The sequence below is a fragment of the Amblyomma mixtum genome, chromosome 6 (assembly GCF_055824585.1).
Source record: "Amblyomma mixtum isolate Tamu chromosome 6, ASM5582458v1, whole genome shotgun sequence".
In the NCBI taxonomy this organism is placed as follows: Eukaryota; Metazoa; Arthropoda; class Arachnida; order Ixodida; family Ixodidae; genus Amblyomma; species Amblyomma mixtum.
This window is the reverse complement of record NC_143017.1, coordinates 115,084,225-115,145,172: the sequence shown is the minus strand read 5'-3', so window position 1 is coordinate 115,145,172 and position 60,948 is coordinate 115,084,225. Positions and strand designations below refer to the sequence as shown.

At 47.6% G+C, this 60,948-nt stretch overlaps 2 protein-coding genes across 4 annotated transcripts in view; both read left to right on the top strand.

Annotated features, from left to right (window-relative positions):
- The first annotated feature begins 5,289 nt into the window (after positions 1-5,289).
- On the top strand, positions 5,290-31,938 carry LOC149340127 (acetylcholinesterase-1-like). 3 transcript variants are annotated; one of them, XM_089548875.1, is made up of 3 exons: positions 5,290-7,009; positions 26,729-26,878; positions 30,132-31,938. In XM_089548875.1, exons 1-3 carry the CDS (start codon positions 5,457-5,459, stop codon positions 30,316-30,318), a joined length of 1,890 nt encoding a protein of 629 aa, XP_089405001.1. In that variant the 5' UTR covers positions 5,290-5,456; the 3' UTR covers positions 30,319-31,938. The 3 variants fall into 3 exon arrangements, with proteins under 3 accessions (XP_089405001.1, XP_089404999.1, XP_089405000.1); XM_089548873.1 differs by lacking the exon at positions 5,290-7,009 and adding an exon at positions 15,187-17,007; XM_089548874.1 differs by lacking the exon at positions 5,290-7,009 and adding an exon at positions 22,488-24,704.
- A 27,420-nt stretch (positions 31,939-59,358) lies between these two features.
- Positions 59,359-60,948, top strand: part of LOC149340126 (acetylcholinesterase-1-like) — a 7,473-nt gene continuing 5,883 nt past the window's right edge. The window contains exon 1 of the mRNA XM_089548876.1: positions 59,359-60,948. This exon is cut by the window's right edge and continues 150 nt beyond it. Coding sequence (XP_089405002.1) covers positions 59,384-60,948 — 1,565 coding nt within the window. The 5' untranslated portion in view covers positions 59,359-59,383.

Below are 60,948 nucleotides of genomic sequence, written 5' to 3'. Positions count from 1 at the left end.
GCCTTTTATATAAAGCATACACGTAAAACTTCTGGCTTACACTGCAAGAGGTCCCCATCATGCCGACTTACGGGGCCACTCCGGCCACCCGCGCACGTATGCATACACTGTGACAACGGAGGAACCGGGCCTGCGGGCCTGCGGCACACAATTGCCAGAAGCAACGATGGGCCATGATGTTAGGCGAAGAGGGGAGGGTGGTGTGCGTCCGTGACCCGGCAAGTCACGGCTGACGGAATCATGAGCTTATTGTGACCAGCGGCCGAGGTGCGAAGCCTCAGGAGTCCCATTAGTGCAATAGCTTACTGCGCGTACTTCCGGCGCTTGGAGATGGGACTGGAGCGTTAACGGCATCTCTTGTGGCTCGACAGTTGTCGGCCGCCGGTTGGCGAGACCTTCGCCGCCTGCTTTAATGAGCATGAGAGGATAAACGGTCCAAAGCATATGTAAATAGCAGTGGACACGCGAGAAGAGTACCACGAGGGCCAGTCTTTAGGACACGCAAACAAGCACTCGGTTGGCGATGCTGAAGGAAGTGAATGAGGAGGCGCGAAAGCGTTTACAGAGCGGTGCGAAATGCGGCCATTTTGCTTGAGTTTTTCACTTCGCTTTTGTATACGGATCGAGCAATTTGCACAGCAAAAACACCCGAAGCTTCCTTGGTGTGCCGAAACTGTTGTTTCTATTTCTTTCTTTTCTTTTTCTACCGGAGCCGGCCATTGTTCAACACCGCGCTCGTCATGTTCCTTGCTTCTTCGGTAATTGGTGTTTGTACGAACTCTTATGATGCTGCACCCGCAGCAGCCGTTCTGCTGCGGATGGCAGTAGGACTTTCTTAAAACGGAAGGACTTGCATCGTTTTACGCACATGTAGCTCCTGACGGCATACCCGCTCCAAGGGGAGAGAATGGAGTTACATCGGGCGCAGCTCACATTCTAAAACTGGAAATTCAGGGCGTTAGAGCGTTCCGCAGCATATCATAATCTACTGTCACCCACTGCCATGATGCGATATTTCGCGGGGATTTCGTGCACATTGACTTAGTTTAGCATTGCTGCCTTGCGATGGCGTTCAGTTCCTTACCACATGCCAAAGATGACTATACATGAAAAAACGACTAGTCATAATTTTCAATAATTCGGATGGGGTGTTCTGTACAAGACAGCAAGCAGATTGATTTAAGCATTAACCGGTTATCCTTGCCATCATTATGGCTCAGTATACTCTCTGGATGAGGCATGTACCGAGGGTGCCGAATTTGTGTGAGAAAGAATTATTTTATTGCCTCTCATGACTAGTGTCTCTGCCAGCACATTTTTTTTAACGTGCCGTAATACGCATTTTAAGACCTCTGATGATTCAAGCACCACGCCTGATATAACCGCCTAAGACAACATGTCAGAACAGATTAAGGAAACAGTATTGCCACCAATGGGAGCCCAACGTAGCATAATTGAGCTTGCAACCTTCGAAGGATCAGCGGTCTCCGATTGCGCAAGCTCATGTCAACAAGCGCGGCAACATGATCTACAGCACATGCTTCAAGGAAACACTCGGCGACCAATCATCGACCATGTTCGCCTGACAGGCAGTCCATACAGCGGCAAGGAATTGCCTGCGTGGCCTCGGCGGCAAGCTTATTTAATTGCGCCTCCAACGCATAAAACACAAGGGAATCTTGTTTGTTCCTGCCTGCACTTCTTATCAGGCAGGCAGGCAAGCTGGCCCAGCTAGGCTCGCGAGCATCATCTACTTGAGGAAGTGATAAAGCCACTCCGCCCGCTCAGCCTTGGCTTCGCGCCCAGGTGATCACCTAGCGGGCCAATAACGCTCTCTGCGACCACTGATGCTGAGAATGCTTGTTCCCTCTGGGGCCACGTGCTGTATGGCCCACATAATGATCCCAGTTGCCGGTCATGAGCGCAAATGGGCGCACACTTGCTCCCTTATTACAAATCTACTCCACCTAGGGGGATTCCCCTAAACATTTGACCAACTCGCCTTTAATATGATGTTTGGGCTGCCACCCGGGAGGAGTCATTAAGTTGAAGTGCCAGGTTGTTATTCTCGACCGATCATCATGGAAGAGATCGCAGAGTCGTGGTCTCGCGACAAATTGAATTTAATCTATGTAATCAAATCCTGCGCTCGTATTCTGGCGATGATCAAAGGCGCAATAAGATTCGCCATTCGAGATATTTATAAGCGTTCTCAGTCAACAGAAGTTGTCACTTCAGATTCATTAAGGCCCAGCAAGCCCCTCTTCTGTGCGTTAATTTGCTCACTCTTATACAGTATTGTTTACTCACGGATTGATTTCGCAATACGCACACCAAATTTCAGTCAATAACGCTGCTGTTCCGGAACCCTGTATTCGTGCTATTACCGGTGACTGAAGAGAAATTGCCCTCAATTACTACTGGCCAAAGAACAACCATTTATCGCTGTTTACCTCAGGCAAGCTTGGACACAGTTTGGATTCGCAAGGATGTTCTTAAGCAGGTGCGTTGCGGAATTAGTCGCATTACTTGTACAGAGAGAAAGGGAGTGAAAGAAAGAGTGGTAGAGAGAACTCAGGGCAAGGAGGTTACCCTAGAAGGAAAAGGCAAAATAAAAAATAAAGAAAGTGAATTAGAAAACCAATGAGCAAGGCCATCGAGGTATAAGAGGTTGCTATTGAGATGATAACCGAGGAGTTTGTCTATAACGAACTGATATCAAGGCAAAAAGCTCTGCGAATCTCGGCCGAAGGAGAATTGCTGGGCAGTCATGATTGCCGACGACAAATAGGCCAGTTATGATGAACCAGCACGAAGGCGCTAACCAATCACTAATTGCGCTTCCGGCGGAGGGGTGCACCGCATAGGGCTCTGAAAACAGCGCGTAAGCGCGTGGTCCCATGTTCTGTGGGAACAGAAATGCCTCGCTCCGTAAGGGCGATTTTAGTGCGACCCACCATGCCGTTTCTATCGGCGACTCCACGAAAACCATAACCCAGATGGGAAATGCGTGGATGCGCTCAGAACGGTTAGCACGTTTTAGACCTCCACTTCCTCAGTACTCGGTATTTTTCCAAACCTTGGCCCATTTGCAATGCCATCGTGCCTGTCAACCACGCAGACAATTTTCGAGCCACACTTTCCTCCACTCGATAGGCATGCCTAAGAATCAGTCAGACGTATCAAATAGCCCAACGTGAAGACAGTGCTTTTCTTTACTGCGTTTTTTTTCCCATGTTGCAAAGGAAAATAAAAAAGCGCAAAGGATCCTCGTCTCTTCCGATGCCTTACAGACAGGCGCTACACAAGAGTTGACTTGTATACACGAGGAAAGGTCGTGTCGTCTAGCCTCATTCCCTCTCTCGATGGTGGCGGGTCGGCTAATGAGGAAAGGAGGGGTTGAGGGTGAGGAGGTCCAATGCGGGTGTCCTCAACGCCCGCCAATCGAGCGCTTAATTGTTGCGAGCGGACAGTCTCGCCGAGAGGCAGGGGCCGTATGCAGGAGTTCCGAATGAGAAGCCGGGGGCTCAAGGCAGAGCCCGTAATCGGTGCCTGGGTCCTTGAAGCCGCACGAATGGCAGCTACAAAAGCAAACCACACAGGAGACGTGGCGAGGGCAGCAGAGGGGAGGGAAGAGTGGTGCAGGGCTGGTGTAGCTGAGAATGGTCTTCGGCAGCGAGAATTACGTGCCACGCGCACGCACAAGCACAAGGCCTCTTGTCGTGCTCTTTTTTTTTTTTTAATTTCCCTTCGCTCTATCGATCGCTTCGGTTCTTTTTCGCACGCAGCGTCTGACTGCTGATCGGGAGCGCCAGTTTGACCTTCCGAGCTTTGCATTAAGTGGCTCCGGCCACCGGCGAAATGCCGTCGAAGGTTGCGTCCGCGGCAGCTTTCGCCTTGTCGCTTTTTTCTTTGATACTTTGCTTGAAAGAAGCAAACAAACATGAAATGGAAACTTGGGACCTTTGGTGCAGGCGTCTTTTTTTGTCGGCGGTTGGGGAGCAGGCTGCCGAAGAAATCCTGTGAGTGAAAACCGGGCGCTCCGATAAATTTAAACCTAATGTATCTTTCGCTGGTTCATTTGCTCTGGGATTAGTCAAGGCGATCTTGGTGACCCATCGGCTCTGTTGTGAGGTCAAGAAGAAAGGAAGCTGAGTTACTTTAAATTTTTTGCCGACAGCTCAATCGCTCACGCCACAAGTAACTCCTTAAGCGGTTTCCGGTCCTTCAAATATAAGTTCACAGTGGCTGCGCCATGATTCCGAAGCCAGGTTTCATAAATGGACACTTACAATGCTCAGGTATAGATCATCCAGTCCTAAACATACAAACCATGCGTGTCTTCTTTAGAATTAACCGCACGAGTGGACGGCTTTCTTCTCTACCAGTTTTCGAGTGCCGCTATTCGAGAAGTCTCAGTTTACTTGCTTATTCCCCACCAAATTTAAAATTTGGTGTTTCTGTGGTTAGGTAACTCAACATTTCTCAGCATATTGATCACACTTTGTTTACTTTACAAAGTTTTCAGCAGCATTCGCATAATTATTTCATACCTATGTTTTTGTTACTTCTCAAGGGAAGTTTTTAAAAAGAAGTTTGTTTTCTAATGTTGCAAGACACTTTTTTGCCTGTTGGCATCTGTGTTGCGCGCATAGATCGCTGTCAATTGTCGACTTGTCGTATCGTGCTGCTTTGTGCTTTATTCTGACATTCTGCCCGTATTTAGGGACGTCGCTGTTCTAGGTAAAAGTGAAGATCTGTGTAAGCAAAGCGGCAGCATGTCAAAACAGCTGTAAGGTATATTTAAACGAACGAACGAATGAACGAATGATCGATGAAGTGAAGAATGAGCGAAATAATATCTGATGAACGTTCATGACATGGGGGATTGATGTTTTGTTCTTTCTGATAAGCGCGATCTATTACAAGTGACGGCGACCGAAACTGACCTACCTTGTAACACCAAGCTGCTTCTTGTTCGAGGTGAGCTAAACACGGAGAAATATAGAAGAAAAAAAAAGCAGGAGAAAAAAAGGAAAATAAAAATAAAGCAAAGTAGGAAGACAGAGGGAGAAGAAAAAGGCACTTTGGCGGCCATGGAGAACACGGTGTCTGAAATGAGAAACAGACGTTCAACGCTATGAAGCACTGGCGAAGGTTGATGCCTAACTACATATTTAACAGCGCTGGTGGAGCCGTGATGTAAGTATGCTTCGCAGAAGAAACTATACAGAAAAGCCTATGCAAAAAATAAAGAGGGGGAGGGGGGTTAGCGGGTTGCGGGCGGTGACAACGCGAGGGCGAACACACCCGGTGAGAGCAAGCGGTGGGAACCTTGGAACCCTCTCCGCCATGGAGCCGTGGTAGTTTCTCCCCTCCCCTCGCTTTCTGCATTCGGTTCGGGCCAAAGGAATCTCAGGAGGATCCTGTGTGCGTGTTGGGAGCGCGGATTAAGAATGGCGACGATCGTGGCAACTTGCCTGATAAGCAGCACTCTGCTAACCCTGGCCTGGGCCTATGACCCGGCTCCGCTCGTTTACACTCGTCTCGGTGCGGTCACCGGAATCCGTCTCAAGGAGAGGGGCAGGATCATCGACACCTACCTCGGCATCCCGTTCGCGCAGCCACCGGTCGGCGCCATGCGCTTCAAGAAGCCCCGCCCGGCGACGCCCTGGTATGACGTCCTCAACGCCACCGAGTTCAACCCGGGGTGCGTTCAGACAGACCTTCCTCTCACGAGAGGAGCGGCGTTCAACATGTCCGAAACCGTTGAGGACTGCCTCTACCTCAACCTGTGGACGCCGGAGAGGACGTGCCTGACCAAGTCCAAGAGCCCCTGCAAGAAGCTTCTGCCCGTCCTGGTCTACATTTACGGTGGGTTCTTTGGCTGGGGCACGTCTTCGGCGTTCATCTTCGATGGCATTTTCCTCGCTGCCCGCGCCAATGTCGTGGTTGTGACGCTCAACTACCGCGTCAACATCCTTGGCTTCATGAACGCGTCCATACCGGATGCCCCGGGAAATATGGGGCTGTACGATCAAGTGGAAGCGCTGAGGTGGGTGAAGGGCAACATCGAGTTCTTTGGCGGCGACCCCGATGCGGTAACGTTAGCTGGCCAGAGCGCCGGGGCCATATCCATCGGCTACCACATGATGTCTTCTCTGAGCAAGGGCCTATTCCACCGCGCAATGATGCTCAGTGGATCGCCCTCGTCGCTTGCATACGTGGAGAGCATCGACCAGGACGCCAACTTCAGACGGATCAGCAATTATTTTGGCTGCACCGACTACTCCCGTCCGTGGCAAATCCAGAAGGAGGACATGGTGGAGTGCCTGCGCCGCCTAGACGCTCACGAACTCGTGGACGGAGCCATGGCGTCCTTAGCTTACCGATACATCACGGTATTGCCCAGTTTCGGTGATGATTTCCTTCCGAGCAGCCCTATTGAAAACGATCGCATTAAGCTCAACGTGAAGGAAGTATTCTTGGGAAGCACGCGCGATGAAGGGGCGCTTTTCCTGGAAGTGTTCGCTGCCCAGTATGGTTTCGACGTCGGTGACGTCGACGGCCTGACGGCGCTTGTGCTGTCGATCAAGGCACTGTTCAACATCAAACTCACCGAGAGCCGGGCTTTGGCCAACGCTTATATCGAGGAAGACGACGTGGAGAACCCATTGGCAGCGCTGAAAGGAATCAAGAACAGCCTTAGCGATGGCGGATTCGAATGTCCCGCGGACGAGTTCTCTGAGCTCGCAGAGAAAAACAACGTCACGGTCTATCGCTTCCTGTTCGACCACCGACCTTCGTGGAGTCCCTGGCATCGAGCAGTTGGCGCTACGCATAACGACGACATTGTTTTCTTCCTTGGCACCCTCCACTCGGACTTGAAAGCTGTGAACCGGACGATGAGCAAGGACCTGCTGGCGGTGTACCGAAGGCCACCGACGCCGGAAGAATACCGTTTCTCAGATGAACTCGTTCAGGTTGTCGGCGAATTCTGCAGAAATGGGTGAGTGGCAGCCCTTATACCGGAAGCAGTACTCCTCGTGTTATACTTTCTTTTTTATGAATGACATAAAACGCTTGGCACTTCGCCTGCAGTGGCGGTGTATAGAGGGCATTCTGCTTTAATTTTAACCCCAGTGATAATCAGTGCAGTGGAGGTATTTCTATAACAATAGTGGTTTTCTCTGTTCCAAAGCGGAACATGAAACATGACACATGCTGCTGTTAGCCTATGCGGTGTCACGATATTTAATTAGCTCCACTGAAGGCGCACTGTATCACAGGCATGGATATGGGGGTAGTCGTCATTGAGGATAAAAAAGTGCTCACGCTATAGGCGAGTGCCACGTGAATACTGCTGAGGCACGGCCCATGGTCGCTTAGGCAGCCCCAAGCGCGGCAGCTCCATACTAACTGAAAAAGGAAAAAAAAAATGAATCGTAGCTGGGGTAATCATGCCCAGCTTTCTTGGCCAAATATTTTGGGTAGTTGTATATAGTAAGGTACTGTTATGGAAATATTTGAGGTAGTGGTCTATTCTTGACATGCGTTGCAAAATCCTTCTTTGAAAGTTTTTAATCGCGTGCATCGAAAAGAACATATTTGACGGTCGTAAAAAACGTTAATAGAAAAATGAAAAATGCAAGCCTGCGACGGGACGTCCGCGTATATGTTGGTACTTATAGAGAAATCTTACAATATATTAAAAAATTGCGTTCATAAACTATTTCCTGTTGAAAAATGTGTGTGTCCAGAATTGCCGGGTGTGCAGCTATTCACAAACAACCTACACATGACTTAGGCGCGCACATAGAGGTTATTTTCACGTACGATAGTAAAATAAATCGAGTGACGTAATTTTATCCTCTGAGAGCTTTCAAATGCCTCGTTGTCGTTCATTTTCTTCTGATTTTCATATTTCCCATGAGAGAGCTGTCCATAGAACGTTCCCGTCCTTCTTAAATTTTGTGCAGTTTCGGTTCCGCAAGGCTTTCCCAACTTGCTTCTTGAGCCGCAAGGCCGTGGCTGCCGTCAGCATTTCTGGCACCCCATTCAGTACCAGTCGTTGGGTTTTGAACGCACTGTTTTATCTCGCACGCTTTCCGATGGCTGCCAGAAAGCGCGACGCTGACTATTCGCACCTTATTGACGTCACCCGAGGCGCTCTAAGGCGAGAACCTAGTGCCGCTCGTGAGACTTTGCTATACAAGCCCAGCAGGACGGCCGTTTAAGTAGAAAACCGTTACAGAGAATTTCTGCAACCAGGAATTAATATTAAGATGCTTCTTGTTTAAAGTGAATTTAGCACGTCTGCGCGGACGTGCTACAGTCCGTGTATTCTTGCTGGACCAGTCTGTCGCCTCTTTAGAGCGCGTGTTGACGATATATATATTTTGTTTTATATTGTTTCTGTCAACCTGCGGCGGCCTCCACTCACCCACACTTGCAGTTCTGCGTCCGAAGCTCGTAATTATTGCCCACATAGAGCACGCTCTCGCCCTAAGGCCCTCACATCGGCTCAATGTAGCCTTTGTTACATCCGTCTAACCGCGGTGTACCACTTAATTGATTCTAACCATATAATTAAACCGCTGCAGACGCACGACTGGAGGCAATGAGCAAAACCGCAAAACACAGCACACTGCCGCTGCGATATGCATCTTTTGTTAATGAAAGAAGACGTATCGAATCGCACGTGCTACCAAGCCTGCCAGCCCAGCTGAAGCAAGGGCACAGATACAGATCAGACTTTCGCTTCCAAACAAACAAGCAAAGCCCATAGCGCGGCTGCCAGTTACGTCAGAGCTTACGGCACTTTCTCCGCAAGCCGTTACTTATAAGCACGTCTGGATCGATGTTCACACCAGATAAGGCGAGCTCCGCTGGGTAAATGAACGGGCCGCCTGAATGGCCGCCTGTGAATGCATGATATCGACTGGGCGCGATTAGGATCTCGAGCCGAAAGCTTTTCACTGACGAGAACGCGACCGCGGAGGCTGAGGTGAGATCGGCGGCTCGCCCTCGGCGGCGATCACCTTGCCCGATACGATCGGCCTTATACTTGAACGTGGATTCGTGTAGACTGTCTGTGGGCACGCTGAGATGTTAGAGATTAATCAGTAATGCACGGTAATGTCAAGGAAAAAGCGGGGTGAAAGCACTTGAGAGTCAGTGTTGACTTTCGCTTAAGATCGTATTGGCGCCAAGATATCGGGGCCAAGACACTGAAGCGTAGATCATGCTGGAGAAGACTGTGAAGCGCCTGATTATATTTGCGTAGTTTTGCACTGCGGCGCATGAATACCTTTGCGTTGAAGTTTTAACCAATCTCGTTGTCTGGTTCCAGCGTAGTTAGCACCTGACGTATTCGCGACTAGTCTCAAATGTTCTACTAGATGCTTGGCACAATAGGGACCCCTGAAAGATGAGCGGACGTGGAATCTTTCAATTTTCTTTTCCATACAAGACCGACGCAATGCAAATAGATGACTTATGTTTTCATTTTTAATTTTGTCTTTAGCTTTTAGGCAGTTAACTATTAAGAGGAACGAGGAATAACTTTGTTAGCGTTCATAAGCTTTTTTTCAACGCCTGCATGCAAAGTAGTCCTAAACAGATATAGGCTAGAAGCACGGTATGGCCTTCACGGTCCGCGCCCAATGCGCACGTACAGGCAGCCAAGGAAGCTGCTGACTGCGAAAGCAGAAATATTGCGACGCGCTTCTTTCCGTGGAGGGCTCAAGGCAGCGTGCATATGCAGCGACAGCTGGCTCCGAGATGAGTGCACCTTTTGGGGCTCGAGAAGCATATACTTAATGCGGAAAACTTATGCCACTAGGATTCTCAGAAATATCCTCCAGAGCTCTGACAAATGCTTCTTGTATGTGTACGTTCTGTTCTCGCTCCCTGGCTGATTTAAACGCCTGACAAGATGCGTCGCTGAGCCCAGACAAGATGCGTCGCTGAGCCCAGAATGTCTGATTTGTGACGGTTTCTCCCCATCACAATTCATTTTCTCCCTCACCTCTGCTGGAAGTGTTTAAGGAAGCAGAATGATTCACACTTACCCCGTGCCCTTTCACAACGCCCGTTACCTATGTCATCTCCCGTAGCCGACACGTTAACTGCCGTCCCCAATGTGCTTACGACACAATGAATACCTGGCGCAGCTAGAAGAATGAAACAGAGTATTTTCGTAAAAGAAGTCTGGTGCTTTGTCGAAGAGGTTCGTTGCGCACAAGAAGCTTGACAACGAATGAATAAAGAGTCGCGAACTCATTGGCTCTAAGAAATAACCACGTTAGGCCGGGTCGAACGACAGGATAACGTTCAAATGTACAAAGTATTCTTCAATACAGCGATAAATTGTCAACAAACATTATTCGCCGACAACAAAAATATATGCCCATTTGGTGCTGCTTCCGAGATCGCGGGTTAGCTCCCATACGCGGCGGCCGTATTTCGATACAAGCGAAACAAATAAACGCCTGTGCGCTGTGCGATGTCAGCACGTGTTAGAGAACAACAGGTGGCCTAAATTATTCCGGAGCCCTCCACTGCTTCGTGCATCATGCCCCATATGTCGGTTCGGGACATTAAACTCCCAAATGGAGATTTTTATATGTCCATTTGGGAACACTCAGAAATCAGGTATCAGTGAGCGCTCGAAGAATGAAGGTACGATGCGCCTCTAGAATATAGACAATTTTTGTTTAGCCTCATCTGCATCAATTTTACTTGCATTAGGTGACTAGTACGCCTGCTTCAAGTAATTGTCGCCGGCGATGGCACTTTCGCGTGCTCCGCGTGACATATCGTTAATGCGTCGACAGCGAACGGTTGGTCGCGTGAGCAGTTATCAAGTGCTTTACGGCGCTTTCGACTTGGCTTTCTAGACGATTTGCGGTTCCCAGTGCCGCAGAAACGTAAACGTCCGCATCGGCACGACCAAATCCGCACAAAGTTGCCCATGCGAGCAGCGAGCTGAGGCAGCGTCGCCTCAGTGGGGAAAGGAGAAACGACAGTATACACCATGTTTGGCGACGTCCTCCACAAATGCAGATTTGCTCATAACCTTACACTCTTCTCATCGTTAATCACCCTGTTTATAACTTCCGAAGCACTGGCGTATCTCATCATCGCAGAGCACCTGAGCGTATACCTGAAGGTCATTCTCGGAATGAATAAAGACTTTAACGGCACGGTATCGGTTTTACAATTAGAGTCGATGGAAACGCGACCCGAATGATGGGAACAGGAAAATGTAGGAAGCAGTAAAGCGCACGCGGAAGCGTATCGAAATCGTTTCACGACGGTTTTTCGCTGCGGTTTTCCACGGCAGGAAAAATCCCTGCCGAAGAGGAACCTTGATGCAGTCATGGACGGCTGCCCTTGTTGCCTGGCGGGCACCGGCGACGCTTTCCTCATTAGGCGACGCTGGGCAGCCTTCGCGTTAAGCCAAAGAATGGGCCCAGCGCCATGTCACCTACCTCCCCTCCACCCTCCACTCCCCTCACACCTTCTAGCCTTCTCTGTTAAGCTCCATAGCTACTCACGAGGCAGAACTGCCTGCCCTTTATCTACCTTACGCACGGAACCTAGCAATTGGGCCTAGTACGTTAGTGGCGCGCCTAAGAGGAACATAGTTCCACGGAATGGTTCACTCATAACGGAGCAAACTTCTTTTGTCACTGTATACGATCCAAATTTTCATCGTTTTCAGGTGTTCCTAACCATGCTGTTTTATTCCGGGGCCCATGGTAGTCATAAAGATGCCTGTTGGTTGTTCACAGCACAAAATGACAGGTGGGGAGCCAGGATTGGAAATCGTATACAATCTGCAACTGCCAGTACAGCAATTGACGTCCCATGGTGTAATGTGAAATTATAGCAGCTCTCTTCAGGTAAACCATTTCTCTCACCTTATCGCTGAAATTGACGGTAGTTCGCTTTGACCTATGGGCCGATGCTGAAGTGACTGCAAGCACAAAATGTATAATCACCCACTAACTTCGGATAGCTTGAGGAAACCTGTCTCCTTCGGGCTGAGCAAGACTTCAGCTTGCCAGCGTGTTTGATTACGACACTGCGAACCATCCATGCCGTGTGCTACACTACACTGTAGCTCGTGATCACCAGAAGAACTGAAAAAGTGTGCGCTAAGACAGTGAGAGCTCGTGACTATAGATGGGGGCAAGGCCTCACAGTTCGGTGAGGCCATGGACTGCGCTTGCGCGGCGGTTCGAGCGCGCTTTGGAATTCTGCAGCCTTGGTATCGGTGACTTTGGTGCTGGTTCCGAGAGTCGATAGACGGCCGAAAGGAGACGCTTGGTGGGTGCGTGCGTGAATGGATCACCTTCGGAACTCGCGGCCACATGGCCCCGAAAAAGCAGAAAGAAATGAAAAAGGGGGTTACGAGCTTTTCGCATGCGCGCACGACCTTCGGAATAGCGGCGGCGGCGGCCTGTCGGTAGGGGTGTCGCGGCGAGCACGCGTAATACCGTAGCCACGAGGACAACGCCCCGGGGGCTACCTCGTGGATTAAACGCCGCGACGAGGCGAGGGTGTTCTTCGAGTGATGGTTATCTCCGAGACATTCGGCTGCACGTGTCGTCGCCACTACAATTAACATGCGCCCGGCGCAGGCTGATGAAGTAACCGCCGCAATCAGCGGTTAGTTCTCGATACGAGACTCCGACGCCACACAAATAATACGCACAAGCGTCTGCTAAGTGGTTCTTCCAGTTATGGCTGCGGCGGAGTGTCAATTTCGTTGTCTCTTTCGATCGCGAAGCGCTTCTAATATCTGAGATAGATGTATATCTCTTGTTCGAACGGGTCACAGTCGCCCAACTTTTTAAATCGCCGCTTATTACGGGCGCCCTTCTTCACGCCTTGCTCTTGTGCTTTCTCGGACAGAAGCTGCGCCGTGGCTCGTGAACACTGCTTGTATGCTTTTCTTTCCGTTTTACGGCTGACATTTCGATATTGAACCTTTGCCTAGCCATGGTGCACTTGTAGAATCACCTATAGTAAGACGCGTTTCGGTCGGGCCATTGAAGAAGGTTTGGTTTGGTTTGGTTTGGTTTGGTTTATGGGGTTTAACGTCCCAAAGCGACTGAGGCTATGAGAGACGCCGTAGTGGAGGGCTCCGGAAATTTCGACCACCTGGGGTTCTTTAACGTGCACTGACATCGCACAGTACACGGGCCTCGAATTTCTCCTCCAAAGAAATTCAACCGCCGCGGCCGGGATCGAACCCGCGTCTTTGGGGCCAGCAGCCGAGCACCATAGCCACTGAGCCACTGCGGCGGCTCATTGAAGAAGGCGACAGATGAAGTTAAGGGAAGAAGTTTACGTGTAATGCGTCACGAAAATAGTTTCATGAAGGAGATCCGCGTAAAATGCGTAAAAAACAGTGCTAATGTTTGCCTAATTTCCTACTCTATTCATCGAGATACTCTTCTACGAACCTAACAAGCACGTTAGTAACATTATCATATCCATGAACGAAATCATACGGCTGTAGAACAAGAATTCTTTGCAACATTCTGAAAATTTCGACATTCAGAAGGAAGACCTCACTTCAAGTGGCCAGAACGAGAGCCCTCCTAACTTACCAGATGCCAGCGACTGGCATCTTGGTGCCCAATTTATAGACAACTCAAGGCGGAAGCGCTGTTCCAATATCCGCGAGGGAAACCCCCGCAAGGTGGGGTAAGTTTCAGGAAGGGAATTCCCTTCTTGAAGGTTGCCACTCCCGGGTGTGTTCTTCTACCATAAATACATTCGACCGTGACCGTAAGGTTATCCCTTTGCTCAGATAATTAGGACAAACAAATCTCTGAGGTAGATGTTGACGCACGCGCTGTGGCCTTCGGGTTTCTTCATCAACACCATGTCTCGCCATCTGCCATGGTGTGAGGCGTGAAGAGCGTTTTGGACATGCCTCAAGCTTCGTGCTGAGTTGCATGTTCATGTGCTTTGTGTTCATGCGATTCGTGTTCAAGGACAGAAACAAGCCCTTCAGTATGTGAAGCAGATTTGCGTGGTAGTAGAGAATTCGGTGGCACTAAGGCGAAAGCGCTGTGCTATCGCTTTTCACCTTTCCCTCTTTCTCTTTAATTCTGATTTTAACATTGGGACCGTATCCCTGCCGCGATAAACACGCCGTGAGTTTTCAGTATATGCGGCGTTATTTAGCATTTGTGGAAGCCGATATTATGGGACGGCTTGCTTCTTGGTAAAAGCCCGCCACGTTTTTCCGCCCGTTTTGAATTGATGCTATTTCGTGAGTTGAAAAACGAAATAACCTGTTTCTGTTCGCCCTAAAATATGCGCGCAACCATTTCCTGAAACGAGTGCGGCATACATGTTTTGTTTTTTGGCTCACTTTAACAACGAGTGCTCACATAAGCAGCGGAAAGAATCAGCATTCAGCCACCACCACGCTCGCCTTCGTCGACCGCACCGGCGTGGAAAGCTGTGTCGCGTACATCACTTGACCTTGATCTCGTTCGACGCGCGCGCGCGCGTTTAAGATGGAAGCCTTCTCTATCTAACCTTCCGCCGCTGTGCCCGTTATAGCGGCTCAACAGCGTATACAGTGACAGAAACACGACTTCTCCGTCGCCCATTCTTTGAATCCAGGTTAAAACGTTTCGCCTTGGCTCTCGCCACTCGCTCGAGGCGCACCGTGCGACAGAAACATGACAAGGAACAAGAAGGACAATGATGAATGGTTGTGGAAAATTAGGGCCCATTCCTGCCGCTGCGCTGCTGTTCCCGAATCGCATAGTACGCCTTCTTACGGCTGCGCATGCATGTTCGGGCTTGGACTTGGCGCTGTCGTTGCCGTGCGCTAGCGACACCTGATTATGCTTAGCGCGCGCAGAGGCGGCCCACTGAGGTGGCTAACTGGCGCGGGAATTTCCGTGTGCGAGCATGCGATCATGCTGACCTCGCTGGGCGACCTTAATGGAGTCTTTTTAAGCTGCAAAAAAGGAAGGGGAAAATGATGGAAGTAAAAGAAAAACAGAAATAAGCCACTCAAGTTATGGCCTAAACGAACCGTGGCGAGCGTCCGCCGGCCGCTTGTCCGCATGGTGGCGCGCCAAGAAGACAAACACACAAACTACGGGTGCTCGTACTTTCCCCCCTCTCACGGAGGAGGACACCACAGTTGTGCGCGTGGTGCCCCGGGCGATCGCATTAACAACAAAATAAGCTGGGTTGGGATAAAGTCGTTGCGTGACTCGTTCGGCTTCGCTAATAGCTGCTGAATCTATTGGCACTTTAGAAGAGGGAAGCCGCCGTGTCCCGTAGAACAAAGCCAGCTCGAGAACGGACCGAGACGGACATGCAGACCTCCTCGTGGCTTCCGCGATTGCTCCTGAGGGCGACGGAAGAGCGGCAAGTCTGCCGCCGCCGTAGGGTCTCCGCCGCACTTGTCACTGTTGCTTTCGTGGCCGTCGCCTCTTGTGTCCCATGCACCGAGGCGGACGTCGTAGGGGCGGACACCAGGGCACCGGTAGTGAGCACGGACTCAGGACCCGTCGCCGGAATAACACTTCGTAGTGGAGACTCCGTCGTCGACGCGTACTTGGGCATACCTTTCGCGAAACCACCCATAGGTGAGCTCCGCTTTTTGCCCCCTGAGCCCGTGACCCCCTGGAAGGAAACGCTTCAAGCAGTGCGCAAACCCAAGGCTTGCGTGCAGACTAGCTTCGAGCTGCCCGGAAGCGTGAATATAAACATCGAGGACACTTCCGAAGACTGCCTGTACGTCAATATCTGGGTTCCGCGACTCAACTGCAAAGGCGGTGAAAACACCGAATCGTGCGGCAATGGCCTCTTGCCCGTGTTCACCTTCGTCTATGGCGGACTCTTCGTTTGGGGATCGAGCGCTTTGGGGGTGTACGACGGACTTGCGTTCGCGGCGCGGGCGCAGGTCGTCTTCGTAAGCTTCAACTATCGGGTGAGCGTCTTCGGCTTTCTCAACGCGTCTTCTCCCGAAGCTCCGGGCAACATGGGCATGTACGACCAGCTCGAAGCGCTGCGCTGGATCCACAAGAATATCAAGCACTTTGGCGGTGACCCCGACGCCATCACCCTGGCGGGCCACAGCGCCGGGAGCATGTCCGTCAGCTACCACATCATGTCCGAGCTGAGCCGAGGACTGTTCCGGCGAGCCGTGCTGTTCAGCGGCACGCCGCAGGCCCTCTCTTACTCTGACCACGCAGACCAGCACCAGAACTTCCGCACGCTGAGCTACCACTTGGGCTGCGCCGACACCAAACTCCCGGTGGAGGCCCAGAGGGACGAGATCGTTCGCTGTATGCGCAAATGGGACGCGCACAAGTTGGCTCTGGAAACGATTAAGGCGTTGCCTTTCAAGTTCGTCACCATCCTTCCCGGCTACGGGGACACATTTCTGCGGCGAAACCCGCTCGATCTGGGCAACCCGTTCAACGTCAAGGAAATTTTTCTGGGCACCACGCAGGACGACGGAGCGTACCTGGTGTACGCGATGCTGGATCAGCTGAAGTGGCTTAATGGGAACCTGGACGGGCCGACGGTTTTCAGGGTGACGGTGAAGAGCTTCTTCAACATCGACTTCGCCACCAGCGCCAAGTACTCGCACCTCTACTTCGACGAGAGCGGTGCTCCTCACGAGCAATGGGAGATCGAGAAGAACCTCTCAGTGCCCATCACGGAAGGCGCGTTCGACTGCGGCACCGACCTGTACGCCACGTCCGCGCTGAACAACGACGTCACCCTGCTGCGCTACGAATTCACGCATCGGCCCGCGCGCAGCATGTGGCACAAGTGGGTGACGGCTACGCACATGGACGAACTGCCCTTCTTCCTGGCGACGACCGACAAGCTCTTGATGAACGCCTCTGCGGCAGCGAAGGGCGCTGATCTGCGCTCCGCGCTCTGGAAAGAGTCGCAGTTCTCGAACGACCTGGTTGACGCCTTGGCGAGTTTTACCAGAACTGGGTAAGCGGATCTGGCGCAACTATCGTTTGTAGTTCGGGCTCGCGTCGATTCATCCGAGAGGCTTGTGAAGACGGCAGAAAAGTTCGAAATTCTTGCATGTAAAAGAAAAACAAGAGGCTGCGAAAGCAATATACTTTACACGCTGTGGTTCCTCGCATTAAATAACCGCAAAAAAAAAGGAATGTATTCTTGCGAAACAGAACTGAATTTTTCTTTTTCCTCAAGAAAACCTGGGCCGTACTTAAACCGCGTCTTGCTCACTTAGCCGCTTTACTTCACTGTAGTCTTCTTCCTCTCAGGCAAACGTGATACTATAACTTTGCAGCTCCACACAGAGACAATGCTCGCTGCGACAGACACGACGCTGCTTGTTGGAAGACCTTAAAGGCTGCCAGTAATTAATAGTTTAATTAAGGAACAGTTTCAAAGCACGGCGTTTCGCAAAGTTGAGCGAGGACTTTTAGAAGCGAACAGACACTGTGTTTTTGTGCGTAGGGTGGCGTAGCTTTGCCGAGAGACATGTGCCACTTCTTGCTCAAACCGCGTAATCCCATGAACGGACAAGTGTCTTAGCGGCTAGTCGTATACTGCATTAGTTTGGGGCAAAAAAGAAGTCCTTAAGCTTTAGATAACGCTGATGTGTTAATTGCTGCTCTGCATCTCTCGCCTCTTCTACAATTTCTACTTCACCTTGAATAAGTGTACATGGGGCGTACGCAATGTGACCTTCATGTCAGTGTTTAATTACTCGCGAATTATTTTACAGCGCTCACCGCAAAAAGGAAGAAGTTTTCATATCATAATCGAATATCATATTTCCGCTGCTTTAATAGCGCTGCAGTCGGCACTGTCGCAAGCAGCTCGAAATGAGGAGAAATCGATGCGTGTGGTGACGTTTTAAGTACGAAGATATGAAAGTCTTCCGAGCAAGCTAGCGATTGATGCCTGCTATCGACAGTTCGTGCCCAACTGCCTTCACGGACGAAACAGAAAGCCAGCAGCTGATTGCGCGTGAATAGCGAAGTCGACGTTGAGTTCCTTGTTGGTGCGATTCAATGCCGTTGTCGATCGTCGACGCTAGTTTGACGGGCATGCTAAAGAGTGCCAATGGGGATCGAAATCAATTCAGACCTTTTTACTGGACAAGGGGGCGCCTAGTCCGGGTGCGATCTTTGGCAAGTAAAAATTAACGAAAAAAGAAAGAAAACAGAATGTCATTTGAAACTGGTTCTATACATTGCTCACTTGTCATAATGGAACAAAGACTGTAAATAATTGAATGCTACTCTTATTTTTCACAATAATTTGTTCCCGTCATGAAGAAGGACAAGTTGTGATTGGACTTTGACTTTATTGTGATTGGAAACATTGCAAATATATTCTTTTCATTGCAGCAGTAGCTGAACACCGAGAGAAATCGTCGTTATCTTTGCTAGTGCATAAGCTTGTGTGCAGGAGGCCAAAAAACGCCATGAGTGCACTATGTACGCTAGAAAAGTGGCCCGATCCACGAACACACGAGATCTCTCGCTTCTTCTATACTCCCGAGGAATCCTTCTTAAATGCATACGTCCTTCGGGTGTTTGTTTGTTAGTGCTCTGAAACTTCTAAAAGCTTTGCAAATATTCAAGGCTGCCGAATAGTGCTACTCAAATCCCAAGCTGAATTCGTACACAAAATTTTAACGCAATAGCATTAAAAGCTCCGTTCGCCACATGCCCAACAATTTCGACCAATATTTTTGAAAATTGGAACATTGTGAGATATTTTTACAGAAATATTGAAGGCAATGGCCTATTCTTCTGATACACAACAAAATCTTTTTAAAAAAGAGTTTCCATCGATCGCATCGAACAGTTAAGACTCCCATAGAAAACCGATGAGGAACGCTTTTTACGATAGCAAAAACGCAAATAGAAAAAAAAAGACTGCCGTCGGGTGATCTGCGGACATAATGATTGTTATAGTGAAAGCTTACAATATATGAAAAAAAAAATTGCGTTCATAAAAGGTTTCCTACCCAAGAACGCTTTTGTACACAATTGTTGGGTATGATTCCGTATGAAATCCGGTGTCGGCGTTGTCGGCGTTGTGAGCGAAAAATTACGAGCATGGCTCTGGCAGCTGGTCCGCAGAGAGCAAGCTAGGAGGCAGGTGGGATACCTATAGGTCACGTGACCTTGCAGCGTCAATCACAACCTGCCCATCGGAGAGTGAGCAAACTGCCTGCCATGGAAGGTGGCAGTGAAATTATTCATTGGTCTCTTGGGAAGAGCAACCGCACAAGACCCACCTCTGGGAGCACCTGCTATCGTAGGGCAGTGGCGCATCGCTTTAACCGCTGCATCACTGCGCCAGGGTCGTTATGAAGACTTCAAGGGATCTATGAATGTAAATTTGAGAATGACCTTTGCATATATAGGAATTAACATATTACGACATTGCGCCGTACCCTTCAGGCGGAGCTTTAGGGTCCCCCCCATTTCTTTCTTTGAATATTCAAAAGGTTCTCTAAACCCTACATAGTCATGGTGGGTAAAAATTCCGGCGACACTTAAGCTCTGCCTTAAGGGAATTATGACGCGAAAGCTCTGTAGATGCAGCGTGCATCACTATTACGCCATGTAATAAAGAACACGAGTGAATCGCAGGCCCCCAGCGTGAGATTATATTACTCAAAAGAGTTCGAGGCGAACACAATGAATGCGCGGCGAACACAGGCTGCACCTGAGTGCGAAGCTGCCAGGGGAGAAAAATGATTGGTTCAGACTCAGCGCCCGGCACGAACACGGACCGCGCCGATCAGCGGCTCTAGCCGGTCTCGCACTCCGTTGCCGCCGGAGATGGTGCTGCTGCAACTTTAGCGCAGCGGCCCTCCGCTCGGCGTCTTAGTTTTCGCGGCCGCCGCATGCCGGCGCCACTGCAGCAATTTACAACAATTTAGAACGCTGTTAAAGAAAAAATAAAATAAAGAACGTAGGGAATTGTGGCGACTGCCAACACCCCGTTTCAAAGGGGACGCTGCTATCTTCCATCCATCCGTTTAGCCGTGCTGCCACTCCAGCCGACCAATCCTGAATTTTTCGCTCACGCTCACGGCCAATAACGGCGAACGCCGACGGCGTCACTTTTTCTGCGGCACGGGGCCCTATAGGCATCGCTTGAAAACAGCCGACCTCGGAATAAGTGTGTAGGAAACGCATGCAGATTTTCAGAGTGCGAAGACGGGGCTAACACAGACTTCGATGCCATGGCAGGGACACGGAAACACCTGCCATTTCTACCGTGACCAAGGGAAGCTTTGGAAACCGAATGTCTCAAAAGCGAACGTAAACGTAGCCCATCTGACAGGTCTGCCGGCGCGCTTCACTTGGGACGGAGACATCGGCACACGAGTTCAAGCACTGACGCAGGCGCATACCAGTTTACACGTGTCGACTACTTACGTCATGGTTGGTTAAACCTGGAGTTCTTAGAATCCGAGGGTGTCACAACATTCTTCACTTTATACTGTGTTTACCATTTTCTGCAGAAAGAAATTCCATGCTGTGCAATCGGCCTTGATGGCTCATGATTTAATTTTGAAGAGGGGGTTCTCGCCGTCTGCTGCCTTCTAAAAGTCGACCTTCCATTTTATTTGTTCGTACTTGGTCTGAAAAGGATCCTTTTCTCCGTAACGATTTATACGGAGCATTGGTAATTGCGAATTCAGTAAGTGACCCTGTGTTATTTTCCTCATCCAGTTGCTGATGCTCTTATAGCGGAAAAAACAAATGCAGACAGGTCATCATTTGACGTTTTGCAGCAAGAGCTTTTCAAGGGCGGATAATTAAACCTGCAGGCCACAGATTTTGCTAGCTTGACACGTTGTTCACTTGGTATGCTTCGAGTCGAAACAGAGACTGTTGCCTAGCAAGCAAGATGATAATTTTAAAGGCTAAGGAGGGACAAAACCAGAGGCGCAGAAGATTTGGTAACATACAGCTAAATAACATCGATGAATTGCATCAATGTCCTGCTCATTCTGGTATTTGCTAGGCTTAAGAGACTGCTTAAGAGATGTCAAGCAAAGTAACTGGAGCTGAGTACAGGCTGCATAAGAACTCTGACGCAAAAAGAAAGGGGTATTATCTCTCTGCTGTGCCTAATTGTACACAAATTGTATGCAACTGTCATTTCCTGTACTGCTTACAGGATTATCAGTCGTTGCTTTCAAGTCTGTTGCCGCAGCAAGATTTATTGCCAATAGGTTTCATAGCGGACAGTGATAAAGGGTCCCTTTTATTAGTATCAGTTCACATTATTCGGTATATAAAGAAAACTTCGCACTTCGCATTCGTAAAGAATTTGCGTTTCTGACTGATGGCTTCTGATCTCGTAGCAGCATCTTTCTTTCTTTCTTTCTTTCTTTCTTTCTTTCTTTCTTTCTTTCTTTCTTTCTTTCTTTCTTTCTTTCTTTCTTTCTTTCTTTCTTTCTTTCTTTCTTTCTTTCTTTCTTTCTTTCTTTCTTTCTCTCTTTCTTTCTTTCTCTCTTTCTTTCTTTCTTTCTCTCTTTCTTTCTTTCTTTCTTTCTTTCTTTCTTTCTTTCTCTCTTTCTTTCTTCCTTTCTTCCTTTCTCTCTTTCTTCCTTTCTTTCTTTCTTTCTTTCTTTCTTTCCTTCTTTCCTTCTTTCTTTCTTCCTTTCTTTCTTTCTTTCTTTCTTTCTTTCTTTCTTTCTTTCTTTCTTTCTCTCTTTCTTTCTTTCTTCTTTCTTTCTCTCTTTCTTTCTTTCTTTCTTTCTTTCTTTCTTTCTTTCTTTCTTTCTTTCTTTCTTTCTTTCTTTCTTTCTTTCTTTCTTTCTTCTTTCTTTCTTTCTTTCTTTCTTCTCTTTCTTTCTTTCTCTCTTTCTTTCTTTCTCTTCTTTCTCTCTTTCTTTCTTTCTCTCTTTCTTTCTTTCTTCTTTCTTTCTTTCTTTCTTTCTTTCTTCTTTCTTTCTTCTTTCTTTCTTTCTTTCTTTCTTCTTTCTTTCTTTCTTTCTTTTCTTTCTTTCTTCTTCTTTCTTTCTTCCTTTCTTCTTCTTCTCTCTTTCTTCTTTCTTTCTTTCTTTCCTTCTTTCCTTCTTTCTTTCTTTCCTTTCTCTTCTTTCTTTCTCTCTTTCTTTCTTTCTTTCTTTCTCTCTCTTTCTTTCTTTCTTTCTTTCTTTCTCTCTCTCTTTCTTTCTTTCTTTCTTTCTCTTTCTTCTTTCTTTCTTTCTTTCTTTCTTTCTCTTCTTTCTCTCTTTCTTTCTTTCTTTCTCTCTTCTTTCTTTCTTTCTTTCTTTCTCTCTTTCTTTCTTTCTCTCTTTCTTTCTTCCTTTCTTCCTTTCTCTCTTTCTTCCTTTCTTTCTTTCTTTCTTTCTTTCCTTCTTTCCTTCTTTCTTTCTTCCTTTCTTCCTTTCTTTCTTTCTTTCTTTCTTTCCAAGTCCCGCTTATTAAGTGAACGTGATCTGGTATCTCTACATAAATCACGTCGAAAATGCTATATCGTCCACCAGCGAAGCTATTTAAAATGCTCTTTCAGTCGATTCCACATAATCTTCTACCGAAATTCTCCAAGCTTTTGAAGCGTGTCTAAAATAACGTTGTTTCGAAGGCCGCTGGTGGAAGCCAACAACTGCTGTGTCCTTTCACGGCCGCAAGCGCGTGGCCAGTGACCCGCGCGCCGCCACGATGCCCTAGGGGCAAGCCGACCAGCCGGAGGCGGCGATGAAGGGGGCATCGCGGCATTCCGAGGGCTCCGTGCGGGAGAGGGCGCGGGCGCACGAGTGAAAGTGGTTTATATATATACTGCCGTGGAGCAGTTGTAGGGCGGGTGTGTTCCTTGCGGCACGGTGGGTGCATCCAGCTTCCCGCATAAAGTGAGCTGATCCTTCGAGGGTGCGGACCTGCCATTCTCTCAACACGACGTCTGTCTGCGCGCGAGTTGTCGGTGGTGGCCCTGAGTTGGCGCCGGAGAACACTTTTACTTCTCGTGCGCCAGCCGTCTGACACTCTAGCGGGAGTCATAATTTTGCACGTGCGCGCTCTGCCAAGGTCGTGCCGGCGTTGCGTACCTAAGGAAGCGGCGAACGTTTGCGCGTCGCGGCAAACGAGGATCGTCTTGACGATGAAGCTCGCTTCAGTCTTCGTCCTGTCCTTCTGCTTCATTTCGTCGGTAAGCGCGGAGGAGGGAGATACGCCAACGGTACGTACCAGTACCGGCGATGTCGTCGGCAAGCGACTCCACGCCAACGGTAGAGACGTGGACGTCTACCTGGGCATTCCTTACGGGCAACCTCCGGTCGGTGAGCGAAGGTTTCTGAAGCCGCTACCCGTCTCCCCGTGGAGCGGCGTGTTTCGTGCGGAAACTATGCACCCGGGCTGCACCCAGACCGACTTTGTCGTCATTGACAATGCCAAAATCGACATGTCCGACACGCTTGAGGACTGCCTAACTGTGAACCTCTGGGTGCCAAGGCGCGACTGCGGTAGCGGCAGCGAGAATGACACCCTCGGTCATTCGTGCAAGGAAAGCCTTCCCTTGTTCGTCTTCGTTTACGGAGGTCTTTTCTCCTGGGGCTCCAGTTCGCTGTTCTTCTACGACGGCCTCCAGTTCGCCGCGCGTTCCGACGTCATTTACGTGACGTTCAACTACAGATTGGGCCCGTTGGGTTTCTTGAACGCTTCGGTGCCTGGAGCCGAAGGCAACATGGGTCTCTACGATCAGGTCGAGGCTCTGCGCTGGATTCACAAGAACGCGCATGCTTTTGGAGGGGACCCCGAGGCAATTACTTTAGCAGGTCAGAGTGCCGGAGCAGTCTCTGTCTCCTACCATATCATGTCTGATCTTAGCCGGGGCCTATTCCAGCGGGCCGTACTGCTCAGCGGAACGGCGGGCACTCTTGCCTATACGGATAGCATAAACCAGCATGATAACTTCTGGTCCATCTCAACCACAATGAACTGCACAAATTTTTATCTTTCGGGAAAAGAGAAGATCGACGCTGCCCTGGACTGCCTTCGGAAGGCAGATGCCAGCCAACTGGTCCACGACGTGGAAAGCAGCATGTCCTTTAAGTACATCACTATTCTTCCTGGTTACGGAGACTCGTTCCTTCCACACAGTCCTATAGACCTCGACATAGCTCGGTTCAACGTGAAAGACATCTTCCTGGGCAGCACTCAGGACGACGGTGCTCTATTGATCGCTGCCATGTACTCCAAGATGAAGTGGCTTAAGGGATCCGTCGATGGCCGAACCATTCTCAGGTTTTTCCTTCGGAACTTCTTCAACGTCGGTCTGTCCAAGAGCGCGCAATTGGAGAATGCCTACTTTGGCAGCGCCCAGGAAATTACTGAGACTCAGGCGCTTCGAGCGCTGTCTTCGTTCGTCACGGACCTGAGCTTCACCTGCCCTGCCGACTTATTCGCTCAGACAGCCCTCAGACAGAATGTATCTGTCTTCCGATATGCATTTAAGCACAGACCATCTTACAGCTTTTGGGGCGACTGGGTCTCCGTGACCCACAACGACGACTTGCCATTTTTCTTGGGCACGGTGAGGGCAGAAAAGAAGGTTATCTTGGAGAAGCACAATGATTCATTCGGTGAACTGATGCGTGTGAAATTTTCGACGACGCCACAAGAGCTGAGCTTTTCTGACGAGCTCATCAGAGCACTGAGCGAATTCTGCTGGACGGGGTGAGTCGAGAAAAAATAGAATAGTTCTTTTTTTCGATTTCATTTATTTCTTTAGCTGAAATACATCACTAGTCCTCACTGCTCAGAATCAGGAACCATTTTTCACAAAAAAAACTTTATTTGTTTAGGTGAAATATATCATTAGTCCGCCCTGCTCATAATCAAGAACCGTTTTTCGAGCGTAAGTGGCGAATGGAAGCAAGTCTTGAATTAAAATTTACAACATTTTGTTATTGCTGGATACAGCGGATATCACATGGCCTCCAATATGAGTCTCGCACGACTCCTCACTGCACATTTTGAGTGTTTTATATTACAGAATTTGCAGGTGAGCGTGTTAAGAGCATTACTTGGAAACTGCGCAATCTAAATACTTTTCTTAACCCGCGTAGTATATGTTTATTGCAGTAAACGTACTCCGCTGCCTTTCACGGCTAATTCCTAGTCGTTCTCAATTCATGCGATTTCCCTCTGTTGTACAGCCGTACAACTAATGATTCGCATGAGGCGATTTGAAAACAGGGGAACCTGGAATTTTAATTTGACTGCCACTCATAATTAATCGACGCCCTAAACGCACCTATGCTCGAAGACCGCCGCTGAGTTCCAGCGCAGTACGCCTGTCTGCCGCGATGGAGTATCGCCTCGACCAAGTGGAACAGTAGTTTGCGCTCTCTAAATGTAAGGACCTTGAAGGGATCCGCATACCCGTCCTCCGAGTCGCAGTGTGGCATAGGCCGATTTAAGAGTTTATTCTGTGAATGCGTTTACGATGAGCTTTCCTCTCGTCGACGCAGTTAAGCAGGACGTAGGAAGAGAAGTGGACAGGACGAGTGGTATCCGTCCGTCCGGCCCACTTCTCTTCCTGTGTCTTGTTCCTGTCCCGGTTCTTTTTACCCTTGAACATGTCGGACCAACTGGCCCATAACTTCGCCGTGCAGTTAAGCAGTTCGCGCTCCTCTTCACTCCGCGTACAGGTACTTTCGATAAATGATACATGAGCGGATGTATTGGCCTTGAATGTGATGTTGATCCGAACCGGCTTCTGTGAGTCGGTTTTCCTGGAAGCGATTTTCTTTGGACTCTTGCATCGTTTGTTTATGTTTGTTCTGCGGGGGCAGTATTCCCCCCAAAATTCTTTGACCGTGCGCATTGTCACGAATTCTGCCGTTGGGTTCACTGCCCTGAAGTCATGTAGGCTCCGATAAGAGATGAAAGGTACCATCAGTAGCAGCCAATGCCCGCCAAGTCCTGCTGTTAAGATTGTATTCTGCGCCGATGGGAAGGCGCATTGCCTTTTCGATGCAGACCTGTAATAACAATGAAATAATGGTCTGGCGTCTACAAACACGCTCGCGGATCAACCTGGCAATTTGGAATAACTTATCCTCTAATCTCACTCCCTTCGTTTCGCCAGTGGAGTCAGGGTGATGAGTTGTAAGCATGCCCGTATCATTTAATGCAGTAACCTCAATGGGACTGCCCTATGGCGGGTTGAAATTGCTCACTGTGATAGCGGAGCACATCCTGTCAGTGCATTTCTATGTTAGTCTTACTCGCCAAGAAAATTAGCACGCCTGAGAAGTCCACTACCTGTAGCTGCATAGGCGGCGTACAAGAAAGGGGGAACGTGGTTGAGTTGTTTAGGAATGAGAAAATGTATATTTGTGGCGCGTTCGCTCAAAGCAGCGAGCGTGACAAACGCAAGTGGTGCTCGTTAGAGGAACTTCACATCCTCCTAGTTTAGACTGCATGCAGATAACCTGCCCGACTTCAGCCATACCTGAAACTACCGCTTGAATTTGGTCTGCTGCCTTAATCACACCGGCGCAACTTCAAAACGCACAATTTATCTATGCACGTCTTTTTTCCCGACGCTTTATCTCATTTGCTTTGCTGCCTCTCTTTTGTTACGCTGCAGGATGCCCGAAATTGCCGAGCATATTGTTTTCTCTGTGTCTGCCAACCTTCGCGTTCAGTTATAGATGAAACTTACCTTGTTTTTTTTTTGTTTGTTGTCGCAGGAAACCAAAGATTCCAAAGACCGACATGGAGTGGCCCAAGTATACTAAAGAGAGCAAGGCCTACGTGGTCCTCAAGCCCAACGACTACAGCGTCGCGTACGGACCAAGATCCAAGAAATGCCACCTCTGGGAGCCCTACCTCATCAAGAGGTGAGATTTCGTGTTTGCATCACAGTTTACTTGAATATCCAGATGCGTTCCCGGGGGTGCACATTGCAATTTCAGCATGTGCCATTCGCAAGGCGGTGGGAATAGGAACCACACTGTGCTCAGTGCATTAACGGTTCTTGTAGCAAAATTGGGCAAATTATTGCGCAACAGCTGCGTGCAAGACAGCTGCGTGATATCACTCCGTGGGATGACTCCTGTCAAACTTATCAGCGTTCAAGAAAGTTGGAAGCCGTGGCAATATTTAGCAAAGGCCAAGTCAGATTACTGAATCGTGCAATACATAGTAATTAACCATAATAAAATAAAACACAGCTAAGCCACAGATACGACGAAAACACTGTGATCAGCAGTTGTAGTCAGCTATATTAACAACACATTGTGCAGGGTAGAAACAGTCAATACAGACGAGGAATAATGTTGTAATTACTCATTTGCATCCATCTAAGCACGGGCATACGTCTAGAAAGCGACGTATAAATGATGTTTATTTTTTTCCTGTAAAATGCTGGCAATGCCTCTGTCGTTGAAAGAGTTGGCTCCGAATTTCAATGTCATGCAAGAACTGAGTGAAAGACGACGTTTCTAGTGTCCTGTTTCAGACGTCCAGGTTAGCGTATGTTCTTGTAATGTTGTAAACATCGTTTGCCGGCTGCACAAAGTGGCTACGAGAGGACGTCCCACGTAATGAGTCCCGGGAGCAGTTTGTTCAGACTTCCCATCCATTGTTCCTCTTCGGCGCTTCGCATGCAAGATATCATTACACGCGCAGAATATTCTTTCTGACATGCTACTCGCTCATTCTTAAAGAATGACCTTTTCACGTACTTAGTGAAGGACGGTTTGTGAAGCCCAGCGTATACGCGGTTCCATTTGCAGATCTCGTTGATTGTTTTTTTAATTCTTGGGCTGCGACGGGAAGAAAACTGGACATTTGGAATAAATACGTGCCGTTGTCCTTGGAGCAGTGTTTGCGCAGAGCTGGCCAAATTAGAATGTCCCACTTGGTCCTGCCAGTTGCCACAGGATGACTACGAACGACGCAATAGCTAAGCACTTGAAAGAGCGCGGCTGGCGGTTCCCGTTTCCTCCAAAAGCCACATTAGATGCGACGCATACAAAACTCTTTCGCATTTTTTTTTTCACGCGACGCACAAGGTTATAGAAACTATAAGCCTTAGGTAGAGTATGTTGCGAGGATTAAAACCACCCTTTTTTATTTAAATAATTGAGCTTTATGTATTGTTTCGAACTTAATAGTTGTGTGCGATTTTTTGTACATTTTCGTCTGCATTAAGTTGCCCAGTTCTGCGCAGTAGCTATTGGTAGAGGACGTTTGTACGCTGCTCTTTTGTTATCTATCATCTCAGCAATTGAGCGTTCCTGCTCTTAGGAAGATTACCTTACTATTACCTTCTTCAGTAACGCGCCCGTCTTTGCGAAACTAGTCTTTCGACACGCCATATCGCGTTTGCTGAGATCAAAATGGACTTTTTGGAACGACAGATTCGGAGAAAGTCGGTGCGTGTTGGCGCTTACTTCCTGCAAACGCATCATTGCGACCTTGGCTGTCCACAGAAAGAGATTGCAGAAGAGTTTGTTGCGTGCCGGGCTCTTGGTTTCTCAGCACAGTCGGGCCAGCATTCAGAGCGTAGCCAAACTAGCAATAGCGCGTGCACTACTACTACATTGAATCTCAATTATCCGGTGATTAATAACCCCGTCTTCACTCTTCTGCCAGCGCTGTGCGGTAGCCTGCTGCTCTAGAGATACGTGCATTATGCCGATGGGATTTGGGTCCCTTTTCCTCAAGTGCCTGAAGCCTTTCTGTGAAGTGCTCGGGTAAAGAACTTAGAGTGAGGTCAGTTGCGCAACATCGCAGCCCTGACAACAATTGCTGGTTACCATTCGTCCTGCCCCAGGCTCGACAGTAAACGCGGCGGTTGTGGTACTCTTAAAGGATGCGTGCTCAGGCAATAATCATCCGTAGATTGTTTGGCGTCACGAGATGTTTGTTAGCGTTCTGTTTTCTCTTGCTTGTGCGGTTGGGTTCATCCTTGCCAACGTATACTCCTTCCTGACACACGTCAGTAGGTTTTGCAATTTTCCTCGTTCATAAAGCAAGAATCAGTTAACTCGCTATCTCTTACCTTGGCACGCTCACGACTTGGCATAGTTACTTAACCAACGACCAGATAGTCTCCCAGGGAACTCTCATGGCCAGCCTAAAACCATTCTCGCAGATGTGTAATCACACGCAAGTGCAGAATATTTTTCTTTTTTTTTCTCGCTCGCACCCATAGCAGCAGCGATAGAAGGGATCTGTAATCTGGGTGACGAGTACTTACCACAACGTTTGTTCAAACTCTTCACATCAGAGGTTTCTGGCGAGAAGCTGAAGCTGGACTGGTTTATGTTTGTGTTTGATGCTGTGTGCAACGAAAACGTTTTCGCTTTCGTAGCATTCAAGAAAATCACAAGAAAAATGGGTAGTGATGTACGGTATCTTTTGTGAGCGAAGGCGGTTAAATATTATTCCTTTATAAACAAGCTGCTCTGTCTCCAAGCCACCTCTAAACTGCTGTAAATTGGACCGCACCGATGGCCTTGTGATTTGAGCAGCCGCCTTGCATGCGGGAAGTGGGGGGTTCGATCCCCAGTGCCACGAGGCACCTACCGGTGACACAGTGGGTACAAGTTTTCCCCTGGCATGACTTATTTGGGGTAAAATGCTTGCTAAATGGATCTTTCACCACACACCCTGAATAGACGAAAACACCTTGTGCCACGGCGCTCTTTGGCCACACATGCCCTTGCGCGTAAAAAGTCATCATGAACAACTGTTGTGAATTTCCGCTTTTACTCACGCGGAACCAACAACACCCACGCGAGCTATTCGCAGACTCAACCATTTGAAAAATGTCCTTAATGGCTTGTGGAAGTTGAGGCGAATCATAGTTGCATTTTCTGAGTAAGAACGCAAGTTTACCAATGTGTAAGAATTGGAAACGTTTGCCTCAGGTACTGGTAGCATGTCGGCTGGAACAGCTTTAGTAAAAATCAAGCTTTGGTTGTAGCGTGGTAAGGAAATCCAATGGTCTTTAACAGATTTCGGCTGCGGCCAACTCTGAACATCAATTGACATTTACATCGCCTCCGGCGTCTGACGTGTCCTCTTTCGACCGCTGATGTACTGACAGCGCCATTCTGTTTTTTTTTTTTTTTTGTGGTGCAGGAAACCCGCACCCACGACGCCCGCGCCCAAGCACAAGCCGACGCCGAAGCGCATTCCCGAGAAGCGCCCCGGCAAGACACTGCAGCCCATCGACAACTTCATCGAGTCCTCGGCGTCCGCTGGCCCCCTCTCTTCAGCCATGGCCCTGGCGTCGCTTCTGGTGTGCCTCGCCTTCAGCCGGTCGTGAACACGCCCGAGCGCCACCGCGCTGCGATGCATGAGGACTTCTTTTTGGCTCTACGTGCTATCTATTGTGCATACCGGATTACGAGCTTTTGTCAACAACGGCCCAGAGAAGGCGTGTGTCATTCAGGAGTAACATCCGCCCTTGACCATGCAAGGCGGCTAGCTCTGTTTGTGGAGCTAGCCTAGCATATTTTAGGTTGTCTTCTTTTGTTTCTTGCGAGAGGGAAAAAGGAACGGAAGATGTGAAGGAGTTATGGTAGCAACATCCGGCTTCTATCTCCGTGCCCTCGAACATAGCGGAACCACAAAAAAGCACGTCGGTACGGAAATTGTAGAACGGTTGGACAATTTAAGCGCGGGGAAGCAAAAAATAGCTGCGAAAAACAGCCGTGCAAAAGGTATTCCTCTGTTAATAGATAGCACTCTTGTGCCTTCAGAGCACCCTGTGGATCGTTTTGATTTCCTTCGTTTGCAAGTTTTGCAGAGGCAGCCAGGGCTAGAGTCTCTGTGTCATTGTTCTGTGTGCACAGAATGTACTCGGAAAATGTGCAGTGACGTAATCTACTCCGTATTTATGCTTTTCTGACGCGAAACTTTGTGCCATATGCGAGCAAAACAAGTGGATATGACAGCCAATGACTAGTTGTGTTCAACGGCGTTGTCAGCGGCTCGTTGCTCTTGAATTACTTGGAGACGTGATGGGAATGGTGGTATGCGGTGTCTTGCATGTATCGCGATTTAGGTGACCGCAATGATTGGGTGCGTAAAGCACGCTAAGGAGCGCTGGTAGCCTCTTGGGAGAAGGAATTCGATACAGCGCTTCGTTTATGGCAAAACAGTGAGCTTAATCGCACGCTTGACCTTATCTACCCTTGTGCGCTAAAGATGAGCGCGTCCTTGGTAAAGTGTTGAGCCAAACTTTAAAATATAAGGTTTGAACTTTCGCAGTAATATGCTAGAAACCAGTTTGAATTCGAATGAGCGAGATAGAAAAGGCACCTCAGGGGTGTCAGAAGCGAACCTTGGGAAAATCTAGATGTTTACGAAGGGCACATGAGTTCAAAAATTTTGTCAAGGCGGGAAACTTGCCAAGATGGCGACGTTTCATGGCACAATTTAGTATCATACAACCGCATCGGCGGTTTACAGCCAGACGGAGACTATTCACGTCTTTAACTCCATAGATATATCGCGGTTCTGTTTTGTTGATTTTTTTTTCTAACGCCAATTACAATCGGCGGTGTTGATGTTGGAGTTTTTGTGGAATATGTGACTTCATCCTTTGTTCTCTTGGTTCCTTGTGCTGACGTGGCTGTATCAAAATGTTTTAGCATGAAGCGCACGTTACGAAAGCCTTACCTGTCTTTACTATGCAAGCATATTTCAACCATAAATCTACATCTGTAAATACCATTTCATGCTTCATCAAGAATTCTCACGTGTTAGGTGTATGTTTGAATGAATGACTGTGCGAGCTCAGTAGAGACATTTTGGGTGTCTCATGACATCTGCAGGTCCTCTACACAAACAAGATCGCGATGACCTGTCTATTTTCATACTGTGTGGCTTTTTTGTGAGAGTGATGTAAATGCGATTGCAATAAAGAACATTTAATAAGGAACATGGCTGTGCCTTTTCCTGGCTTAATTTCCACATTGCGACGTTACAAAAGAAATGGTGTGCACTGTGGCGTCACAATGTACGTTTTTAAGCTTCGGATACATCAGAACTCACGCGGACAGACGTGGATCTCGCTATTGATGAAACAGAAGGATGCGGGATAAAGCAGTCACGCAAAGAATGATATCCGTGAAGTACCTTGTTACGGATCTGTCGAAAGAAACTCGCCCTCAACCATAGGCCTTTCTGAATTTACAAAAATAGTGACAGGGATGGTAGCAAAATTGGCTACGAGAAGACCTTTCAGTGTATTTCTGTTGAAGTAATGGCACGAAAATAAGGTTTACTCGGAAGTGGCAATAACTGGCAATCACTGTATACGACGACGACGTAGGCGGCATCCACATGCAAAAAAGTACTCAAAACAATGGACATTTATTCATGACAGCTTAAAGCTGTGTGCGTTGGCCATCTCGCTTAAGTAAAATAGAAAAGACGAGTTGAATATATTTCCATGAAGCGCATAACACTATTGAGCTGAAAAGGATCGAAGCTCACTTTTCATCCGAAACCCCTGAAGAGGATTCAAGAACGGTCATAGCGAAATAATTATTTGAGGGGTGAATTTCGCCAGCACTGACGGTGTGAATTTTGCGCTTACAGTGGACTTCGTGGGACAAGGCAGTTTATGCCGCCAATCTATGACCTTGATGGTAATGTCGTAACAAAACTTTTGTCATGCTGTCAGCAGTCGACAGGAGCGTAAGCATAACTACTTGAAACAAACAAGATACTGGAATTTTAGGAGCGGTTCGTTCTCTCGTTCACGGGCATTCTAAATATATCCTCGAGCCACAACTAGAGGCGCGGCAGACAACTGCTGCGATCTCCCAGGTAACATAGGACGCGGGCGTTCAAAGTTGGCAGGAGCCTGACGACATGTTATAACTTTGAGTATAATTTGAACGTGCACGATTCGGGAAAACGGACTTTCTATAAAATTTGTATCAGTGTCGATTGCCCTATGGTTGTAGAAATCTATATGGTGGTCGCGCTTTTCGCATCCTTTCCTCTACACAGATAGCTGCACTTAGCTTGGCATTTGTTTTGGTGAAGCGTTCCAGATGCTGGTGGATCGTCGACGTGCGTGGCTGGCGCATAACACATGATACGCCGTTCCTTGAACCCTTCCTTCTGCCCTGTCCGAAGGTCGGCCTCCAAAAGTAGTGACATTTCTCAGGCGATGGCGTCTGTATATCTGCGGGGCCAACGCTCTCATATTTACATTTAAGGTGTACTGAACAGGACAATGTGTGCACGTGATCGGGGTAAAGGTCGTTCATGTGCAACTCTCTATCGCAACCCTCCGCCTTTTCCTCACGACGCGGTTGAGCTGTCCACTGAGAAGTGAGACAGTTGCTGATCCTTTAGTTTCCTCAGAACCAGTTTTAATTTACCTGCTCAGTGCCAATTTGCGTGAATTATAAGCTAACTGTAGCCAGAATTGCGACTTGAGTACCCTTCGTGATCCTTCGCTCATGGTCCCACGACGGCCCAACCATCCCGAACATGGCCCGTCTTAGGCAGTATTACAGGATCCTGAACTTACACGTGGTAAGGACGATCAGATGAACAGATATTATTTAATCCAAGACATTCAGCTTGTTAGAACAGAAGGACGGGCTAGTTGATTTTGGTAATTCGGATGCATTTTTTTCAGCTCAATTGCACGACTTGGCAGGATCTTCGTGTGTCTCTTGCAATGTCAAGTCTAATTTTGGGCTGAAAAAATACGTATAATAACTTACTTTAGAGATCGCAAGGGTGCCACCAGCAGATTAAAATAGATAAAACTGTTGAAATTGAACGTGCCTGCCAGCAATTCTTTTCTCTAACATGGCAGCGAACGTTAAACATTCGTAACCATCCTGTGCGTTTTTATCATCTGAAATACCACTCCTTATTTTTCGCTGGTTCTGTATCTCTCTGCAGGAAAGAAGGGTATTTCGGCTTTAAAAGCCTTTGTCGCATTTAAAGGGCCCGTGTAACGGATTATTCTTGGCTGGAAGATTTATGCACTCAGGCCGGTACTCAACAACACTTAGCCCCCAAGGGTCTCTTCTGTGCGTACCCTTTTAAAGATTATTCGCGCTATTGAGAACCACCCTCCTCTCACGCCACTTTTTTGCCACTGCAATAATGCTCGTCATCGACTGAGTCCCACCAGTGCTAGGGGAATTGATGGAGAGATATTACAAATGTGCTTAGTAAAATAACAATACAAAAGTGCTTCTGCTTGCACCACTGACGTATAGCAGGCGAACCAATTAAAAAATAAAAATGAAGAAGGCTAAATGAAAATTTAGAGAGAAAAAAAAGGGGTGGGGGGGGGGCATCTATCAATAGCAAATGCAAAGCCTCGGGAGCGGGCCCAACAGGAGGAGAATTTCTTGCTTTTTTTTTCTTTAAATAAAGTGACTACTATTGGTGCCCAACAATAATTAAATTTAAATGGCTTCCTTCAAGTCTTGATTTTTGGCTTTGACAGGTTACATGAATCTTGCTGTTTAAAACCGATAAGTTGTGATTTCTTCTCGAAGTCTTCGTCGCTGATGCGAGTTCGAGTTGGGCAGTTTAAGAGGGATTAGCGTTACATAATTCTTGCTGTCTGACAATATAGATTTAATCCCGGCTGGAAATTTCCAGTGTAGGGCCTTGAGACATATGGTGCAGTGTTTGCTAGGGACTTGTTTAGCCACTTCACCGCCTAGGGATATTTTAACGCTGAAATACTGAAGTAAAATTTAGAGCCTTCCCGCTCCCCTTTTGCTGAAAAGATTTCTTCTTACTTTAAGCAGTGTGTTCACAGAGGTGCGTGGCATTGCATTGTAAACTAGTTTATTGTTATTATTTCTAGTTTCAAATGAGGTGGCGGAAAAACTAGGTTTCTAGTTTTTTCCTAGTTTTAGGCGTTTTTAAGTGCTTTAGGTTTTCTTTTTTTCAAAGTGCCCTGTTTAGAATTAGTGTTTCTCCCTCCTTTTATCTTTACAGAGAGAAACAGGATGATGAGATTTGTTTGGTAAGGTTTCAGTCCAGGGCTCTGTTTTGTCCTCTTGAATTCTGACCACCTTAGAGCGAGGAGGCAAAGGGACTCGGCGAGCTACAACTCAGTGTAATTATCATTGAACATTATTTTTGCAGTGGAATTCCACAACCACAAAAGGAACCTAGGCCATTCGTGGTCCTTCTGAGCATCGGGGTTGAGAGGCGGTCGATCCTAATCGCGTAAAACTGCTGGCTTCCGATTTTTTTTTCAAGCTCTTGTGCCCAGTAAACCCTGTGTGTAGCTACTTAGAAATAATGGCCTGAAGTCGGAAAGTGTCAAAAACTCCAGCGCAGCACATGGTGCATAGTTTACTAGAGGACGGACAAGACCAGCCACGCAAAAGACCCTTCATGGGAACCTGCCAACAATGTAGTGGTGCATAAGCATCGGAATGTGCGGGGCAATCCTCAGGAGTGATGTAGTTCATTCAGAACCGAGGTGTAGAAAAGCCATATGTAAAAATAATGGAAGATATTCATAGGAGCTCCTCAGCCATCATAGTCTTCCATGAAAACAATAAAATCCCATTAAAGATGAATGTTAGGAATGGAGACATGATCTCTCCATTTCTCTATGCCGCCTATTTTACAGGAGGTATTCAGTGACCTGTATTAGGAACAGCTGGGGATAAGAGTTATGAAGGATGCCTTAGCAATCTGCGATTGACGCCGCCTTGCTAAGTAACTTAGGGGCCGAACTGAAAAGCATATATGGCGTATACAAGGAATGGTGAACAGTCTCGGATGCGAACAAGTCCACGATACTTGGATAGCAATTTTACTTGCGAAGCAACTGTAGAATATTGTAAGGTACTGTTTTGGAATTATTGAAGGAGGTGGCCCATTCCTTCGATGCGTGGCAAAATCTTTTAAAGTTTTTTCATCGCTAGCATCGAGTAGTTAAGACTGCCATGAAAACAAATGGAGAACTTTTGTGATCACAGGGAGTACGCTAATAGTAAAAAACGCAAGCATACCGATGGGAGATCTGCAGACATATTCATTGTTGTAGTCAAATATTACGGCATATATGAAAAAAAATGCGTTCATAAACTATTCTGCTTTCAAAAATACGCTTGTCCAGGATTTCTGGGCATGCACCAGTTTACATTACATAACGAGGTGCTAGAAGTGCTAAAGGAATACCTAGGGGAAGTAGTAACAGCAGATACGGACCACGAGAATGAAATTAACAGAAGAATAAGATTAGGGTGAGAGCGTTTGGCAGGTACTATTAGATCAAAAAATGGCACTTTACCAATATTCCCCACGAGGAAAGCATATAGCATCTGTATTTACCGGCACTAGCATATGCGTCAGGAACATGGGCGCTAGCGAAAGGGGCTCAATTTAATTTGAGGACAACTCAGCGAGCTATGGAAAGGAAAATAATAGGTGTAAAGTTGAGAGACACGAAGAGAGCAGAGTGGGTCAGGGAACAAACAAGAGTTAACGAAATCCAAGTCGAAATCAAGAAGAAATGGGTATGGGCGGTGCATTTAATGCGATCGCAAGATGACCGATTGAAGTTAAGTGTAACGGAGTGAATTCCAAGCGACTGGAAGACTAGCAGGGGGTGGCAGACACTTAGGTATGAGGGTGAGATTAATTGGAGAGGAAGGTGGGAGACACCTTTGCCAGGCACTGGGTGAGTCCGGCTGGTGCTGATAATGATGGGGTGCAAAGCACCAAGAAGAGCGTATGGTTAGCCCCCTTCAGGCCTTTGGGGCCAGAGGGCACTATACGATGAAGAGCTGAGTGGCCTTTCTTTTCTTTGTGGGCCTAAGGCCGCAGACCAAGAAGGTGACGAGCACCTTGTTTTTAAAGAGGGAGCGACTAAGTGCCACTTCCTTTCATAGATATTGGACCACCGCGTGTCGCCTAAATTGTCCTGATTCGGGCTCTTTAGCTGGTATATGTTATACCCCCTTGTTCTTTACCCACTAGGGTCAGTGAGGATTACGAAAATTTGATGATTTGCCTATTAGTGCTGAGCCGTCTTAGTCTCTAATTTCCTCCTTATATTTTGGTAAGTCACCGCCATATTTTTTCCTCAAAGCGTTCATTTCTTTTGCGGCTAGATTACGCACATATTGTTAAATAATGATCACATGTTAGTGTTTTCCTCCCATGTAAACTTATCACCGCGTATTATACCGAATCTGTGTGTGTAGAAAGGAAGTCCCAGATGGGCCTAAATTGCTTGAGTAATACCCCCTAATGCTTTAGTAAGACCCCTTATGCAATACCCCCTAACTGGGGGTCTTTAATGTAATGAAGTGAAGTGAAGTTAATTAATAATTAGACCGAAGATGTAAGAATTTAGTTCACATTTGCGATCCACAGGTAGAAGTAGGTAGAAGCATTTTGTTGCATTGTTCTCCTCCATTCCTTAAAATATTTTCTCATTTTTTAAATCAAAATGCTTATGATTTCGAACTGCCGTTAATATTCCATCTGTTTGTGCCTTATTGGCCAATTAATCCACCGGCTCATTTTCGAAATCACCTAATTGCAACGTTAAATTTGCCAAGAGAGTAAATTAGTTTAGAAATTTAGTGAATGAAATAATTTTACAAGGCATCATCCCTTGACATGAGTGTTGTCAACTGTCGGTGGAGCCTGTGCATACATGCGCAAAGCCAGACAATCGGTGAAACGGTTCTTGCCTATCGCTGCTGTGTCCAAGTTGGCCAAGGGAGGACACGCACGAGGATCCTATCAAAATCAAGGCGAGGGGCGGGGGGGTCCCTCCCCTCGCCTTGATTTTGATGGGATCCTCGTGCGTGTTCTACCATGTACCAGAACTTGAATCGCAACTTCACTGTGTTACAGCAGAGATGGGGTTCCAGCCGTTAAGCGATGCTGGCCTTTTCGGAATCCTCCGCACCACGCTGACCAAGAAAGCGGCCATTCACTTGAGAGGTGAATAGAATTTGTAGCTAGGAATACGCAAGGGTGGCTCACTTCGTGTCAGATATTCGGAGCGAAGCGATACGCACTGACTGCGGGAACGTGCCACACGTCTTTGCATGCAGATGTATTTCGCTCTTCGATGGAACTGCGGCATCGGCTTGAGCTACGCACTAGTTTCCCACTTTCACTTGTATTCCCTGAATTAAAACAAGGTATTGAGTAAAGGAATACCATTTAAAAAGAACTTGTAACACTCGGCTGTGCTTGAAATACAAGATTGATTAGTAACGCTAATTGGGCAAGGGTGCACAAAGGTGACATCGGTCATTCACTTTGCCTGCGATCGGTAGAGCCATTGAAAGCAAACGCAGGGTGTCGCTCTGTTCGGTTGAACGTTAATATTTCCAAACTAATTATAAGTCACAGGGTGCACAAAGAGCTCTTAAACTTCTCTTGACTATTCCCGGAGATCTATGCAAGTCTGATGCATCTGTATTTGACTATCAGAATTATTTCAGGCTGTCTTTATTACATACCCTAATGTAAACTTGGAGTAACAAAAAGTGTGGTAGACTGGTCAGTCAGACGAGTGTTTGGCTGAAAATGTGGCATGAAATGCTTTCTTGTGAGGCACTTTCATTGGTATGTGGTGTCCGACGTCCCGAAGGGACGCATGGATTATGAGGGATACCGTTATGAAGGGCTTCGGATTAATTTAGACCGTGTGGGGTTCTTTAACTTGCGCTAATATCACACAGCACACAGGCGTTTTTCGCATTTAGGTGTAGCTGTATAGTGGTTTTACTACAATATAAAAAAAGGAAGGAAAAGACGTTTCCGGCCACGGCAGTCGCTGTCTATTACTTGAAACACCCGAGCTGCGGTCGCATAGAACAAAAGGGATAGTGTGAGGATAGTAAGGGGAGTGACAGAGGGGAGCGATAGTGAATGGACAGGTAAGAACTATATGCACGTTTTGAAAATAAAAAAAAGCAATAAAGTTTTCGACGCTCGCTCGCTAGTGTTTAGGCACAGTTCGAAAGAGTGCGACGCGCGAGCGACCCCTGCAAACATTTACAGTATATAAAACAGTGTGCTATATACGAAGCCATGCGCGCGTAGTGTGCTGCTTAAACGAAATGCGGTCGTCGCGGCCTGAATTCGACATCGCGACCTTGGGGTAAAAGCCGAACGCCGAAGTCACTGAGCCACCGCGGGGGGTTTTCTTGTGAGGTTGTAACTAGAGTAATATATAACGGTTTCGTAAAAGAAATCATCGCAAAATAATTCTGTTGTCAAGAATGGGTGGTGTACAGTTGTTTGTATTTGTTCTATTAGTATCGAGTTGCTCCTAGGAAGGCGTAACCTATTTCAGAGACTTATAAAACTGTTCCCGATTTTAAGTAGTTTACCTGAATCCTGTCGTAGAAGGTGGCTGGTGCTAGGTGTAGAGGTACCGTACTAGGGACCCCGACGAGGTCTGACAAGGACGAAAAATCGCGGCTGAAGCAGCGGTGCGTGGCTAGTGATTGTTTATTCGCCACTCAAGCATGACAGGATTCCGGAGAACGTCGGAACCTCTAGGAAAAAAACAAGGGGGGCATAAATCACAAACGGCAGAAAACAAGCCGAATGAATTGAGTACACAGACCCCTGGTGACTTGTGTGGTTGGCGTCAGCAGACCAAGGGCGGATTTAAGAGGGCGGATGAGGTAGAGGGTGGACAGCCTGCCACGCCCCCGCCCCCTTCTCAACTCAACCGAGAAATTTTTGCATGAGACAACGACGTTGGTCCCAATATTTACGATGGAAGAAGTGCAAGTGATGTGTTGCGCAAATAGGACTGTCAGTTTCAAAGCGTTTGCGCACGCCAGCTGGCACGTGCCTAACCACAAGGCATGCATGATCGAAATGCAAGAAATTGAAACGAAGCAGAGCCAGGAAAGCAGGGAGAATGCGATAATATGCATTCCCGCAATTTAATAGTCATCAATTTGGAAGTTCACAGCGCAAAACGAAGGGACATAGACAGGAGACAAGCGCTGACTGAATAGTTAACCATGAACCGATTATGGGGAAGCCAACCTGAAATTTGGCTGCGCGATGACAGAGCCGCCCGAGCTCTACGGCGTTGATCGCGTACGACGCTGCCGCAGCGCTAAGGAATCATAACTGCTCTTTGGCTGCCAGGTTAGTTAAAACACCATGACATGTAATTGATTCTAGTTTATATAGGCGACATAGTTTGTAAATGTAGAGTGACATAACAAGAACGATTTTGTGCTTTTCGCAAAGGTGTGCGGTGTGGGACGATACGAAACTTTACAGGCCAGGCACAAGATTCGCTTCAGCAATGCTGAAAGCTTGGTAATGTTTGCTGTTGTTGTGGTGAACCATACGGAAACACGTATTTTGATGAAGAATAACATAGCGAATTATACAATGGCAAGTTAACTGGGGCGGGGAGATAACAGTGATGGCGTATGATGAAAGAAAAAACTGGTAATGGCGCAAGAAACGGGGACACAGAAGGCACACAAAAGACAGGACAGGCGTATGATGGCAGTAGCCCTAGACAACTTATTAACCAGGTACAGTATTTGTCAAAAGTAACCAGGCTGCATGGTTTGCTTCTAGCTCGTGCAGTGGAACCCGTACAGCTTCCCTGAAGCTCAGAATGGTTGTTAAAGGTAAGGACCGGGGGTCTTCTTACCTTCCAACAGCTTTTGATGTTTAGGAAAGTCACAAGGGCTCCACTATGCAAGCTAGAAGCAAACCATGCAGCCTGGTTACTTTTGACAAAGGCTGTACTTCATGTGTTCGTCCCTTGTCATATTATACAGGGTGTCCCAGCTAACTTGGACCAAGGTTTATAAAAACACTAAGCGTTCTTCAGAACTGAAGTCACGTAGATGTTGTTAAAGTTTATCTAAAGTTACAGTACAATTGTTTCGCTCCTCCTATTTGATTAATTAGTCGAGATAAATAAATTAACTATTTAAATATAGCTTGAAACGTTCAGGCGTCAATAGGAAAGTTGTGTTGCTCTAAAAATATTTTCCAACCCAGGCACTTCCAACGAGGTAGACTTGGCGTGGCCGTTTTTATTCGTGAAAAACGAAAGCCCGCGGAATTAAAAAAAATACCACGTGACAGCGCGCTCCGTGCGCCCGAATGCTCCGCGATAACGGCGCTCTCGTCCGTGCTTTGTAAAAAGCACCACTCGCTTCGCGCCTTTCGTGCTCCCAAGAAAGAGCTTCGCGCTGAGCTTGGTTCCAAGATAAGCGCCAGTGGGCACGGGCGGCAGTTGACAGAAAGCGCGGCTCCCGTTTCTGCGGCGATAATTGCGCTCTCACGTTAGCAGAATACACGCGGAGGAACGATGACAATCTCATGAGTTCGAATTTTGGAGCTAGATCCTAACAAGCAAAGACACATATAACAAGAGCCGCCGCGGTGGCTCAGTGGCTATGGTGCTCGGCTGCTGACCCAAAAGACGCGGGTTCGATCCCGGCCGCGGCGGCTAGAATTTCTTTGGAGGAGAAATTCTAGAGGCCCGTGTACTGTGCGATGTCAGTGCACGTTAACGAACCCCAGGCGGTCGAAATTTCCGGAGCCCTTCACTACGGCGTCTCTCATAGCCTTAGTCGATTTGGGGCGTTAAACCCCATAAACCAAACCAAACCAAACATATCGCAAGCTTGATAACGTCGTGTGAATCAGGACGGAAACCGCGCTTTCTTTCAACTGCCACCAGAACCCACTGGCGCTTATCTTGGAACCAAGCTCAACGCGAAGCTCTTTCTTGGGAGCACGAAAGGCGTGAAGCGAGTGGTGCTTTTTACAAAGCACGGACGCGAGCGCCGTAATCGCGGCGCGTTCGGGCGCACGGAGCGCGCTGTCACGTGGTAATTTTTAAACTACGCGGGTTTTCGTTTTTCACGAATAAAAACGGCCACGCTAAGTCTATTTCGTAGAATGTGCATGGGTTGGGAAATATTTGTGGAGCTGTACAACTTTCCTATTGATGCTTGAACATTTCAAGATAGATAAACCCTAACAACATCCGCGCCATTTCAGCTTTGGAGAACGCTTAGTTTTTTAATATATTTTGGTACAAGTTAGCTGGGACACCCTTATATATACACCCAATGATATAAAGGTCTTTATACTATTCTAATGTTGGTGTTATTTAACAGAATTTGAGGAAACTGAATAAGTCTGCTATGGGGGTGCATAGGCCAGCTTTGATTTTATGATGGTTAAGTTTTAAACAACTACTTTGATGCCTTGTATTTATTTTGTACAGTGCGTTATTGGCTTGATTAGCTAAATCATCACATGAGTTGTTTATAAAAAAGAAACAACTAGTGTGATCTGCGTAGATTACTTATTGGGCAGTTTCATCAAGGCGGCCTATCTAATCTATATATACCGAAAATAAAAAAGGACCTAAAATGCTGCCTTGCGGGACACCTCTTTTTATTGACTTCACTTTAGAATTTTGTCATGCAATCACAGCGAATTGAGATTGACGTTGCAAACAGAATGCAATTAATTGCTGCGCTGTCCCCCTTATGCCTTAATAATTAAGATTTTTAATGAGAATCTTGTGGTTAATATGATCAAAGACTTTTGAGAGGTCCAAAAATGCCTAGACGCCATGTTCTCGCGTTCAAAATCCCCCCTAATGAATTCTTTTTGAGCTAAGAGCGCCAGCTCTATCGATCTGTTCTTGCGGAAGCCATATTGGGCTGAAAATATGAGGTTATGATCGTCAGTAATTGAGGGCAGACATTTTAGCACTGCTTTCTCCAGGCCTTTCGAGAAAACGGGCAGAAACGACATAGGACGGTAAATTGACATATTTCTTCTATCGCCTTTTTTTTATTATAACTGTCATCTCTGCCGTCTGCATAATACACGGAAAAATTCCGGTTGGCAAAGGTATTGTGAGATCCGTACAATACCAAAAACATTCAGCGAGTGGAGGCATCCAACGGTATGCAGCCACGTTCATTTCATCCAGTTATCGCAAAAGCTCATATGTTACTAATATGTTAGTGCAGCATAAGTTAGAACCGCTCCAGTTGCGCAGACAGATCGCTAAGTTAAAATTTTTGTACTTCCTATATCACAACAAAACCGGATTGCTATGCGAGTCAAATTGTTTCTGCATATCAACGATCATCAAGATTGAATAAGGCATAAGTTATAGGGCCTTGTGACGCCAGGACTGAACAATTCCAGAAATCCTATATTCCTTACACAGTCGAATGGAACCCTCTCCTGCTCGGGCAGCACTGCTGTGTGCAGTATTTGCTGATAAGTAAGTAAATAAATAAATAAATAAATAAATAAATAAATAAATAAATAAATAAATAAATACGTGAACGGTATATGTGCCACAGTTTCGTTCGAAGGCAACTTTTAATTTCAGTTTTCACTTCATATTACACGTGGTTATTTACCCTCGACACAGAAGAACTTGGAGGACGCTAAAGCCTGGAGAAAGCGTACGTATATCGGTCAGCCGAAGCTTTTCGTTCGTTCGTCCATCCATCCATCCATCCATCCATCCATCCATCCATCCATCCATCCATCCATCCATCCATCCATCCATCCATCCATCCATCCATCCATCCATCCATCCATCCATCCATCCATCCATCCATCCGTCCATCCATCCGTCCGTCCGTCCGTCCGTCCGTCCGTCCGTCCGTCCGTCCGTCCGTCCGTCCGTCCGTCCATCCATCCGTCCATCCGTCCGTCCGTCCGTCCGTCCGTTCGTCCGTCCGTCCGTTCGTCCGTCCGTCCGTTCGTCCGTCCGTCCGTCCGTCCGTCCGTCCGTCCGTCCGTCCGTCCATCCATCCATCCATCCATCCATCCATCCATCCATCCATCCATCCTTCAGGCACTTCAAACAATGCCTCACCCGTGTCGCCCTGTACTGATACTTGTGGCTTTGCCGTCAGCGCCTAATGTAGATTTCCCAGCAGTGGTCTGGTATACATTAGCCCTTATTACACTTCTTACCTTAAGTACAGTAAGATTTTCCTAAAGGTAAGGCTTCACGCCATTTCGTTACCCGATCCTTCTCAGAATTTCATGCCTACTCTAAGAAAGGAAGAAAGAAAGAAGGGAAGAAAGGAAGAGAAAAAGAGAGAAAGGAAGAAAGAAAGAAAGAAATAAAGAAGGAACGGAAGAAAGGAAAGACTGAAGGAAAGAAAGAAAGAAAGAGAAAAAGAAAGTTTGTTTATTTAGCCTGAAGAATGAATTACGAATACAGAACTTTATGGAACAAGCTAAAATTGTTTAAGGGTCCCAACACCATACTTAATACACAGTGGTCTATAGGGGTTCAATGCGTGCAATGCAATAGTATGCTATAGCGCCCTGGAGTCACTATTCTAATGACACTAATAGCACGCTAAAGCCACGCTGCATCGTTGCGCCCTCTTTGGATGAGAAGGTTGTTCGTACGCTTGGCTTGTTTTTGAGAGACTGACGACAGATGGCGCGCCAACCGCATAAAGTCGGCGCGGTCGAACCGGTTTTCGTCGAACCGGCTCGAAGAGCTCGCTGACGAAAAAACAAACAAATAAAACGAAATGAAATCAAGAACCTGCTCCGTACCAAGGTTCGCGCTGATGCGGAGAGAGCCTGCAGTGTTTGCGTGACACCAGGCCAGCGAAGCGGGAAGAGAACCGCGCGTGAACGGCGCCGCAGGAACAGCGCTCGCGCGCGCACAATAACACGCTGACCGTGATTACGGCGATTAGGAAGAGGCTGGAAAAAAAAATGAACAATCGAATCGCGCACCCGGTTCTTCTCTATGACGGCCATTAGCCGCGAGTCACGTGAGCGGCTGCCGGTGGCGGCTGAGGCAGCGTCCGCTGCGTGACCGGAGAAGTTACATATCGGTGTCAGCCGTGCATAATACGAACGATCGTCTGCGGTTCCCTTCCTTCCGTGTCCTTTGTGCGCACTTAACGCGCCTGCTGAACGCCGCACGCGCAAGATTGAACACCGCGGCAACCCACTTCTTATTCGCTTTGCGTCCGGCAATGAACGGATTGAAGTCCCGGAAGTGCGACGCGGCCAGAAGAAAGTTGTCGACGGCGCGCAAGCGGCTCTTGCGCTTTACGACTGGCTGAAAAAAAAAAAAAGAAAACACACACACAGAGAAACTGTACCAGGCCAAACGCACGTTCAGCGCGAAGTTGAACTTTTTGCAAAAGCAAGAATGAAATATATTACTTTTTTTGTCATACATTTGTGTCATTTGCCTTAGAGTATCAATAACAGCAACGCGAAGGAAAAGGTGAGGTACGGACGTTGTTGTTTGTGTGGGAGAAAGTATGTGGCAGTCGAATCACGCCATAAAACAAACAGTGAAATAAAATACAGGGAAGTGCGTACAATGCAGTAAATATGGAAAAACGATGCCAGCCGTAGCTAATCTGTTTACCGGAAAACCTCGTATTTCATTTCATTGACCTTAATTCATTGATGGAAGATTTTCGTTATTCGCAAACAGCCTGTTTCGTTTCATTCTACAATGGGGTTTCTTAAAATTAAAATAGCGCCGCATTTTGAGATTGGGTTATGCAGCCTGGTGGATATACACTTTCAAGCATATTTCTGTATTTCGATCAACTACCCAGTATGTTCCGAACGATTTCATTTTTTTCTGATTTTTCTGAATGGAATAACTTGAAACTAATTCTTAAGCTTAGGACCAGGATTGATCTCGTCGCAGTAGTTTCAGGAATGTACAGTAAATCCGTCAATAATTTAAGTGCTTCGAAATTAAGTTACATCAATTAGTAATTAAGATAAGTTTTTTTCCGTAGATGGTGGCCTACAGTGCCGATCTTGCTATCATCTGAAGCTCATCAGGCTGAAATGGAGGCGCCTGTGAGGCGGCAACAATTCGAAGACTGCAGGCATGCCTTCCATGACTCGCAAGTGTCGTATACCTGCCGCAAAACTTCAAAAGAATGACAAGTTAAGCACTCGGCGGGTATGCACATTGGGAGTGGCACAGCGCAAAGATGGCAATGGAGTACAATTTGTGCTGTGAGGACTAGCTTTTGCATTTAGGCATAGTGTGACTCCACATTTGAGATTGCTCGCTTCTTCGTCTTCTTCTCCATAACTTTACCAGGGGCCATCGAGCGATCGACCCGATCCCGAAGTACAAAGCATGACACGGTCGATTAGATGACGGGCATGACGAAGGACGTGACAGGATGGTAGTGGAAAGAAGAGGCGAAGGGCTTTTTGTCACGGTTAGGGAGATGTGCGTACGATGAGCGGCTGAAGCCTGGACCATGAAGCCTGCAGGGCCACCTGCCACCATAGACCAACAGACGAGGCCCTGAGTATTTGATACATTTTTGTACGCGCAGACTAAAACATTTGGCGCTAGTAAAGTTTGTATATCGTACCTAATACACGTCGCATAACAAGACAGATTTGATGCGACGAGCTTCGCTCTGTAAAGAGCAGAGCGCACCACACCCGACACATAACTTGCCGCTTCAAGGCGTCGTGGCTATGTACTGACCATGTATCTGCTAACTGCGGTGGCAAACAATAAGATAACGCCTCATCATAGCCATCCGCTGCTGTGTCAACCAAATGCAGGGCTTACGTGTTTGGCATCAACAGGGCTTTTCAGATCACGTGATCCCAACAGGTACCGCTATGGCGGCTGTTGCCATAACATTAAATTAAAATTTAAACATAATTTCTGCAGGGCTTTAAGATCAGAGTGCTCGACAATAAAAAAAAAAGTACTTTTTTCCGCACCTGTTGAAAAAGCGAAGTAGTTAATTTTGATCTTATTTTTGAGCACGCATTTCTAGGAGCACCGCGACAGCGTCACATTCCACTACGCGCTTTAGCCTTGAGCCTCAACGCCTGCGCAGGTATCTGGCGCCGCAAAGCCAATACCTGCACAGCTAAGCCGTTCGCGACTTTACACCTGTCAACATTAAACTGCAGAGCAAGGCTCCGTGTCGACGCAAACAAGACTTGCTCACGTACACGTGCGTGAAAGTGTGCGGAGGCTGCTCTGCCTCGCTTGTACTGTTTTGCATCGTGCTAGCCTGAGGCATCCCTTTGCAAGTGAAATTCCTTGACAGACCGGTGACCTCGGGGGAGTCCAAGAGACGCCCGGGTCGCCGAGGTAAACGCGGTCGATGCCACAGCAGGCAGCAAAACTTACGCCTTATTGAAAAAAAGGGGAGAAAAAACAGGAGCAGACACTGAGAGAAGATCTAAAACATTAAACATACCAGAACGGTTCGTGCCGAAAGAAGAACGAATACCGCGCGGTGGTGACGTTGAGGCTGCCAAGCGATTTTTTTCGTTTGCAGTGTGCTGGGCTATATCAGGTCGAAACGCCCTTTCGTCTTGTGTTATTCTGCGCAAAGTTTTCTTGAATATGTCGCTGCACCAACTGGCCCAACATTCTGCTCTATATTAGGTCCTTGGTGGATGAACAGTTTGAATGCCGATTTCCCATATGCATTCGAAGGAAAAACTGAGACGGGACAGTAGTCACCAGAAATGTAGATAGTACAAAATGGTCGCCATGTGGATGGTACAAGAGTGGGTGCTATGGCATTTTACTCTTAAGGCGGAGTTAAAGAGTCTCCCAAATTTTTTTTTAACCTCTTTCACGAGTGTTTACGATTTTGAACGCTTGTCATTCACGGCATGGTTGAATTCGGTGATAAGGTCGAAAAATATATTTTAGAAGGGGGGAGTGAGAACAGGTACTCACCAAGTTTTTTATTGACATCATTATATCAAGCGCTATCCGCGCTAACAAGGCTCGAAGACTGCTCCAAAGCTTTCGTGCTTTTAAAATGGCCTCTGTGATGCTGAATCAATGTCTTTGTTGTGTACAAATAAAGGCAGGGTGGTGCAGTCAAAAACGTAAGGCCGCCGCGGTGGCTCAGTGGCTATGGTGCTCGGCTGCTGACCCGAAAGACGCGGGTTCGATCCCGGCCGCGGCGGCTGGAATTTCTTTGGAGGAGAAATTCTAGAGGCCCGTGTACTGTGCGATGTCAGTGCACGTTAAAGAACCCCAGGTGGTCGAAATTTCCGGAGCCCTCCACTACGGCGTCTCTCATAGCCTTAGTCGCTTTGGGACGTTAAACCCCATAAACCAAACCAAACCAAACCATCAAAAACGTAGGTGCTGCGCATAAAATGGAAATGTTCCTGACTCAATAATCACAATGAAAGCGAAAAAAAAAAAGAAATATTTGTTTTGCTATACAATTCAAATCAGTTAATTGTAACTGCTAGGCACGATCTTCTGATATACAAAGTTGAACGGATCCACAGCCGAAGGCTGGAGTCGGTTACGCGCACATGAGTATTAATGAGGCGAAAGACTACACGCACGAACAAAAAAGTGATTACTCACTTCATGCAACCCGCGAAAAAAGTAAACCTACAAACTATCCATATAATGGCCGACACCGCAGCAATCATTAAGTGTCACCTGTCGCGATGGGTAGCATGCTCCCATTTCGATGGAAAGGATGTGATGACGTCACAAGGTCACGTGACCTGTTGGCCCATATGCCACCTAGGTTGCTTTTCTGGAGATTTTTCGTGGATTTTTCGCTCGCCGCCAAGGACGCCGACGGCGACGCCGGTTTTCTGCGACGCGGGCCTCCAATGTTATCGCATGAATACTGGAAACGACATAAAGCCAGAAATGTCGATCTTCTGGCTTGGTAAAGAATTTGAAGAGTAAAGAACAGCCCGTGTAAAAAACGGAGAGCCGTAAATTTGCTGGCATGCTTCCAATAAATGTTGAGATACTCGGGAATTTATTATTTGTTATCTAATGAAGTGGATGCGTTGCAAAATATTCATCAATAAGCAATAAGCAATTTTATATATAATATACAGTAACACAAATACTTAGGCGTTACTATAACCAATAAACTTAGCTGGAATAAACATATAACTAAAATATGTACGTCATCCTTTCGGAAACTTTGCTTTCTTAGGCATAGATAAAAAGGTGCCCTTTCTAGTGCATAGCTTCTAGCCTACACATCCATTATCAGACCGAAACTTGAGTACGCATGCACGGTGTGGGGCCCTTACACAAAACATAACATTGAGGCACTGTAAATGATCCAGGGAAAGCCTGTTAGATTCATCTTTAATAAATATCGTTCTAATGACTCTCCAACCACTCTTGTGGCACAAAACAACATACAGACATTGCAAACACGAAGAAAAATTCAATGATTGAATTTTCTTTGCCTACTAAAAAATAACAAACCCTAAATGAGCCCTGATTTATTTCTTAAACCCATCACAACACGGCTAACACGACATCGTCACACGGAATCACTCACACCGCACAGCGCTAGAATTAATGCATTTAAATACTAATTTTTGCCTCACACAATAACTCAATGGAATGAACTCTCGCCTGAGGCTGTAAACAGCATCGATGCCATTAACAAAATTGCTTATTGATAATTGCTGAGTTAATTACTCATATGTTAATTTTGTGCTATGTAATTCGCCGCGCTTCTTTTTATGTACTTTTGCCCCTCCTGCTCGGACCCATCTTAGGGTCTGCAGTATTCTATAAATAAATAATCAGACGATTGGTGGCAGCATTCGTAACAAAATTTATAGGTTAAATTGGCAGAGAGCGGTCTTAGCAAAAGCATGCGATGGCCACGATAGGGAGATTGAAGGCAGACAAAGGGAGAAAAATATATAATCGCTGTAGAAGTCCCAGAGCTGACCGATGCGCGCAGCAGTAAGGTCAAACCCAAGTATTTACAAAGTCACGTAGGCCGACAATGAAGTCCAGAGGTCAGGAGTCAGAGCCATGACGTGACAGCAGGCAGCGGCACGAGAAAGGAGGCCATAAGCCATAAGCCGTTCGCTGCGTGCGTGACCATCCATAAAGGTTCGTTCATGCGCAACCCTTTCAGACAGCCCCCCCCCCCCCCCCCCCCCCCCCCCCCTTCGTTTCCTTCTTCATTCCTTTCCACATGCATTCCACGCATTGGTAACATAGTTCTGGCTTTGTGCGTCTCGTGTGGAAGGAGGGCGGTCCGCTGGCAGAAGTGTATCAATCTATTTCCAACACGCAGTGCACTGACCTCGAGCAGGGAAGTCGCCAATCACTGCGTAGTTTTTTTTCTGCAGTTCTCTTTTTCGTTCTATCTGCTCTCTAACGCAGTTTTCTCCAAGCTGTTAAGGCTGTCAGCTGCAGTTCACTGTTTTCTTTCTTTTTCTTTTTCCTGCGTTCTCTCTATCAAACGCATTGAACGGGCGGCGGCCTTAATTCCTCCTCTCTCTTTGCGTGGCTGCGCAAGTCTGAATCGACTTTCCTTTCCTGTCTCCACGCGGAAAATCAGACACGATCAAAGCTTCTGATAAACGGAAAAAAAAAGAAGGCAGAACGATGGAGGTAAAGAGATAATAACAAAACACTTTGCCGCGGGCAAGCTGCTGGGTGTCAAGATGTCTACGGGCACTGAAGACGTATGGCTGACCTTGGCTTTGACTTTGGGACCACTTGCTGCAGCGGGGAGTTTTGCAGAGGGCAAGTGGAAATAAAAGAAGTAACGAAAGCGTAGATACGCTTGCTGACATCGTGTTTTTTACTGTTGCTAAGCGTGATGTTCTTTTGCTGACGATGACATTAAAAAAGTAAAGAATTCTTTGTTGTCTTACTTTTCCGTTGAAGGGTATCGCGCGCTTCGAGGTGTCGCTTGTGCCGAACAAAAGGGATAGTTATATAAAAAAAATCCACAATATGATATGCGAATTCAGATGCGTTCGATAATTTTCGCCTGTCTTTATGCAAATGGGAAGTAAGAAAAGTTGATAGCTGAACTCGAGTGATGTCTTGAGCACTATCTTGACTAATGCGATCGGCATCCGTAGGTGCTTGCTCGGTTTGTGCGGAGTGTAAGTAGGATTTAGCATTCTTCTTCAAGGTCAGCAGTAGAATGTGGGACCCAAAAGCGGGGGTTACTCTTGTGATGAGTAGAATTTAATATCTGTAGAGCTACGGAAAAATTACCGTTACTTTTGCTCCTCAAGTACTCGTTCGAGCTTTTCTTGTGAAACTGGACAGCTGCCTCTAAAGTAGGTGACCCTCTGTGTAAAAAATGCATATAACCTTATAATATGATAAATCTTTGAATCGTTATATCGGGAGTAGTTACATCAGTATAGTGTGCACAATGGGGAAGCTATTTAAAGTGAGGTTATAAAAATGAATAACCCCGCCAAGCGAGATAACATATATTGTAGTCATCCATTGCATCCGTCTGCTATTCTCAAATAAATGATTTACCGCCCTCACAACCACCAAACGCCATAGGAAACGTGTTTCCGAGCAATTTAGTTTTTCTTGTGTTTAGTTTAGATTTGTACCTTCATTATCGTTTCCGGCGCGCAGCCTTCCTTCCTTCTCTGAGTCCTGCAAGGCGAGTTTTCTGCGGCGCTGGCGCCATCGGGGCTGCTGCTGTGCCGTCCTGATAAACGCCTCAACACATTAATCTAAACATGGTTTTCAGTAGGCCACCGAATCAGCAAGGCTGCGCGGTTATCACGACCGCGCCTGAACGCACCCACAACTGACTCGTCAGCGCCGTGTTATCAGGAGTATGCGTATGGTGCACGTGCTTAGATGAAGCTGCACCCGTCACGCCCGTCAATGCGAAAAAGAAAGATTGTGACAAATCATGCATCCCGGCTCTTGTATTTTCCTTTGCGGCCTGCTTTGCTGCTGCCGACGTCCAAAGAGCAAAACATTGATAACGAACGCATACGCTATGGCCGCAAGCTGCCGCTGGACAGCACTGCCGATGTCATTAATGCCGGCTTCGGCTTCCCGTGCCTGTATGCTGGAATGCAGGCCGGGTGGGCGGCGAAGCAGTACTCTCCATTATGCAACGATTGTTTAACACAGAACGTGGCTTAAAGGGGCGCTGAGGACAACTACATCCAATTTTATGTGAGTAGAAGATTTTGTGGCTTTCTTCGTATGGTGATTATATGCCCGCAGCAAAAGACGCATTTGCTGCTGATAAAACTGCATTATTTTCCATGTACTCGAGAAAAACTTCTAACGTCTACATCGAAAATGACTCCGTGATCACCATAAGAACTGAATGACTGTATAGCCTGGCCTCAATGACTCGGGCGCAGAAAACTATTGACGTACGCAGTTTACTTGCGAAACCGGCCAGTGATGGTGACAGGCGTACTTCATATTTTCGCCTTCTGCAGTTTATGAAAGCTTTGTTTCTAGTTAAAACAGCGTTTTTGTCGTTAGGGCGAAGTGATCTATCAATACAGGCCAGCACTATTTAGTAGGGTAAGGGTGCGTGCTAGTTGGTGATCCATAACATATAAATACCAGCGCAAACCAGCAGGACACACGACGACACGGTGTGTCCTCGTTCTTAGTCGTGTGTCCTGCTGGTTTGCGCTGGTGTTTATATGTTACAGCAATATTTATTTCTCAGTGTTCCTGTAAAGCGACCGCTGTTCCGATTCTGACATCAGCCAAGCGATTGAGTCACCATCGCTGACGGCATGTTTCCGTCTCTCGAAAGCCGAAGTTCACCCAGTGGTTAGTTGAGTTCTGAGTTGTCCGTCACTCGTCCGGTGCTCAAATAAACAGTTGATACGCCATCTAACGCTGTCCACCTACCATGCAGCTAGCGGCAAGGAGTCGCCCGCGTGTGTCAGTGTGTGCGTATTTCGTTCATTCCAATGTCACTTGGAAGACACTGCTAGTTACACGTCGGCTTTTTAGAATGCTACATGAGAACTTCTTTTTGTGAACTAGTCACGGCTGGGCTTATTGTAAGTCCAGCCGCGAGTCGAAATAACTGCACAATCTCAACAACAGCGCTGCGTCAACACCTCTGAGATTACGCGCGCCAGAGTGAAGAAATAGCTGTGTTTGTGCCTGATGCATTGGTGACGCTTGTGGTTAAAATATACTGAGACGAGGAAAACTGCTGCGTGGTTTAGCTGTGTTTACGAGGACACAACAGGCGAAACCGTCCTTGGGGCCTCAGGTGACCGGGTAATACTTTTGCACTCGGTAAAGGGTAGCTCTCTCTTCGTGGGATAACATGCTGTCTTCCTATGAGCCCTCAGGGAAACTGGTTGCTGCTTTAGGCGGTACAGTAGAGGAGCGCTGGCCTGGGTGGCATACATGCGCGGGCTGCATAAAGGGCCGAAAAAAATTAATACTTTAGTGTGGCTGAGAGGCGTTCAGCCAGTGCGAACGCTAAATATATTCTTAAATACTTTTGATTCTTTGCTGGAACTTTCAATCGCGACTGTAGGTCATTCTCTGCTCTTTTCAAAGCACATAGAGCGCGCAGTTGCCTTCTAACATATTGCACGTGTTGACTAATTGAAATTGGCAGGTAGGCGATGTGCATGCTGGTAGCGCACACATGTGCGCTTTTTCGCGATTAAACAGTGTTTCTTGATTTCTGATAGGGAAAGCGTAATTGTATTTAGAACGGAAGAACCTGCTCCGTTTACTTATATCCGCACCTGTAGACGTCTTCAATCCGACAGCCGCAGCCTGTAACCTTTCTGATGTACCTTATGGTGTTGGAATTTCCGCTTTGGCGGTCCAAAGTTTGGTGTTTGTTGTTTTGATGTTGGTTTTACGCCGTACATTTTACTTAACGTCGTAATTTGCCGACGCATTGAATTGCGGCATCATGTATTATATCATCGTGTGCGCCATGATGACAAAATAAGTTGATTATGACTATTTCTTTTATGTGGAGACTCAAAACGGATATTTGTAGTTGGAAATGTTGAGGATGGTCACATACGTACAGAAAAACATAACAAACACTACTTTAGTGGTCTAGTGGGAATATTCAAGCAAGCCATGAGCAGTCTTCGCTGCTTGTATAGTACCCAAGGACCCTAACATGCAGGTCTTTCAACAGACAGGTACCTCCAATATACAGATCCCTGGCACCAAAGGGCGGTGACCCTGCATGTTGGAACGAAGGTGAGCTGATTGCAAAAACAAAGCAAGAACAACATAGAAGTCAAGTAATCCTTTCTTTAGTCCTTTTATTTCACTAAAGCCGACGTGCTTTTCCTCACTAAATTGGCTAAATTCACACGGCCGCACCAGACAATGCTGCATGCTCAGTTCACCTTGCAGTAGAAGTCGTAAGTGTTTCCCTATAACTTCGCGGCGACATTCAGATAGAGTATATCGCACCGACAGGTGTCCTCATTTGGAGTTTCCCTGGCGCGTTCGTGCGAAGCAGTCGCTGGATGAGGAAAGTCACCAAGGCGTGCGAAGTTGAACTAACATCATAATGTCAGTATTTTCGGGTCAGCAAAGAGCGCGGTTCCTTTTTTTACTGAAGAGAAATCAGCATAGACTTTTGTGCCGGCAGCCCCTGCGCGAGTCCGGACTTGCAATTGCAAGGAAATAACAATAAACATAGAATTATCTGGCTATGGCTCGGCTAGTTGAAAGGCGGACGCTTCTCGGATGCGTCTCCACGACAAAGGTCAGTCACAACAGCGTGGTCGTACGAGACGTCTGGAGAAAGCAGTGCAGTTATTTTCCTTCAAGTGCGCCAGTAACTCTGCAGGCTTCCTGCAGGCCATATGCTCCGTGGGGTGATGGAAACCTTCGCGGCGGTCAGCTAATGGCCGTCAGTTTTGAAAAGGACCACTGGCCTTAACGATCGTCTACCCCTGAGAGCCGTCCCAGACCTTACACGTTCCGCCCCAAAATTATTTCGGGTCACCAAGGGGAACTTGTGGAGCTGCCACGGGTTGGCCCTGTTCACCAGAAAAAAGAAGAAACGAAAAGAAGAAAGAGAAGGCAGGAAAACTAAAAGCGGCAGGAACGTGGAGGAAGGAAACAGCAAGAAGACGTCACGAACCGTGAAAACGACGGTTAGTCAACTGACACGGTTCCCGTGATTGAACGCACTTCTTTGCATCCGCCGTTATCTCCATTGGAACGAAGAAGGAAGACGGTGCTTCCTTTCTTCGCCGCCGAGCACGACTCACGGTCCGTGGGCGCTTAACGACGGTCGCTGTCCTGCCTGCCGCCCGGAGATCCTCATCGGCCGTGCAGCGGTCCGCTTTCCGTCCGAGGCGTTCCCAAACATAGCCGCCAGTTGTGGTGGCCCGGATACCGAGACGCCTCCCTGCGTCGCCTTTTGCCCGCACTGGCACTGATTGTCCGGCGGAGTGTCAAGACCACACACACGAGGAAGAGGAGGATGGTGCGCGTACAAGGAAAGAGTGGTGAATTAGTTTGAACTCTCAAGCACCTGAGCCAGTGTTCGAGCAAGGGACTCGGGAGAGAGGGAAGTACCGTTGTCTTTTCGCATTTCTCCCCGCTTAGTGGCAACGCTATATATAGATCACTTGCCGGTGCCCGTAGCAACGATGCCATTCAGTGCTTTGCTTTTCAAGTTTCTCGGCTTCCTGGCTGCAGAATCTCTAGCGCTCGTTATTCGTGCTTCTGTAATTTTCGAAGACGTGCAGGCGTATTTCTGTGAACGATGGCCACTGGCACTGCGCACACACCGCAGGAGCTCGGCGGCTGTGGCGTTCTCGTGCGGACCATAGTGTCGCGGGTTCGATACCCGATCGCGGCAGCTGCATTTCACTGGAAGAAGGGCGCAAAATCGCCAGTTTGTTGAGATTTTTGTGCAAGTTAAGAATCCCAACATGACAGAAATATAATGTGGGGCCCTCACAATGGCCATGCCGACACGCAGCAATGTGGCGCCAAAATGAATAAAAAAAAAAGATATAAGATATCAATGACAGTGTCTCAAACTCAGATGGCTGAGTCCATCCAATGCGTAAACTTGAAAACGCTGTAGCAACGGGATTTATCAAAGTATTTGTAAACCATTTTCGTCATGGCTGGGGAAAATTGAAGGGGCAAGGCGCAGGTCTGCAAGCCTAAAATATCCATTGTTATCGAGTTTTCTCCACTCTGAGATCGGCGGAGAGCACCAGAAGACCGGGAAAAAGATGAAGAAGTTGGCAACAGACAAAGCGCCGAGTTAAATGAGAAGGCTCATCTGCTTAGCCTGACGCAACTAGAAAGCACTGGCGCAATGAATATTTAGTCGACACGACTTCGTCGAGCGCTGCGCGCAGGTGGAATACGCATATCAGAACGCACCGCAACACGAATTCCTCGAGCCCGAGATCACATTTACCGCAAGAGACTAAAATGCGACATCACGTGTCACAGAAGCCCCTCCTTGGGCCGCAGCTCGTGGGAGAAGTAATGACATGCAGAATTGCAAAACCCGCTCGGTCTCATAAATCATTCACGCAATAACCGCGCAAGGCTTTGACACCAGCGCCCGCATTTGGTTTGTATGGCGAACAGCTTCCGCTTCTTCTTGGCTCTGTCTTTTTAGTTTGATCTTGGATACTTGCAAACACAGACTGCTGCTTCTGCAAACACGATCGCGCACACAGGAGGGGAGAGGTTGCTTCGGGTTTCCTCCACTGCTGTGTGAGCTGCTGTGCCGCTGGTAAGGCTTGTCGCCCCCACGGGAGGTTGGCCGGAGGGGGTACCAGGGAAGGCTGCATGGGCTTCCTAAGTCAAAGAAGGCGGCGGCTGCGAGCACTGCGCGTCGGTCCGAGAGCGAAGGAGTGTGTGCGCGCGGAGGCGAGGGATCATTGCCCGGCCGGGCCTCTTCACCGAGCCCTCCTCCCACCAGGAAGACTGCAGGCCGGCCGCGAGCGCCGATGGACTCTAAATAGTGCGCGACCTAAATCGCCGACGCCCGGGCGAAAGTCAATTCGCCAGACGTCGGCTCGGAGTCCTCCGGTGACCACAGCAGCGCGACACACAAGCTCGCCGTAGCCCCTGCAGGTCTGAAGAGCTCGCGTGCGCGTGCGACTACAACGACGAGGACGACGGCGTCAGTGGATGTCGTGTGGACAAGACGGTTGAATCGGAGGTGAGGCTTAGCGAGCCGATGAGTCGATGTTAAATGTAAGGCTATGCATTCGTGCAGCGGGGAGAGCTTGTTTACATGTTGTTATGGTGTACGCACGAGGGGTTCGCGGTCGTCTGGACAAGTTGTACTCAAGGACGCGGCTAATTGGAGGGTTGAATGTTACGACCAGCAGCGGCGTGACCGACGCGCTATCTGTAAGTTGTTGGAGGTGTCGGTGAATGGGCTTTGATTAACGAGTTGGCAGGAGCTGAGAGGAATGTTATGCGGGAGCTTCTCGATGGGGTAGGTTTCGCAAGGCTAATGGACTATTGGCAAGACCAAGTCGTCCAGTGGCAATTATAGCAGGCATTGCTTTGGTGAGACACTGCTGAGCTTTCCACCACTGGTCTCTGAAACGGCACCATTCGAATTTAAATATGTTAGCGAAATGATGGCAGCGTGCTTTTGTTAGGTTGGCTGCTAAGCTCGCCTTACTATACGAGAGAGCAGTCTTAAACAACGTGAAGTTCCCAAGGGATCCTTTCCACTAATTATTCACGCGACCGAGCACAATAGGGTGACATTTATGTCGTGCAAAGACGATCAAACCGTTTAATGGGAATGCGTATAATCTTGTGACTCCATCCACATTTGAGTGTGAGATAAAAGAGGAATATCTAATCTTGTATCCCGTTTAGGCCATTCCGTTCTGGTGGATTAGTTGTCCAGTCGGCTCTAGTCGGCTAACTGCAGCCGCGGCATCTACGTTTGGCACCATTTTCTGAGCTTCTCTTTTTCTCTTAGACAATTTGTTCGCTTTATGCCATTGCAACTATTATAATTCACCAATAACTTGTAATAGGATTAACTGCATGCCATTTCTCTAGACCGAGAATGCCAAACCTGAGAAGGCGTTCAAGGCTTTTACGGCAGGTATCTGCCATTACAGCCACCGTTCTGGTCTCCCCCATAGAGGTTCCTTTTCCTCATTATTCTGATAGCCAGTAGAGGGCTGAATAACCGCTCCATGCCTTCAGGCGAATAACAGCGCTTTCTCGTTAATTAGGCATGCAGACCGTCACTGAGGTTCTCACACACTTGGAATTTTAGAGAGGCACCCTAAAAATAGTTCCAAACAGGACGAAAGCAACAAACTTCTTGCCATTTTTGGCGGAGGTAGACTCAAGTTAAGCACTCTCGCAGTTATGTGTAATTGCGCCATGCTCTTGCAAATTTATTGCGCGATGTGCAGGGGCAGCTCATACTGGACAGTGAATTGGTAGTTTTCTTTATGTTTTACTTGCGAATGGCAGGTAGAAGTTCGAGAAAATATCAGGACACCACAACCAGAGTTTATTCCTATTCTTGGGAAGCGCAAAACACGAAAAACACGGAAATCCTTGCTTTCGTTTTGCTGCAAAAACTAATGGTCACAACCGTTACGAGCTCCTTGTGAGTATTTCGACCCAGTGCCGTGAAAGCTACAGCTTAGGCTGGTTTATTCAGTTGGATTAAGCATATGGGGCACACTAGCAACACACTCCTTCGTGTGGCGTTGTTTTACTGAATACGATGTTATGAGTTCGAATTACTGCCATGACGGCCCTGTTTTAATGGCAGAGAACGGCGGACATGGTATTGTGTTTCGATATTAATGTGCGTTAAAAATAGGAAGTGATAGAAACAAACTCAGGATTATCCTTAACGAGGGTGGAAGTACGCCCAACTGGTTGTTCAAGGTAACGTGGTCACACCCCGGAAATTATATCGCGAAAGGGAGGTGGGTTCTGTTCTCTTTTTCGTGATGTCGTTTTCGCTCTGTGACCACGTTATCCTTTACCACTTGACTCAGCTCACCTATACCTGTGGAACATGAAAACACATTTATTTGATTGAATTCAAAACACATACTCTCCTGTTTTTTTTTTTTCTATGTGCGCTTAGAGACTCCATGTCACGAGTTTGTGTGAACTTTAGGAGACTTTGACTGGTTTTTCAGCTTACTGGAATGTTTTATATTGCAAAAACACTGCAGGCGTCTATTTTAGTACCAGATTCGTGAGGAAGAGCACAAGAACTTTCGATGCTTCGGTTATTTTATTATCTCCGAAGAATGGGTGTTTCGACGCGTCTATAAATCTTTAAGTTCCGGTTTTTGTTTGTTAAAACGGAGTAGAATTTCTAGCTGCTCAAAGGCAGAAATGGCTCTGTTAAATACGGATTTTTACCCGCTAATATTAATTATAGGTACTGAGAGGTCAGAGAGTTCTTCCCCTTTCCTTTGCAGCATGTAATACCAGTAGGAGAAAATGATGCTGAATGTTGGCAGCGCTATCAGTAGCGTTTCCGAGGAATGGCGTTCTGACATCATTTTGTGTCTTTTTCAGAAGCTGAGCTAAAAAAAAAAAGAAAGGAACTATGCACACAAGACTCATCGTTCTGCTTCTTTACGGGTGCGCGCTTCGGAGCGCCCAAGCGAGGTGCTACATATTCCAACCGGGTGACCCTATACAAGACACTGACGAAAAGATCTACCTCCCGCAGCCATTCAACGTAACTAGTCCTCTTGATGCCGCCGTGCCAACCACAGCGCAACCAGTGTCTACGGGCAAAGACCAGCTGTCGCTGGCCGTGCCGCCCGACGACGTGCAGCCCGTTTCCACGACAACATCACAACCTATATCGACGGAGGAAAGCCCCATCGTCGAGACGAACTCCGGACCTGTGCAGGGACAAAGAGTTTACGCTGCCAACAGGACTCTCTACCAGTTCGTCGGCATACCCTTCGCTGAGCCCCCGATGGGCCCGCTCAGGTTTCGTAACCCTGTTCCTATCAAGCCCTGGAACACCGTCTACCAGGCGACGAAAAAGCCGTTTCCTTGCCTGCAGACAGACTTTTATATTAATAGCAATGTGACAGTCCCTACGGCTAACTCCACCGAGGACTGTCTGTATCTCAACGTTTGGACACCTTCGCGGGAGTGCGTACTCGGAAAGTTCAGCTGCGTCCCGAAGACGGTCATCGTTTACATATACGGAGGAACCTTCAGCTTCGGAAGCAGCGGGTGGGACTGGTACGACGGCAAGGAGTTCACTGCTCGCGGCGACGTCGTGATGGTCAGCATGAACTACCGGGTCGGCCCGATGGGCTTCTTTCACAGCGGCACCCCACACTCGTCCGGGAACGCCGGTCTACATGACCAGCTGTTAGCTATGAAGTGGGTCAAACAGAACATACGCAACTTCGGCGGTGATCCCGATGATATTACGCTCGTGGGCCAGAGCGCTGGCGCCATCTCCATCGGCCTGCACCTCGTCTCGCCTCTTAGCAAGGGCTTGTTCAAGAGAATCATAATGGAGAGCGGCAGCCCTTACTTCCGCATCGCCGACAACACCAAGGAAGGTCCGCACAAAGTGGAGAAGCTGGCACGAGCCTTGTCTTGCGCGAGCAACGACATGACCATCGAGTCAAACATGGCCGAAATGGTAGACTGCTTGCGCAAGATTGACGGCAAAGAACTTCTAACCATGTCCAACACGATATTCGGGGTGCACGCGCTGACGTTCTTCCCGATTTTCGGTGACGACATTATTCCCGATGACCCGTACCAGATGATGGAGCAGAAAAAATTCCACAAAGCAGATTTGCTAATCGGCAACAATCTTGACGAAGGCAGCTATTTCGTCTTTTATCTCTTTGGCCGAGCTTTGGATCTGGAGCAGGCTTACAGGATCACCAAATACGAGGTCGATCTGTACGTATCCTACTGCCTCCAGATGCTTCTGAGAAAGAACGTCTCTCCCATACGCCACTACTACCTCAGCCACATTGGAGAGCGGGAAAACATCAAGGCCCTTCAGAAGGCCGCGGAAGCAGTCGGAGACTTCGCCATCATCTGCCCGACCAAGTACTTTGCGGAGAGCTTCGCGTCCATGAACAACAAAGTGCACTACTACCACTTCACGCACCGGCCATCGTTCAG

Bases quoted from the DNA above. Each gene is read 5' to 3' on its own strand.
- LOC149340127 (XM_089548873.1), top strand. From the start codon at position 15,365: ATGCAGACCTCCTCGTGGCTTCCGCGATTGCTCCTGAGGGCGACGGAA. The intron at 17,008-26,728 runs GTAAGCGGATCT...TTGTTGTCGCAG, and splicing joins GCGAGTTTTACCAGAACTGG to GAAACCAAAGATTCCAAAGA. The intron at 26,879-30,131 runs GTGAGATTTCGT...TTTGTGGTGCAG, and splicing joins GAGCCCTACCTCATCAAGAG to GAAACCCGCACCCACGACGC.